The sequence below is a fragment of the Tripterygium wilfordii genome, chromosome 1 (genome assembly GCF_013401445.1).
Source record: "Tripterygium wilfordii isolate XIE 37 chromosome 1, ASM1340144v1, whole genome shotgun sequence".
Taxonomy (NCBI): Eukaryota; Viridiplantae; Streptophyta; class Magnoliopsida; order Celastrales; family Celastraceae; genus Tripterygium; species Tripterygium wilfordii.
The window spans coordinates 2,388,092-2,457,633 of record NC_052232.1 but is presented as its reverse complement, the minus strand read 5'-3'; the positions used below and the strand labels follow the sequence as shown (position 1 = coordinate 2,457,633).

General features: G+C 36.1%; 9 protein-coding genes and 1 pseudogene across 12 annotated transcripts; 6 read left to right on the top strand and 4 right to left on the bottom strand.

Annotated features, from left to right (window-relative positions):
• Positions 1 to 1,371: 1,371 nt before the first annotated feature.
• Positions 1,372 to 10,228, bottom strand: LOC119995240 (pre-mRNA-processing factor 19 homolog 1-like). Its single transcript, XM_038841722.1, has 18 exons — positions 10,085 to 10,228; positions 9,907 to 9,992; positions 8,989 to 9,060; positions 8,821 to 8,883; positions 8,136 to 8,222; positions 7,174 to 7,324; positions 6,966 to 7,087; positions 6,671 to 6,787; positions 6,049 to 6,144; positions 5,906 to 5,965; positions 4,612 to 4,686; positions 3,771 to 3,875; positions 2,943 to 3,059; positions 2,765 to 2,857; positions 2,564 to 2,660; positions 2,100 to 2,151; positions 1,957 to 2,027; positions 1,372 to 1,867 (listed from the first exon to the last, which is right to left on the bottom strand). Exons 1-18 carry the CDS (start codon positions 10,095 to 10,097, stop codon positions 1,752 to 1,754), a joined length of 1,593 nt encoding a protein of 530 aa, XP_038697650.1. The 5' UTR covers positions 10,098 to 10,228; the 3' UTR covers positions 1,372 to 1,751.
• Positions 10,229 to 19,332: 9,104 nt separating this feature from the next.
• Positions 19,333 to 21,132, top strand: LOC120003878 (zinc finger protein HD1-like). Its single transcript, XM_038853018.1, has 4 exons — positions 19,333 to 20,207; positions 20,294 to 20,479; positions 20,604 to 20,717; positions 20,816 to 21,132. Exons 1-4 carry the CDS (start codon positions 19,434 to 19,436, stop codon positions 20,924 to 20,926), a joined length of 1,185 nt encoding a protein of 394 aa, XP_038708946.1. The 5' UTR covers positions 19,333 to 19,433; the 3' UTR covers positions 20,927 to 21,132.
• Positions 21,133 to 25,888: 4,756 nt separating this feature from the next.
• On the top strand, positions 25,889 to 29,798 carry LOC119998645. Of its 3 annotated transcripts, none has more exons than XM_038845990.1 (4): positions 25,889 to 26,179; positions 26,336 to 26,422; positions 27,031 to 28,839; positions 29,326 to 29,798. In XM_038845990.1, the coding sequence occupies exons 3-4, from the start codon at positions 27,115 to 27,117 to the stop codon at positions 29,491 to 29,493; spliced, it is 1,893 nt and encodes a 630-aa protein (XP_038701918.1). In that variant the 5' UTR covers positions 25,889 to 26,179; positions 26,336 to 26,422; positions 27,031 to 27,114; the 3' UTR covers positions 29,494 to 29,798. The 3 variants fall into 3 exon arrangements, with proteins under 3 accessions (XP_038701918.1, XP_038701912.1, XP_038701923.1); XM_038845984.1 differs by having other exon boundaries at positions 26,303 to 26,422; XM_038845995.1 differs by lacking the exon at positions 26,336 to 26,422.
• Positions 29,799 to 32,598: 2,800 nt separating this feature from the next.
• LOC120003611 (60S ribosomal protein L23-like) lies at positions 32,599 to 35,946 on the top strand. Its single transcript, XM_038852629.1, has 4 exons — positions 32,599 to 32,717; positions 33,034 to 33,318; positions 35,355 to 35,396; positions 35,666 to 35,946. The coding sequence occupies exons 1-4, from the start codon at positions 32,609 to 32,611 to the stop codon at positions 35,746 to 35,748; spliced, it is 519 nt and encodes a 172-aa protein (XP_038708557.1). The 5' UTR covers positions 32,599 to 32,608; the 3' UTR covers positions 35,749 to 35,946.
• A 951-nt stretch (positions 35,947 to 36,897) lies between these two features.
• On the bottom strand, positions 36,898 to 38,150 carry LOC119995197 (peroxygenase 1-like). The gene is made up of 6 exons (XM_038841624.1): positions 38,042 to 38,150; positions 37,793 to 37,942; positions 37,607 to 37,692; positions 37,333 to 37,427; positions 37,122 to 37,247; positions 36,898 to 37,051 (listed from the first exon to the last, which is right to left on the bottom strand). The coding sequence occupies exons 1-6, from the start codon at positions 38,148 to 38,150 to the stop codon at positions 36,898 to 36,900; spliced, it is 720 nt and encodes a 239-aa protein (XP_038697552.1).
• A 985-nt stretch (positions 38,151 to 39,135) lies between these two features.
• LOC119997270 (eukaryotic translation initiation factor-like) lies at positions 39,136 to 43,547 on the top strand. Of its 2 annotated transcripts, XM_038844209.1 has the most exons (5): positions 39,147 to 39,384; positions 40,001 to 40,169; positions 40,294 to 40,419; positions 43,181 to 43,246; positions 43,341 to 43,547. In XM_038844209.1, exons 1-5 carry the CDS (start codon positions 39,200 to 39,202, stop codon positions 43,386 to 43,388), a joined length of 594 nt encoding a protein of 197 aa, XP_038700137.1. In that variant the 5' UTR covers positions 39,147 to 39,199; the 3' UTR covers positions 43,389 to 43,547. The 2 variants fall into 2 exon arrangements, with proteins under 2 accessions (XP_038700217.1, XP_038700137.1); XM_038844289.1 differs by lacking the exons at positions 43,181 to 43,246; positions 43,341 to 43,547 and adding an exon at positions 41,945 to 42,045 and having other exon boundaries at positions 39,136 to 39,384.
• An 81-nt stretch (positions 43,548 to 43,628) lies between these two features.
• LOC119997396 (protein PROTON GRADIENT REGULATION 5, chloroplastic-like) lies at positions 43,629 to 45,234 on the bottom strand. Its single transcript, XM_038844421.1, has 2 exons — positions 44,843 to 45,234; positions 43,629 to 43,925 (listed from the first exon to the last, which is right to left on the bottom strand). The coding sequence occupies exons 1-2, from the start codon at positions 45,110 to 45,112 to the stop codon at positions 43,821 to 43,823; spliced, it is 375 nt and encodes a 124-aa protein (XP_038700349.1). The 5' UTR covers positions 45,113 to 45,234; the 3' UTR covers positions 43,629 to 43,820.
• A 4,070-nt stretch (positions 45,235 to 49,304) lies between these two features.
• On the top strand, positions 49,305 to 50,195 carry LOC119995188. The gene has a single exon (XM_038841613.1). It carries the CDS (start codon positions 49,305 to 49,307, stop codon positions 50,193 to 50,195), a length of 891 nt encoding a protein of 296 aa, XP_038697541.1.
• A 9,685-nt stretch (positions 50,196 to 59,880) lies between these two features.
• On the top strand, positions 59,881 to 60,790 carry LOC119996199 (glutathione S-transferase T3-like). The gene is made up of 2 exons (XM_038842780.1): positions 59,881 to 60,171; positions 60,268 to 60,790. The coding sequence occupies exons 1-2, from the start codon at positions 59,956 to 59,958 to the stop codon at positions 60,694 to 60,696; spliced, it is 645 nt and encodes a 214-aa protein (XP_038698708.1). The 5' UTR covers positions 59,881 to 59,955; the 3' UTR covers positions 60,697 to 60,790.
• A 341-nt stretch (positions 60,791 to 61,131) lies between these two features.
• LOC119995181 lies at positions 61,132 to 62,522 on the bottom strand (annotated as a pseudogene).
• Positions 62,523 to 69,542: the final 7,020 nt, after the last annotated feature.

Genomic DNA, 69,542 nt, shown 5'->3' with positions numbered 1-69,542 from the left:
TGTACAATACCTTTTTTTAGTTTGCTAAGAAAAAAAATTTCTAATAGGGTGTAAGAAATTTGATTCATAAGAAATAAGTATGTTAAGAGTTTATCAATTTTTATTTGTGTCGTTAGTATCTACAAAGTGTTATAGGTCGTCAAAGCATGTTTATGAGACAATATTGTATGGTTAGTATAACATTCTCTATAAAGCGGCATTCAATATCGAGAAATACAATGTAGCATAAGTAATATTTTTGAAATTATATTTTTAGAATAAGATTCTTAATATTTTTAGAATAAGATTTTTGAATTTATATTTTTGAAATGTTATGTATGACTGGTAGATTTATGCCTATAATCACTTTGACCTTCAACAACTCATTGAATTCTATCATGCTTTCCTGTCACCACTTACATGTTCCAATACCAAATGGGCTGAATTTACTTACACATTAGAACAATATAGCGTGAGAAAAACCTCTCATGTTGTGTATGTTGCAATCCAAACAGACTACTAAACCTGACCAAACTCTAAACATGCACAATACATCAATTAAATACTACAAAAACACACAAAATACATCAAAAACACACAAAATGATAAAAACACACAAAAATGATGATAATTAATGGCAAAAACATACAAAATGTTTTCAAACCAAATACTACAAAGGAATTTCATTAATTGAGTAATATCAAAAGACTCTCATAATTAACAATACATGACCTTAGTGAAGCTGAAACAACATCAAAACACTTCCATGAAACATTAAATCCCCATTATGGGTCTTAAAGTTTTTCAATATATTTTAATTTTTTCTTTTGTCCGTTACATTTTTGTTTTTTTAAATTAATTCTCATCACTCAAGTTGTCAATCTTTCATTTTTATCAAGTTTAATTAGAATGTGTAAGCTTTTTTGTAGAGGCGTCCACGTGGCACTAAGGATTAAGGAGAAGCCTTGTGGATCCTCAGTTATATATATATAAATTGATGATATGAGTGCACACAGGATTCGACTGCAGCTGTCAGCAATTTCTCTTACAGTTGCGGGGCTTGCTGGTGGGTTTTAGTGCACTGGAACTCGGCTGAAGAATTGCCCTATTGACAAGTGGAAAACTTTCGTGTGCATGGATTTGCAAACTCAAGGTTTTGTTCATTCAATTGTCCAAAAGACATACTAAGACATACTGGGTTGAGTGATTCCTCAATTAAAGAAAGAAGAAAATATCAAAATATGTTTTCATGACCAAATCACCTGAAGTACAATTGCCAAGGGATCCTTTCAAAAAACTGATCGCATTTATGCATGTTAAGCCCATGATCCTTTTTAAGTAGTTCATTATATTACACCATGCAATGATGCTTGTCCATACTCTTTACCATTCTCTTGACGATAGCATGGCTTTAGCTTACAATATTCTTTCTTATAGTGTCCTCAAAACTGGAATCAGAAAGCAAATATCGCTAGGTTACAAACATCAATACATTCATCTCGTACAACAAGAAAACGTCTAGGGGCCTGAAGAATCTATTTGCGAAGATAAAAAAATTAACATGCCTGAGAAGCTTCGAAAGTTGAAATAATTTACTTAAAGAATACTCGCTGTAGGCGAGTCACTTTCATTTCATCAAATGATACTACGTAAAATCCAGTGTACCACCTCCAATTTCTTCCCTCTGCTCATTACAGACCTGTAAACGTTAATGCAATTCTCTTTTAAGAGAAACGGTTGGAAACTCCATGTTCCAAATACGATTAGAGCTTTCATGATTCTAAGGAACCATCATCCCCAGGCAGGCCAAATATGCGGAGATTACGATCCATCGACCCAACTGCCACATATTTTGCATCTGGACCAAATTTTACACAAGTTGTTTTACCTGCAATGCAATAATAGGCCATTGAGAACTGTAACAAGAGTTGCGAGTCAAAGGTAACCACCGTCAAGGGAAGCAGATAGCCAACGAACCTGTGCCAGACAAGTCCGGGAAAGTTTTAATACAATTCCATTCGGCTTTAACACTGGCAACTTGGTAAATTCTGCAAAAATACAAGACTTAAAGTTAATCTAAAGGGTTCATTCAATAATAAGAAAGATTAATTTGATGGCACCTAATATCTGCGCCAGCAACTGCGAGGTAACTTCCGCTGTGATCAAATTCCGCTGCAACAAACCAGAAACCAATAACCCATTATAAACTTTTTCATCACTTTTGATCATCTAATGGAAAAGGAAAAAATCGACATGGATAAAAAAAAAAAATCCCCCCATATTTTCAACGAACTTTATCAACTTCAAAAAAAAAAAAAAGAAGCCCCAAATCCAAAAGCCTGGCACTTTACGGGACAGATGAAATACATGAACAAGAAGAGCAAAATTCTCCAATTGCTCATAAATTTCAGAAAAATAAAAAATACCACTGAACAAGTTTTGGAGAAGGTTCTCTCCCATTTATAAAAGGCATAAGAATATGCTTTAAAGCAGAAACTGTTCCACAAACAAGAAAAAAAAGAGCTGATTTTTTTTATATGATGATTGAGGCGGTCAATGTTCAGCACCAAAAGATATAACATACCATAGTTCGTTGGTGTATCTGAATCATCAAATACGAATGTTCGGATGTTCTTCAACTTGCGTAGATCAAATACTTTAACACTATCATGAGCAGCAGTCTGTCCAGTTCAAACATATAAATGAATGCAAGTATGATCCACTGCACATATGCAACCCCAACCAAATACAAAGAAACAAAGAAAAGATGGAGAGGTAAAACTACCGCAAGGAAGTATCCATTTTCTGAGAAAGACATAGAAGTTATTGGCCCAATTTGCCCTGATTTAACGTGATCATCAAAATTTGCAACATTTTGCTGAAAAATAGAGAAAAATGAAAGAACTTGTTATTAACAGGAAAAAAAATCATTCAGGCTGATTTTCAATCCGGTAGTTCGATACCTGACTTTTTACATCCCAAATTTTAACATGGGCACCTGAGGTGCCTGTTCCTAGAATGAGTCCATCGGGATGAAATGCAGCAGACGTAAAACCCTCGGACCCTGAAGGATCCGAAACCTGGAAAATTGGGAATGCGTAGCGTCCAGCCAGCATGAGGATAACATGGTAGTAAATAAACCAAAATTCCGAACCTAAAAGTAATAAAAAATTATATTTCACAAGTTCAAGTAGCATCTGTAAATAACTTATCATGTCTATATCCGGCTTATGAGCAACCTTTATCAAAATCTTATACAAATTTGATGAATCAAGTAAAAAGGGATCAAAGCAGGGGGGAGGGTGACATTATATTTATCAAAAAAAAAAAAAAAAATACCAGCCATAAATTTTTTTGACCTAAAAAAAGAAGTGGAAACAAAAGAGAGCATTTCTGGTCCATGACATAGATGATAACCAAAACTGATTGAACACCTATTATAATTTATACTTTATTAGCAACCATGACATAGATGATAGCAATATTATTCGTTTTTTTAATACTCAATAGCAATATCATTCTATATCCATATTTTCTTCAATAGCAGCAATGGTTCATGGTTGATGTCTTTCAATACTAAGTTTATGTAGTTGTTTTATTTTGTTCGTTGGTGATTTCGATTGGATTGGATTTGTTTGTTGTAAGATTCTTATTCAGTTCCTCAACAAAATAATTCTCAAAGATTTCTTATATTCCTTTTGAGGAGATACTTGTTATTCAGTACTAGCTGGACTGTAACTTGTCAATTCTACTAATCAGCAGCAGAAGCAGAGAGAGAGAGACTGAGTGACCTGTGCCAAGCAGAGTGCAGAGGAAAGATCATAGAAGCACCATGTATTGTCAAGAGATGCAGTCACAAAGTAGTTATTTGTGGCGTGTACAGTGACAGCTTGCACCTGAAAGAAAAAATAAAATAAATTTTGGCCATCAAATAACAAAAAGACTAGGAAAAAGGATATAGCCACAACAATATTGCATAACAAAAGCAAGGGTAGAAAAAAACACAATTAGGCAACCCCACAGAATGCAAAGAAAGTGAAGTCCATCAGAATATGTCATCGCATCGAGTTTCAGCAATATTCACATTTCAAGAAACCCTCTCTTATACAGCCACTGCTAATCCAGGATAATGAAACTCTAGTTAAAAAAGGAAAAGGATTTAACAAGGAGATACTGAACATATCAATGACTCTCATATCCATATTTCAGATACGTCCATCTCCTCTACAAGAAAAAGTACTCAAGCAGGAAATCACAAGGAATGTTGAGCATACTATTAAAGCACATAATAAAACGCAGCACAAGCTGCATTCTACGCCACGCCACCACTGATGACGAAGAACTTTAGGTAACTTGTGCCTAAGTTGTGTATTAAGGTGTTTCACTAGAGCGAACACAAGAAACAAGGACAAAAGTTTAAGGCTTCAAAAACCTTCAACAACATTCTCAGGCTCGATATAATAGAGATGTTACCTTGAGACCTTAAAAAGTTTTAAGTAAGATACATACTATTGAATATGCAAAAGAAAAACTCTGAAATAGCGAAAGGTAATAACTAGAATAACTCAAGACGGGCAGACAAACATACGAAGAATACGAAAAAAAATGACCACATGGGAAAAGTATGTATACTTCTGCTGTATGATCTTTCAAGACGTGCCTACAGTCATAATTTCCATCTTCAGCCCCTTGCCATACACGAACCGTCTGCATCAACAAAGAAAAACATTAATTAAGCATGCACTGCAAGCTTAACGTGAACCAGAGAAACGAGTACGGAGTGCTCGATAAATAACTTCCTTTCATCCAAATTTCAATTCATAACCTCTAGTTTCTATGTTAAAGCATCTCACAGTAGTAGTTAGTAAACCTGGTTGTCAGGTGGGGGGGGGGGGGATGGTTACGGGTCTTTGAGGTGAAAAAAAGCAATCAAGGAACACCATAACCACGCCCCTAAAAAACAAATATCAAGTGATACAGTGACTCAGGAGCCATACACAACCATCTGCAACACTAACTTTAAGCCAAAAATATACAACTCAACACCTAAACCTCTACCATAAGCTAAGCACAATCTTCAAAAACCATTTTCAGCGCCATCTACCAGTGGCGGGTTTGAGAGGAGGGGAGGAATGAAAGAAAAGTGAAAAGTGAAAACCACTTAAAACATCTTCACAGCAACCATTAGCACATTATAAACCATTTACAACTCCACAAGCAACACACAGAAAACACGTCATGAATCAAGTTTCAACGAATCCAGCCACAGCCACAGATTCAATACCAAATAAATGGTTGGTTTCTCCCCTTTATTTCTTTTTGTATTAGAATTGCATGATTTCAAGGTGTTCATTTCAGAGAGGGAAAGCATCATTTAGGGTAACAGGTTTCAACTAGTTCACACAAAGTTCAAAATTGGCAGCAAGATTCCATTCAAAAAAAAGATTGGCGGCAAGATCATCCTCAACCAAAACTTTAAAGGTTGAGATGTGCAGAGAGAGAAGCTCTTGTAATTAGGAGAGAGAAACAAGAGATGGAAGAGGGAGAGAACAAACAAAAAATCAAAATTTAGGGAGCAAAAAAAGGTCAACCAAATGAACAGAAATATGAAAACAGCATTACTTGGAAATTTTAAACTACCCCTTCCAACTTTTGAACTCTCAGCAAGTCTTTTGCATGAGAAGGGCTAACAGTAACAATATTAGAGTGAGTTGAAAGACCAGGGTCACGTTAATATAAAGGAGGGTATGGGGAATAAAACAGGACGATGTAGCAGTAGCATCAATACAGATTAAGAAGTACAAACAGACACTACAAAAGCCAAACATAATATTAAGCATTTTAGGTCACAATTTATTGATCATTTAAAAGGTGATCCAAAAGTTCTACAAAGTATAATTGTGGACAGGAACAGAACACGGCTTACCTTGTCTGCTGAGCTGGTCAAAACTAAATCACCGTCACCCACAAACTTTACGCTAGTAACCTACCAGTGACAAAATGCATGATCAGCCGAGAGATCCTATGGACAGAAGCACAGAAGGAAGGGAAAAAACAGATGGAGAAAACCTTCTTCGAGTGTCCATTGAGTGTAGATAAGATCTCTCCTGATGGTCGATCAAAAACGACAGCATTTGCATCAGCCCCTCCGGTTGCAATTATATCCTGAACAGGAAATTATTTAAAAAATAACATGAGTTGAGAGAAAATAACTTTCTGTAAGTAAACGGTCCATGTGGCCAATAAATACTGCCAAACCACAGTCAACAATAAATTGTTCAGTGAATGTTGTATAAACAAAGACATCTAAAAACCATAAATTGTTCAGTGCAGACATAGATCACAGTCATGTGAGATAACTGACACCAAAAATTTAACACGAAGCTACAATACAATGTCATATGACAGATTTTCGATCTTAGCAGCTTATTTGGATATTGTCATGGCACACAATCTTTAAAGGTTCCTGAAACAACATTCGTGTGCTATGATAGTTTATAAATACAAGGCAGTGGCATGTTTTCTCAGACTTTAGGATTGAAGGTTCCAAGCAGAATAACATGACATACTAGTAGTGCAAGGAGTGAAAGTGTGAAACTCACGAAAAAGAAAATTGTCAAAATTCTCTTATTCACAAGTGAATATAACACTAAATGAGAATGATCATATCATGGTAAATGCCATGTCATACCCTGGAATGATGGATATCGAGAGATATGATGCCTGGTTTGTTGGTTTTGTGAAGCGGATGACTAGAAAGCTGGGTATATCTCTCCAATGCATCAACAGAAGCCAATGTCGCGGGGATCTGGAAAGAAAGAAAGAAAAGGGAAAATGGAAAAGATGGTGCAATTAACAACACTATTGACAGCTAAACAATGCTGCTCAAAGAAAACTGAACTAGCTCATTGTACAAGTTTGAATAGATAGAGCCAATTAAAAAACTAACAAATGTTTAGTACTGGGGAATGAAATAATCAAACCACCTGACGCTTCTTCCGCTGTTGTGAGAGAGCTGCATTACATTCTGTTAGGTCAGCTATGATGCTAGCAGAAATTCCAGGGCGTGCTTTCTTTGCACCAGCGCCCAACTCCTCATCATCAGCAGCTGCCATAACAAGAACAAAACTCGAACGAATGCTAGGGTAGTAGTAAAAATAAATAAATTAAATAACAGGCACATAGAGAAATAACCTCTTTTCCCATTGCTAACCACAGTAGAGACATTGGCTGAAATAGCCGTTGATGTTGACATAGGCATCTGCCTCTCAGCTTGTGCAAGTAATGACCTTGCTTCATCCCTCTCCTTCTTTAGTCTTGCAATCACGCGACAGGCAGCGTCATGCTGCCAAAATATGAAACACAACAAAAATCCATCTTAGATATGTAAAGTATGAGAAGTGTTTACACATCAAGGGCAATAAAAAGGCACAAGAAAGAGAGTACATTAACAAAACCACTCGTGCAATTTACTTTGTCAGAGCCAAAATTCAAAATAATCTTATTCTGCTGAAATACAGGGATGAGCTAAAAGCTTGAGACACCGATTGCAACAGTTCTTCAACCCATATTCTACGCTACTTGTATAGAGAAATCAATCGATGCTCTTCCAACAGATTGAAAACTCAAAACAAAACTTTCATAAGTCCGAATATTTACCGACAGTCTGACATAATCCCCATTCTCAAAAAAGATGGCATAAATTCTTCATATTCCGCTTGTTAAAAAATCAACGTCCCGCAAAGAGGTAGTTGATACTAAATTATAAAATCTAAGCTCTGTCACACGAATTGACATAGCATTCCTCCTTAAGACAAAAAGTATTGAATTATTGACAAAAGAGCGCTTCGTTCTCCAGATTCAACTTTGTTGCGAAGAAACAATGAAAATGACTTCAAAGCACACAAAACTCAAATACTTACATGAAAAAGAGAAAGTACATAAGTGGGACGAACTAATGATTGTAGTCAATTTTGTCGCAGATGGAACAAACATGATAAAGAGAGCAAGAAACTGGGAGAAAAATAGCTACAATAAAGAGACATGACCATCTACAGGGGAAATTAGTTTCAAGTAAGGCGCAGAACACAAGACAAAAAGACATAATAGTAATACAAGTTTAAACTGAATTATTATGATATAACTGTTAAAGATACCTGGTATAGTGCATGGCTCAACTCCTGCCTTGCTGTATGTAGTTGTTGCTCCAAAGCAAAGTTCGATAACATCAAACTATCCCATTCCTACAAGAGGACAAGCAAAACAACTACTTTAATAAGCAATAACATATATGCAATCCAAAAATTGTACAACAAGAACATTATGCAATGAATTTGATCAAGTCTACAGTATTATCACATAGCATTCATAGCTCCGTAAAAATAAAGCAACAATCAAAGAAAATGTCAACCAGCTTCAACACTACTACAACTAGTCAAATTCATTTTTTTAATGATAGAAACTTCACTAAAAAGAAAGATATGGTGAGGTACCTGCTCGCCAAAACATCTACAAAACCAGAGAAAACTACTCATTGACTACAGCTTACGTAACGTGTTAAAAGAAGTAACACAAAAACAGAGAATCTAATTACTAGTGGTGCCCATGGTACCAGGAGAATAATTTTGGTACATACTATATATGGGCCTCAAATTTCATAGAATCGATTGATTACACCGGCAAAAAATTTAGGACAAAATCAACACCAACACACAATTAACACAGAAACATACCACAGCAAGCACACACTTTTATACTTGCTAAACTACAGTATATCCTGATAAAGAAGTTACATTTGCATGTAAATCTAAAAATAAAGTATAACATAACATATTTACATACATTTTGGAACATTCCAATCATCCCGGGTATGCTAGCAGTCTGCACCATCCTCGGCTTCACAATCTGAAAGGCATGCCTATCTATATGAATAATAGCAATAGTATCTATAAAATTCTCATAGAACATTTTCAAGCACACACATAACACAAAAATCAATGTTTTGCATACCTTGCCTGTTTTTACTGGGACAATGTCATCCATGGTAAGTGGTTCACCAGTGATCGGACATTTTCCATAATCCTATTCAATAATAGACAACAGTAAAAATACCTAAGAACAATTCGATTACTGAATTATAAAAAAAATATAGAACTATGAAAATTGAGAAATTTTAAAAACACACACAAATAATTCCCTAGAAGCCATTGAGTTGTAACTTGTAAAATAGTACACACACTGCCAAAGAAAATAATGATAGAGAGAAGGCGTGTGCAATGGTATGTAAGATTAAAAGATAATTTTGTTTTCAATAATCTCCACCAAATTATATTGTTCTTTGTTTTCTAGCAGAATAGTTGTAGTAGTAGCTCACCAATATATGTGTATATTTATAATTTTCTATGCACTCAACAAATTTCAAATTCTGAAATTTAAATTTTCACCTCCATTAATACTAAGGTAAATATTGAAGCAGAACTAAATAAAGAAATAAACGCTGGCTGGAAAAATAGCATAGTAAATAAAGCCCAAAAAGTGTATTTGGCTCATTACAAGGAAAGCTTTATTTATCTCACTTATATTTTCAGCTATCACTCCGCAAATCAAGATTTCAAAATCGAAAAATCAAACGTCATGTTATTTTATGGGCAACCAAACACCAACTAACAGCCGCATTCCTACTGTAAACAAAATGGCACAATAGTTTCGGCTTCCCAAAAAACCTGAGAATCAAAAGATCTAAAAGAGCAAGTATTTCCCTACATCCCGCTCAATCCCAGCATAAAAAAAAGTCAAGATTTTTCTACTTCCCAAATCTTGATAGTGACCATTGTAGGTGCTCTATCATTTTTATCCACTACAACCAGCAGACAAATGCAAACGAAAACCCTAGGAAAGGGGGAAAAAAAAAGTTTACTTCAAAATTACCGATATGTGCCTCTCGATTAAGCGCTTCTCGTAGAGCAGCCCAGACGTCTTTGAAACGACGGGCTCTTCCGGCACCTCGCCGGATACTGTACGGATAGTAGCAGAACAAAGAGATCAAGAAACCAGAAGAAACAACATACATCGAAACATAAAACAAAGAAATATAGAGATGTGTTACTTGAGCAGTTCATGGTGGTAGAGAATTAGGGTTTTCCGCGTGAGCTACTCTTTGCTGCTTTTGGAGGAATGTGAGAGGGAAGCGGAGGCTACTGCTTCACTGCCAATATCAATAAATTTGATTGGTGGGTGAGAAGCAAAGGGCAAACAAAGCTATTCGTGGAGTCAAAATAAAGCAGGCCAGTGTGTGGATTAGAGAAGTGCTCATGAGTTGGGCCAAGCCCATACCTATAAGAATGGGTTGGGCTGGATCCGACGAAAAAAATGTCCTACTCATTTTCCTCTTTTTCTTTGAAAAGGGAATAAGCCTTAACAATTCATTCCATTGAAACAAATATTACACCTAACGCTATATTAGTAGTTTAAGAAATTACAAACTCAAGCCTAGTAAAATAGGCATTCAAACCCAAGAACAACAAAAACAAAACAAGAATATATCCGGATAATACCGGAATGAACCGGACGAAACATTGTCCCGAAGTGAACCCGGACAAACTAGACAAACAAACTAACACAATTAATGGTCTAGATTAAGTGTCTTGACTTTCTTTTCTTCAAGATTTGAGGTTGAAAAGATCGATCTTCACTAGCTCTAAGAGTCACATCACTTTACAGTTTACAACATGAATTTGTATCGCTGGACCACACCTGAAAATAGATGATCAAGAAACCACGATGGCTGGAGGAGATCTATATCCAAACTGGTGAAGAAACCCAACAGTAGACCTTATTCATCACAAAAACAAATTTCCATAGGTAGATTTACATTTGGGGAGGAGGAGAAGTGTTGAATCTTTTTATATTGCGGTCGAAAATTTGAGAGCTTTTTGGAGGGAGAATTTGTAGAGAGAGGGAGGGTTTTTGGGGGAGCGTAATGTTTTACTCATTTTGGGGGCTCATATTGCAAAGACGAACCAAAAAAGTCCGAACTTCTTACTGATCGTTTAATGCCAAAATTATAAACGCCAAAGCTATGCAAAATATAAAATGTCGGCACTCTGCATGTTTGCTTCATTGCTTGTGTAAATTATTCTCCACAACACTGATTTGACACTGTTGAAGACAACCAAGGAAAACGTGCTAAGTAAGCACCGTAGGATTCTAAAATCTTTCCAAATCTTTGGTCCAAATCCAAATCCAAATCTTGGGTCCAAATCCAATGTATACTGATGTATCCTATTTTACAGGATGAAACATCAAAAATTTCAACAAAAGCAACCACAACAGTCCCTCTATATTATAGGAGCAGACCCACTTTTTTCCTATGATGCTACAGTACTCTGTTAAAGGTAGTGGAGCCCTGTAGCTCTTGTAAGCAATTTTTTAATTTTAAACTCTTTGACAGAGAGTTTTTTAATATTAAATGATAGGAGTCGTTGCCGAACCGTATTCTATCCAATTTTTTATTTTTATTTGACCTAAATTTATTTAATTATAAACAACATTTATTGTTTTATATTTGTATTTTCTATTTAACATAAACCTTAAAACAATAAGTTTCTTTCTAAAAAAATAATAAATTTATTGATAATTAAGAGTAAACACCATTGCATTTTCACAATTTTTTATATTAAAATAATAAGAGCATATGGTATTGTGAAATATATATCTAATATTTTTAATATTGAAAAATAAAATATCTTGTGAAATATATATTTAATATTTTTTATCTTTATTTTATATATTATTTTGTTAAAAAAATGATATTGTTAAAAATATATTTGTTATTGTATAATGTAATCGATAAAAATTAAGCATAAAATATTTTAAAATTGATTGGAGAAATGAATATTTTAAATTATAGAGGATAGTTTAGAGGAACGGTTACGGAGTGCTGTTGAATTATGATTCTGTAAAACTGTAAAATGACTCATTTTACTATATTTTAGAGAATCCAGTAAGAAGAGCTACTTTGGTTGTTTTAAGCTGTTATATACTCCTAAGCTTAGGGGTTCACACTGAGAGTGGAAAGAACATGATAGGAACAGACACACACGAATATATAAAATGTACGTGTATTTTCTCGGTCATTTGCATGTTTGGTCTGCACTACAAAATGAGACATATATATATATATATATACACACAGCTTTCATGGAGTTTTGTCCTGTTTCAAAAATTATGTTCTCCAACAAAGTTATTCTTAGTACTTGAAAATGTCGATCATTTTGAAATGGCACCCCCTAATCAAGCATGTATTGCATAAATTCTCATTGTATATCTGGTAAAGAAAAAAAGACTAATTAGGAAACATTGGATATATATATATGTGTGTGTATGAGAAAGTAGAGAGAGAGTAAAGGTTGATGCAAAAGTGAAATCTCTAGTAGATAGACTTTTGTATTCATGGGGTGCTAGTTGGTGTGTCTTTTACACTCTTTGGGAATCAATAATTGCAGTGGAGCCTAACTTTTCCTTCTTTCTCAAGACAATAATCTCACATCAGTGCAGCATAACTCAACAGAGTGACTTCAACAGAGTGACTTATAAGTAAAGCTCAAACCCTCTCACATTAACAACGAATTTTCTGGGTTTAAGTACCATTAACGACGACCTTTGAAAAACAAAGTCTTGCGGGTATGATTCGGAAAGTCTAAAGAGAACAATATTGTTGGCATGTTTGGCTTGAGAATTTCAACATTCTTGCTTTAATTTTGTGCTCCAAGCTTAATATATGTAATTATGTATTAAGGATTAAATCATGCATGGCCGGTTTTTTGTATGATAAGTCATATCATATCATATTATTAATTTTGACAGGAGCAAGCTTATCATGGACGGCTTAACATTCAAGCTAATTAACCCCTTGGGCCCATGCATTAATCTCAACTGTTAACTAGGTTGATTTTTGTGTTAAATAATGGCTCATATTAGAAGACTTACTTAATACCTAAAAACTCTAAGGAAAGGAGAAGTTGTTTTCTTATCGTTTGTAGGGACTAGGAGTGCCCGGGGGGGAGGCGTAGGCCCCGAGGCATAATACGATATTACTGACGTGGGTTGGTTATTTTTAGTATGATCGTATAATTTTATTTTTTGGGTACCTAGATCGTTGGTATAAAAGGGGATTGTACTACTCGATTTTCTTATATTGAAAACAAACCGCAAATTACGTACGTAGACGTAGGTATCTTGCCGAACCATGTAAACATCGTATTATTCTTCTTCTTTTTTTACCTCTTTGATTGTTCTGTGTGTTGCTCTATTATGTGTGTGTTTGTGAGGACCCGTTTTACAACATTTTGTACAACCACTTTCATGTTTTTTTAATTAATTTTACGTTTCTTAAGGAAGAGCTCTGCTCTATTGCGGGATCACGCACGGACTCCATCATGTGTGGGTTTGCACTTATACCAAAATAAATTGTGTTAGATGGATCCTGCACTTTAAATAAAATACGGGATCTCACACGAAAGAATGGGCGCCTTAAGGAATGTATATTTATATGCACGCATGCATACAATTAAGACTTTATTCCATTCGCATATGTTATAGATTGAAAAACCAAGATCAGTAGTTTTCGATTCCATTCGCATGCAGAATCCTTGTCAATTAACATTGATGAGATCTCTTGTTGATCTGTGAGAATCTACTAATTAATAATGGGATTGTCCTTGTAACTAGATGTCTCGGTCAACATCAGCATTTGTTGACCAAAAATAGTTAACTAGATATCACATCAGAGGAAACCCTGCCCAATAGCAAATTTTACGGAAGCATTTGTTGACCAAAAATAGTTAATTAGATGTCATATCAGAGGAAACCCTGTCCAATAACAAATTTTACCAAATCCCTTAAAAATCTCATTTTGAATCAATGGATGATGTCATAGTAAAAAAAAAATTTGCGCTTTTGGGTGCTAAAAATTATAACAATCACTATTTTGAGATGCTGTAAAATATAATTAACCATATATATATATATATAGCTTTCCAAACTTTTTTTGATGTAAACCCTTAAAAGTGTCCTGTGTACCCTCACACTCACACTCTCTCTCACACACACAGACATATATTCAGCATGATGTGGACAAAACACACGAAAAAGGTCTCAATAATGAGTAGGAGAAGATTGATTCTTTTTTTTTTTGATTATCGTGGGTGTCCGGGCCAGCTTTACGCGCACCTTGACTAATCCCACGGGTCCTGAAGTTAACGACCATGTAAGCCTCCAGTGGCCCTTTGGGGGCTCGAACCTTGGACCTGTCAGTGTAACTGTCCAGGTCTTACCAGCTGAGCTACCCCTCAGGGTTGGAGAAGATTGATTCTATTCCATCACAAGGTGGAGAGAGAGGCATATGGGTCTCCCCAATTTTAAAAATTATAGAATTTACAATTTGAATCTAATTATTTGGGAGATGTGTCATATCATATCATATTTTTATTTTTACACTTTTAAACTCAGTTTGACTTTTTCTCCACTATCAGATGTGGATTGTAGGCGTTAAGGAATTGTGGAGCCTCTAAATCCGAAAGAGAGACTTTGTTTCTTATTGTTGGTATCATTTTCAAATTCATGAATTTTTACAGTTATTAGTTGTTCATATCAAATCCAAATGACACTTAAAATTGGGAATAACTTACTAAACAGTAGTGTTAAATGTTGATTGCATATTATGACAACTCTAAATCTCTTCAATTCTTCATATTATGACAACTCTCTCATCTTGTTTAAAAGTGTAATGTGTACACACACTCACACACACATATATTCACCATGATGTGGACATGACACACAAAAAAAGGAGAGATTGATTCTATTTCATCAAAAGGTAGGTAGATCGAGGGGGATTTGAAACTCCACAATTCCTTTAAAATTGCAGAGTTTACCATTTGAATCTAATTATTTGGGATGTATGTCACATTACATCGCATTTTTATTTTTCCACTTTTAAAACTCAATATAATTTTTTCTCCACCATTAGATGTGGATTGTAGATGCTACGGAATTGCAGAGTCTCCAAATCTATATTGGTATCGTTTTCAAATTCATGAATTCTTATGTTTCTTAGTTTGTTGCTATCAAATCCAAATGGCATGCAATTAAAATTGTGAATAACTTAATAAACGGCAGTGTTAAATGTTGATTGCAACATTAATTTTATGCTGAAGTCAAGATATATACCACTAATTTAATTAACTCCTTACACAATTACATGGCTTGTATTTGCCATCTCTTATTCCATGCATGAACATCATTGTCTCAGAAAAAAAAAACGACACTTCCATCCTTTTTTTATCGGTATCTTTTCTCCTTTTTTAGTTGTCATCTTTAGGTGTTCTTATCTCCTTTCTTGGAAGATTTTAATTTTGACCATGAAATGAACCAATCTCCAATAATGCGATACCAATCCACGATTAGGAGTGCAGAGAAGAAAAAAACAGTAACATTGCTGATAGCAACAACAAAAAGAGAAGTAAAAGGACATCCAAATTAATATTCTTCCACCCTTTCCCAAGTTGGATGGTTATTCATGGTTATTACCTTAAACTAAATAAGAGTTCGACCCAAGTTTTATTTATGTTCTACTTGATCATGATTCGACATTAGAAATATATTGATTTTTTCCATTATATAATTGAATACTATTGTTCGTAAATATTGCATATTTGATTTTATCTATAAATCTCTTTTCTTCTTATAAGTTCTAATACATACACACACAAACATATATATATATATATATATCCAAATCAAGTTGAATTTGGTCGTGATGATGATCATCAAGAAATTACAATTGTTCTAGATGCACAACATAAATAAATATTTTGATTTTTAAACCACCTAAAATGGATGAGTTAGTTAGAAATAAATCCTTCCAGTAAAAAAGAAAGAAAAAAAAACCCTTTCAAGAGTCCAACTAATTAGAGACCTAAGTCTCTTGGGTTCTTAAAACGAGATCTTAACTTTTAGGATTCATTTTGGTTCATTTTTAGGGTTCAAAATATTTTTAAAAAATTTAGAAAAAATATATATTTATATGTTGATCGGTTTTATGAACCCAACGATATTTTTTAGTTAGTGGTGCTAAGTAGTCTATATAGCGGTAGCTCATGGGAGCCCAAGTCTTTTAAATGAAATTTTAAAACGTTTTTAACCCCAAAAATACATGTTAGATTTTTTTAAAAATTACATATTCGAAATCAGCGCATAAAACTCTTTTTAACAAGATCCAGTGCATAAAACTCTTTTTAACAAGATCAATTGTCGATGAGTTTATCGGATCAATCTTAATTTCATTACTTTTTTCAATGGAATTTCAAAAATAATGAATTCATAACAAAAACAATGAATTCTAGACTCTGCTTTAAAAAACAATGGAATATATATTAAAACAATAAATTTTGAACAATGAATTCTGGGATAAAAAAATTGAATAAAGTTATTCTATTGATTAAATCAATAGAATAAATTTGTTGGGCTCCCTTGGGCTACCAAACTACTGGGCTGTCCTCGCGTATGTATAAGACGAATCCATTCGATTTCTAAAAAAATTGATTACTAATCCTTAACTTTTTGAGGAATCCTTCATCAGTGATTGTGAATGACCGATTTTTCTCAAATTTTTTTCGATCTTGGATGTGTAGGAGGGAGTCAGAAAGATTGAGAAATAGAACCATCAGATCGAGTCAGAAAGCTAGCTAAGGCACCTCGGGGGTAGGACTTGACTTGCTTCTTGCTCCGATCAGTCCACAGTTGTTGGTGGAAAGAAAGATTGAAAATATATTTAAAAATCTTGTTTTTATATTCTTTCTTCTAGCGAAAGAAATCTCTATAGAAGGAAGCACCGTTTTTGAAACCAGAATGTAAGACTCGTTGAAGTCCCCGAATAAAGGGGAAGGCTATAAGTAGGCCGTTTGCTATTGCTATAAGGGCTGCTCGCCTTTATACGGCTTGGCTTCGCTATCGCTCCTATGTAGTGGTCGGCCTAAAAAGTAGTATTCCTAAAAAAAAAGCCTATTAGCTAGTGCGTCAAGCTTCGCCAGAAGCAAGCAAGACGAGGTCGCTCTGCTTCGTAGACAAGGCTCGTTCCGTACTTGATTTACGAGCTCGTATAGTACTCCCCCTATCTCTAAAGGGGCTTATGCACTCCACTCGCTGTCTACTAAACGAGCGTTAGAGCGAGCGAGTGAAGCCTTCCATTTAGACCCAGAGCTAGCTGGTTCTCCCCGAAATGCGTTGAGGCGCAGCAGTTGACTGGACATCTAGGGGTAAAGCGCTGTTTCGGTGCGGGCCGCGAGAGCGGTACCAAATCGAGGCAAACTCTGAATACTAGATATGACCTCAAAATAACAGGGGTCAAGGTCGGCCAGTAAGACGATGGGGGATAAGCTTTATCGTCGAGAGGGACATGTCATTTTCGTTTTTTTGTTCGAAACAAAGACCAAATGCAATCAGAAAGAAAGTGTAAAAATTATTTTTTATTTTATATCTAATAATCCAGAATTATCATGCACTTTTCATGTTGAACCGATCAAAATACATATAAATTTTTTCCCAATTTTTTGAAAAAAGTTTTGAACTCTAAAAATCATGACCTTATTTTACGATATCATTTTAGAATCTCACAGGAGAATATATATATATAAATGCTCTTATGTGGACACCCGCAAATTATATTAACTTACGCACCTCAATCTCACCATTGATTTGAAAGATGTGGAACCCAAAGTAGTGGCCCTCATTTGCCATTACACTTTTGAAAAAAACACTTAAAAAGTGGAGTGCGCTAGTTATTAAGTTGCGAACGTCCGCATGAGAGAATTTATATATATATATGAACACGTCTATTATATGGACGTCCGTTAAAAAATTTGTTTACGGGCTTCTTTCCCAGCCGCACAATCGATATCAATACACTTAAAGGAAGAGTGTGTGTATGTATATATAAAATTAACGGGGGTAATAAAGGAATTGTGGTCGAAGTCGAAGAATGGATTTAAGGATTAAGAAAGTTTCACGTACAAAAGTAATGCAAAAACGTACGTGCAAAAGAAACGGGTGGGACCCGCCGGATTTGGGGTGGCTTGGTCAACAAAATTCCAGCATGTCAAAGCGTGTCTGGTGGGGTCCCATGGAGGGCAGCTACGGGTTCCCCGCACACATCGGGTTGACACAACGACAACCAGTAGTCCAGCACGGTCGCCCCAAACAATAACACCCTCACCCTCACCTATATATATATCTTTGCCACCCCATACCCTCCATTTTCTTAGCTAACTCATAACGTTTTCTTTCATTTTCTCTTCAAAAACACCCTACAAACAACACAGGCATTAATTCCACCTAAAGACAAGAAGAATACGATCGAGCTTCGTCTACATTGATTGATCTACACCCATAACAAGTGAGCAAGGCCAGAAAACTTGAAGGATGTTGCAAGATTTGATGCCATTACAAGAACAACACCTTCCCAATGTAAACTTTCCAATCTCTTCTTCTTCTTCTTCTTCTTCTTCTTGTATATATGAATGCATATATATATATATATATATATATTTATATTTATATGCACTTAGCATCTTTTCATGCCAAACCCAATTCATGGTTTTTATTATTTACATAAATCATTCATATAGCATTCATGCTCTCTCTCTCTCTCTCTCTGATCTGCCTTAATTTGGATTGCGTTTTTCTTTTGCTCATGACAATATTTTCTCTGCTTTTCATGCTGTAGAGAGAAAATGAGAGGTTCAACATTGTATTCTTGATAAAAAGAGTCATTATCAATCACTTAAAATGCGCATGATATGTAGTGTTTGAATTTTGAACTCTTCTTCTTTTTGATCATTATGGAATATGAGTCTTTTTGTGCTTCTTGTTTAAGTTTTATCCATTTTGATTCTTTTGTTCACTTGGATTGATCAAGCTACAAGCTATATTCTAGAAATAACACTTCACTTGGGACTCATTTTGCTTTCAATTCCCACTGTTTGTTCCAAAACAAGTCCAGTTTCTATATATTGAAGCAGAATAACATACCATTCACTTCTCTTGTTTATCTAGTTTAGGCATATTTTACTACTTACATGTCATGTCACATAGAGCATATACATATACTCGTCTTTATATATCTACTCTACCCAATATAGAGATTGTCCTTGTAACTCTTACATCTTCCTTCACCAACATATGTAGACAAAGTTCTGGTAAGTTGTTCATTTTCATGCATGGCTTGTGTGAACACATCACTCGCTGCGTTAGGAAATAGGAATTAGATTCCTGCCCAAACATAAGAAGTATGAAGAATCATGCTTCCATTCCGTGCCGAGTACTGAAGAAATCATCAGTTAATCATAATCTTTTCGAATGTGTTGCAGGAGGAGATTTCAAGCCTGTTTAGTGCTCAAATGTTTGAGTTTTGCGACCCCGAATTGTTTACAGAAACACTGCAGAACTCTGAAGTCACTTCTTCTTCAAATTGTGGTTATGATCTTGAGAGTTCTTCTTACACTGCCTCTCTGTCTCAACCACCTGACCTTGAGAGGTTCAATGGCTACCAAGAGAATAACAATGGTTATACTAATACAACCACAACTAGTACCACCACCACCACCACCACCACCACTTCGACTGCTACTGTTAATACTATTAACAGCAACAACAACAACAACACCAATCTGTCCATAATTTTTGATTCCCAAGACGACATCGACAACGATATCTCTGCTTCCATAGATTTCTCTCCTTCACCTACATTTACTGTCCCTCAGTTTCTCACTAATCAACAAGAACAACTTGATTTAACATCATTGCAGCACCAAATTCAATTATCAGATGTTGTTGATGGCATCTCTCAGTACCCTGCAGACCCGGTTTCGGGTCTCATGGGGCCTCCATTGCCAGCAGTTTTTGAAGAGGATTGTTTGTCTTCAGTTCCCTCTTATGTGCCTCTTAACACTCCATCTCCCTCTTGTTCTTTTCTTGGTCCTGCAATGGGTGCATACATGGCTTCTGCGTCAATGACTGCTGCATTATCTGCTGAAAATCCCGGGTTCTTCGCTGGAAGTAGCTTCGTGGGTTGCCCTGAATTGCAACCACAGGACCTTGAATTTCAAGGTGATAATGGTGGAATTTTTTGCCCTGATTCGATTCAATGCGTGTTCGCCCCTGGAGACTTGCAGGTAACTAATTAACAACATAAATCAAGAATCAATCAAACGATCAATTATTGTAATTACTTTGACAATTATTCTTTTGTCTTTGATAGGCACTTAGCGGGGAGAGCACACAGTTGGTTGGTGGGGTTGGGAGTTCTACTCCATTAGCAACAGAAATCTCAAGCTTGGAAGATTCAGCTTTCAAGGTGGGGAAACTCTCAGTTGAACAGAGGAAGGAGAAGATTCATAGGTACATGAAGAAAAGGAATGAAAGGAATTTCAGCAAGAAAATTAAGGTATTTGTCCACACATACACCAAAAAAACCGTCCATCATATTATAATTTGTAGGGGAATGCATGTCATGTGTTTTCTTCTGTAATAATTGTAAATACTACTGATTATGGTAAGAAACATTGTAGTATGCCTGTCGAAAGACGCTGGCGGATAGTCGACCTAGAGTGAGAGGAAGATTTGCTAAGAACGACGAATTCGGAGAGCCCCATAGGAACCCTGAAGAAGAAGATGATGATGAAGTAAGACAATGTTAATTTTACAGTCATTTAACATTGTCTTTTGGTCTTACAATGGTGTTAATTCGCTTTTGTTTCTGTGATTAATTACAATTACACAGGTGGGTGTGAAAGAAGAGGATGAAATGGTTGATTCTTCAGACATATTTGCTCACATCAGTGGTGTGAATTCCTTCAAATGCAACTATCCTTTGCAGTCCTGGATTGGATGAGTAGCTGCCTTCATCAGATTAATTAATTAATTAACTAAGTAAACATGGTCTACCTACAATTTTGGGATGACCCTTTCTCTCAGTCAGAACTTGTATATGTATCTGGGTCTGATAGAGATCAAGAAATGAATAATTGGGTCATGATTATAAAATAAATTCAGTCAGATTACAATGTAATTTTTGTAGGTATATGTATGTTACATGACTTTAACATCCATTTTCTTTTCTGTACAATGCCTTTGGCATTGATAAAGAACCAAAGTTGGTATACATAAAGTGCAAGTTAAATTCTTCTAAATTTATGGACATCGCTTGGTTGTTAATAGGGTTGTCAAAAAAATCCGAAGTGATCGACCAAACCAACCGTTTGGTTGGTTTCATTATCTTCTCTTTTCGAAAATCCGACCGATTGGTTTTTTGCAAATACAAAATCGAAATTATTGGTCCATTTTGAATATTTGTAGAAAACCTGACTAAAACCGACCGACCGAAATAATAAATAAAATAATTTTTATATATTTATCATGTATATATATTATATAATGATTAGTCAAGTAATTTAGTATTTAGTTTATTACTTAGGAAAGAAACTTTGAGAATTGAGACTTATAAGTCTTATATTAACATATTTTGATAATAGATATTTAATGTTATATATATATAATCAGATGACACATATATACTTTTACAAAAGGTTGAAAACCCCCATTTTTATAAAGATCCAGCCCAAAATAAAATAAAAAATCGACCATAATCGAATGGTTGGGTTATGATCGAAGTTCTCAGAAAATCGTTAGTTGTAGTTTTAAGAAAATGAAAAAATAAAAATTTTGGACCAGGGGTGAATGCTATCAAAAACCGACCAAGACTGATCGTTGATAGCCCTAGCTGCTAGAGTGCTTGTAAAGTGTGGATTTTTTTATGGACTTGAAAATGACATGAATGGGCTTAATTATTGCGTTCCGTGATGAGGTTTTGTTTAGAAATGAGCTTAATTATTGAGCCCGACACATAAGCGCGTTGATTGATCGAAAGTCTCAAAATCTATCCGAGTAAGCGGTTTGGAACAAATTCAAACTTTGGGTTATTATATAAGTTGCAACGTTTAAACATCTTAATTGCAAAATGACCAATTTCTGTTGCTATTAATAATTTGAAAGGTCACAATCCATATACATTGTTCAAGTCCACACCTATGAATTTGATATTAAAATGTCTGACAAATGAAGCTGAAGAGTTAGGAATCCTTTTGAAAATAATGTAGATTTTTGATTTGATACACATCATAACAAAAAAGTTTCCATGGGTAGTTGGGTTCTTTTTGTATCAACCAACATTTTGAACTAATTTTCAGTTGATTAAGTCCCCAAAATGCCTAATTAAGGATTCTATTGGACCCACTCCCAAACAAATTTAAAATTAGGAATATCTAAATTGTCAGGAATTTTGCGAATTGGAGAAAGATTGATTGTAATTTGTAACCCCCTAAACTTAAAGACTTTGTTTTGAAGTAGCCGAAAATGATTAATCCAAGAAACCCGTCACCAACTGAATTACTAAAAGAAACAGGTACCTAGCCTAGGTAGGTTTAGATAACAACAAATTTCAATAGTTCCATCATCAGTATTTGAATTCAAAATCTAGATGATAATGGGATTGGGGACTCTAATTTCGACTCTAATTCTTCCCTAAAACTATATTAAATCATGGCTTAAAATATGTGATCGAGTATTTTGATGTTCATAATATTAGAATATAGTAGATTTTGGGGAAAAAAACTAAATTCTAAACCCTAAAAACGAAATCCTAAACCCTAAATACTAAAAATTAAGGTCTAAATTCTAAACCCTAAATACTAATTTCTAACTCTAAACTCTAATATGCCATTTAAAAAAATTTAATGATCTACCATGATTTTTGGGAGAGAATTGGAGCCCTTCCTATTCTAATAATAATGAGCAACCCACCACACTAGAGAATGGGAGATAGCCTGGTTGGTCAGGTTGTCTGCCCAGGTTCTTGAGTCCAGGGTTCTATTCTTAACCAATATTTGCATGAAGTGTTCAAATTTTAATTATAACATATATTAAAATTTTAATTATACAAATAATATGTTTATATATTTTTTTTACCAAAATAACATAATGCAATCGCACAAATTATCGCAAAAAAAAAAAAACTAATTACGCTTCTGTGAGTAGTTAATTTCTTTCAAATTATATTTGCACTACTATAAATAGCGGAAATATCCTTCAAGTTACGCAAATAGACCAAAATCGCGACTGTAAGAGTAGTTGCATGTTGATGAATCCCTTAAAATTCTTGAACGGATTAGTTATACATTACAACACTGAAAGATAGGGGTTGTTACAATTTGATCACGGATTTGTATTTGTTGCATCTCAGTAAGGGGTTTGGAGATGAGCCCGTAGTACTCGACAAACTTTTGATAATAGCCCGTCAATCTAAGGAATCCTCAAAGTGCTAAAATGTTCTTGGGCTGAGGCCATGTCTGCATGGTGTCAATCTTGCGTTGGTCCACTTTCACTCCCTCTCACGATATCATGTGCCCCAAGTATTCTAACTCCTCTTATGCGAAGGTACATTTGGATGGTTTAATAAAAAAAACTTGTGAAAGACTAATATCTCCAGCACTACCCGCAGGTGTGTTACATGGTCAGTCCAATTCTTAGAGTAAACCAAAATATCATCAAAAAAATACTAGTACAAATTTTCTCAATTGTGATAAAAAGATGTGATTCATGACAAATTGAAAAGTTGACGGTGCATTGCATAGGTCAAAGGGCATTACCAAATACTCATAGTGATTGTTGTGCGTTCTAAAAACGGTTTTGTGGATGTCCATCTTATGGACGCGGACTTGGTGATAACTAGTGTGTAGGTCCAACTTGGAGAAGTATTTGGACACTTGTAATTCATCTGGCATATCGTTTACTGTCGGTATGGGAAATCTATCTTTGATCGTTGCTTCATTCATGGCCCTATAATCGTTGCAAAATCTCCATGTTCCTTCCGTTTTTTTAACCAACAATATGAGAGACGAAAACAAACTGTTGCTTGGTCGAAGTAACCCGTTGTCAAGCATTTCACATACTTGCTTTTCAATCTCATTCTTTTGGAAATAGGCGTACCGGTAGGGTAGTCCGTTGACTGAATTGTCCTCGTTCAACAGTGGTATACGATTATAAAAAAAACCTCTTGGGTGGAATGGATTTGGGTTCTTCAGTGACCATGATAAATTCTTGCAAGAGTGCTTGTATTTCGTCGGACAGAGTCTCATTGGTGGAGTTTGACCTCATGTTAATTTCCTGGACCGTGAAGCATTGACCCCCCGCACCTCCAAATCTTCTCGAGAGAATTTGTCTCCGTTGTTCTAAGTTCTCCTCTCGGTGGTTCTAGCCACTTTTGTTGCCCGAATTGTTGTCAATCACCTCTTCAGTCATATCTCCTGTAATTCCTCTATTAATTGCCGAATTATTGTTGCCATTACTGCTAAGACCATTGACTTTGGCAGCCACATCAACAAGCATTGCATGTGAACACGTGAGCCTTCTTTCACCCCCTTTAGATGTAACCGCCTAGCTCGATTATACGCGTTGTAAAGAGGACGACCTTTGGTCCTCATCACATGTCCATGACTTCCAATATAGGCTGTTGTTGCCCTATGCATGTTGACTAGTAACTTAAGGCCAGCACAAGTTCACATCAAAACCAACCTTTGGTCTATATTTCTTAGTCGTATTGATGTAACTTGAAGACTAATAGAAAATACATACAACACAGGAATTGACCTAATTGGGATTCCAAGGTCAAATTGTCAGCCAATTAGACTAAACCAAATATTTGTATTTATACGGTGGCCGGCCTGGGTGGGGCGACATGGGCGGCCACCCCGGGTCCCCATATCCCCAAGCCTCAAATTTTTGAAAAAATTATTAATTTTATATTAATCCAAGCACAAAAAACTAACAATTCCCCACATATTTCAACTTAAAAACCAATAAAGGAAATTTTTTTATTTTAAAATAAATAAAAAGAAAACACGACCCCCTTTTTAGTGTTCGCCCGGGGCCCTTCTAAACTTAGGTATGCCACTGTATTTATATATATTATCTTGCCCATGGAGGTGCCTCAAATTGTGCTTATTCCATCACGGTACTACTTTTCTTTTGTTGCTAGTGGAGGTGCCAATTTTGCTTATCACAAGTCTCATATTTCTGCACCCAACTCAACTTTTCTCCCCCAATTTTAATTTTTAGGTATGAAAAGTTGAATCTTCATATGAAAATGAACCACACAAATACAAATACTACTAGTTTTCTCCACTAGAGAGTAGAGACCATATTTAAAGCTTCACCAGTTTATTAATTGACGCAAAAAGAAAGCAGAGGTCAAGCATTGTTTATACATGCATAACCAAATACAATTGAATATTCAAATTGGTTGATTTGGATAAAAAAGGTCCTCCCATGGAACTACACAAAAAGAGTATATGATATGAGCACAATAAAGCCAAAAATCAATAAATGATAGAGGCGTATAGATATAGTGTAGGAATGTATGTAGTTTGATCATTCTCTAAGCATCCTCAAATACCCAAAAAAAAATTTCTAATCTTGCCTGAGAATCAAATATAAAGCAAAAGCATATACAAAAATGAAAAAAAAAAAAACAGAAAGTCCATATCTGCTGATGTTGCCACCCCTCTAGTGGATTGTTTATAGTGGGACTCCTGCAACTGTTTGTGGCTTTGTGCGCACCAGCTCATTTCATCGTTTTCTTTGTATTGGCTCCAAAGTCTAAACCTGCAACAAAAACTTAATAATAGAAAATTTGAAAATAAAAAACACAAGTGGGCCCTACTGGACAACAATGGAACCAAAGGCATAGTTCCACAAAGAAACGTGGCTTAGATTATGTGTTACCACCTCCATTGTTGCTTGCACACCCACTGCCTCGTTTTAGTAGTTTCCTTCTCTACTGTCTCTCTCTCTCTAGAAACAGAAAACTGGAGATCTATAGAATATTGTGCTGGAGACAGAAAAACTGTTCCTTGTCTATGAGAAGAAACATTGTTGCTTAAAGATATTGTCAGCAGTTGTGCTTTGGGTTGTCATTCTTTTTACGGGAGATAAGGTTGAGATTAATGGTTGTTGAAGTTGTTCCTCTATTGGGGAATCAGAGTTTGATCCAAGTGGGTTTTTCGGTTCTTGATCCGTTTGTTAAGATAAGGTAAAGGTTTTCCCTTTATTTATTCATTTTGTTTTATACTTGTTCAAGGTTGCAACTTTTTTGTATATGGTAATTTAGTAACATTATTTTTGGGTGCTTTGTGGATTATTTTGCAATATTTAGGTTTATGTGGTTTGTGGGTTTGTTTACATAAAGGTGGTACAGAAAGAGAGATACTGGATTGATTTCCTGGTCCATTGAGTGATATCTTTTGCTGCTTATTTTTCAAGAGCTGCATCTGAGGTGAGTGAAATTCGTTGATTGGATCTGTGGCAGCCGGAGTTACATGTTTTAGGTTCTCATCTTTCATTGATTAAGCCTGTATGTTATATTCTCTGTCTGGGAGAGTGTGTATTGGTTGGGTTTTAATGAACTGGGTAGGGTATTCTGAGCAAATCAGTGAATGTTGATAAGGGGATTATCCTTCGTTGATGTTTCTGTTATTCTTTCTTCTCTGTGTTTCATTTCACTAATTAAAATGGTTCTTCTTCTCTAATTAAATTTTTCCTTGTTCTCATAATCATCTAAGTGAGAGTAACAAATTCTTGACAAAGTCTCCAATTGTCTGTCACTCAGATTTTGATTTTTTTTACTTTTCTATTCACTAGGATTCTTGTATTTTCCCATTCCAGATTAGAGACAAAGAGAAGAAAATTCATATTGGGAAGTAGAAAATTAGAGCATTTGAAATCAATACTGTTGCAGTTTGAAAGTAATTTTCCATTATTATTGCCTTGTCAGTATTCGTTTCTATCCTTCGTTTTTTTTTTTTTTCCTTCCCATTCATATATGCTTCTTTGGAATGTATTGATGTAAGTTGGTAACTGTCCAGAATCTTCTTTGATATGCAGTGAAGGGTTTTCTGTTTCATCACATCTGAAAGTGGAATCCAAAGTTTTCCTCCATTAATGCAATTTATTCATTGAAGGCATAAGATGGAAGATAGAATTGTCAATACACAAAATGAGTCTCAACATGAGGAACATTCATCCAACTGCTTTAGCGATGATAGAAATTGTTCAGATACTTCTGAGTTTAAAAAGAAAAGGTTGGTGAGGAGGGAGAATCCACAACATATGCTCACCTTGAAAGTTAAGCAGTTGCAACAGAACAGAAAATGTATAGAGGACTCATTGCTTCGAAGTATTCATGTCTTAGGTGGCATGATCCCAAAACATATGGCGACTCTGGATGAGAAATATCTTCGTCATTGCCTGGAATTGATTCATATCAGCGCATCTAAAACATCACCTTGCAACACCTCTGTGACCTATGGCTCTGGAAATATGGGCATTTTCTCTGATGGCTTGCATCCTGATATATACAGGAATGAGAATGCAAGTGATCTGACTAGGTTTGTTTTTGAATGCCCATTAGCTACTGGGACTGCGAGTGTGGTTGTTAATCCTACCGGACAATGGATTATAGGCTCGGTTATGGGTTCCAAGAGTATGATAAACCTATTGAAGAGCCCTTTCTTACAGCAGCTTGGTGCATTTGATGATGCTGATCTCGAAAGGAGGAGCTTGAATGATCTTAAAGATTCCGCATCTTATAATTTCGTGGGAACTCCGGATTCGTTAAGTAATTACTCGATGCACAAGCTAGATAAGGACTTGCCAAATTTGTATAAACATAAATATGAGTCCAAGACTTTGCATAACAGGCTTCCTTCTACGTCGAGTACAAACTCTACCTCTTCTGATTATTCTTCTGCTGCTTCTGTCTCTATCATTCAAGGCATGCTCCAGTGCACGGGGAAAGCTGGAATTCTGCATTTTGTTTTCTCCCTGGATGATCAGAAAGAGGTATATATGGCCGACTTATGTAAAGTTGACTCAGCAGATGATAAGTCCCTGGATTATATGTACTTCTTTTATTCAACAACGGGTGATCAAAAGGAACACGACATTCACAATAAAGAATCTCGTCTGATTGGCAAGATGAGAGTATCCACTTCTTTCACCTTATGTCCAAACAACTTGAGACTCCTGGAGACAGAGTTCGTTTTGTTTGCTATCACAGAAAACTTAGGAGGAGAGATGCAAGCTTCAAGCCATAGGCTTAGGAAGAATAAGGGGCTGTCAAAGAAGGTAGTGGAAGTGTTCAGGCCCAGGCATTCGTCAAAGCAGAGATCTTTGTCAAGATTTGGTGGATCCAGCACCATACTGGAAAACAGTTTGTGGGAGTCGCACCATGATGCAGACAGCAATTTTGACTCGTCTGGTGGGATTAATATTCCAGAAAATTCCTTTCCACCAAATCTTGAATTGTCTGTCATTGTCGTGAAAGATCATCTTCCTGATAATAGTCGAGAGAAAGTTGGAGGTTGGGGCTTGAAATTTCTCAAGAAAGTAGGAATTCGGCAAACTACTGATACCAATGAGTCCTTAGTTTCTGCTACTTGTGCTCGAGATAGTGGTGATTGTTCAATGAGTATGACAGTTGTAATTCCATCGGGTCTTCATGGAGGGCCAAGGACCAGAAATGGTGGTCCTTCTGGTCTTCTCGAAAGATGGAGATCTGGTGGGCAGTGTGACTGTGGTGGTTGGGATCTAGGATGCACATTGAGGGTGCTTAAAGCCAAACCGAGAAAAGCAGAAATTGTTCCCCATGCAGATACACAGGGAGAGTGCAAGTTAGTTGATTTATTCCTACAGGTATCGTTAATCTTGTGGTTCTTAGGTCCTCAATTACTGTTTAGAATGGATAATGCTATTAATTGTTCTTCTACCTTTACTCTTAATGATTTTGTCTTTGCTTATTTTCCTTTAAGTATATACCTTGTGTGCTCCTCTTAATGAGAAAATACATGGATTCCATAGATGTGTTTTATTTGATTATGAATACAAGACTGGTATACCATATAGCTATATATTTTTATAATTCCTATGCAATGATTCAACCGTGTTTTGTTGCAAATATAAGGTAGAGGGCTCGCGTTCTTTCCTCAATCAGATATCACTAAATGCTTTACTAGTTGCATTATTTCTTCTTCAATCGTCTACGTGCATTGTAACTTCATGTGTAGAATATGGCTATGGAGTTCTTTTATTGGTGGGATTGGTGCTATATTATGAACTTTAGCACAACAGCACAATATTTAAACTTGCATGGGTTGACGACGACCAACTTCGAATTTTCAGGGCTCAGAGGATGATTCTCCCACCTTGAGGATGGTGAATGTCCATGATGGATTGTATTTTATTCATTTTCAATCAACAGTATCAGCTCTACAGTCTTTCTCCGTTGCAGTGGCATTTATCCACACACAGAGTCCAACCCTACGTCCCAAAACTGTACAGGATTTGTAGTAGCAGCATATTTTTTGTTGAGTATTTTGTAGCTGGAACTGTTACTGTATACCTTTTCTGTAGGTTGAAACTGAAGTATCTATACATGCATAGTGGTGTAGGTTTGTTTTGGACGATTATTATTATTTTTTGGCTTTGTGTCTAGTTTGAGGTTACCATGTCATTTTAGGTCAATTGGTACTTGCTATTGATTGGGTGTTTCAGCCTGAGTGTTTTCATAAAAATTTTCTTGTAATATGCTCTGTTTTGATTGAATGTAACACCTATGATAAAGTGCATTTGATATTGAATCATCTTGATGTCCATTAGTATGTTGCTTGTAGTTGTTCCTTTTTTAAAGGCATTTTGGCCAAGCAAAGATAAGTTTGTCAAAGAGGATCCTGGTTACTTAGTACTTACTTTTGCATAAACCCAATTATCCCACCATCAGCTGAGTACAACCGCTTTGCTTGGTTGCTGATGAGACGAGGATTGAAAATGGGTGCAGTTTTCCCTTTTTCTTCTCAAGCTTAATAATGAGTTGGTGGTTAGAAAGCTTCAGGACATAGGGTTGAGCTATCATTGCCACATCTCATAAAAATGAATGTAGTATGATATACTTTCCTGATGACTTTTGACAATTGTTCTTTCTAGCATCTCATGGCTGAGAAAGAGAAGAATTATGATTGTTCAAATAGATTGTAATAGCTCAGATTTGCTTATTGCTAGTGATGTTTCCATCGTAGTAGGCGCTCAAAGATATCAATTCTATCTCCTCAATGTGTTACCTTTGCGCCTGTGTCTATAAGTGTAGTGTATTTTTGTATGTCCATGACAGAGGGATAGAGGTACTGTTGGAAGCAATGAGACTCTAATAGTTTCTTCCTAGCTCCTGTTATCTTTGTTTTGGAGCTTTTATTTGTATAAAGGTGTGCAGTTAAGCAGTTCGAATTTGATGCCAATCTGCGTCCAGCTGGTGGGTCGACGCATATATTTTGGCATTTCTCAATCAACATCTACTCGGCGGCCAGACCTGAGATTTTGCAGGTGTGCACATGCTTTCTGTTATCGCCGTTCATTTATGCAAAACAGTATGGTAAGTTCTTGTAATTTTATTTTAATTTTTATTCTTTGTTTCCTACTATAACTACTATGTTTCCTTCCATTGTGGCTTACTTTGGCATACTATTAACTTTTGAATGGCCATATGTAGTCTGTTTAGCTTAAAATCACAGATTTGGAAAAGCATTGTCCTGCTGCTTATCACATGATACCAACTACAAATCCACATGTAACGTAACCGTCTTTCCCCCATACATGGTCTTACAACTTTGCGGAGACCTGTGTTTTTGGTAAACAGTCGCCTGGGCTTGGTCACTGCGGCCCCCTTTGTGAGGAGGTACCCCTTCTCCTAAAGTTACGGGGCTATTTTGCCGAGTTCCTTAGAGAGAGTTGCCTCGCGCCCCTAGGTATTCTCTACCTACCCACCTGTGTCGGTTTCGAGTACAAGTACACTTTTGTTGAAGGTCGTTCGAGCTTTTCCTGAGAGTATGGCATGGGTTACTTCAGCGCAAGTGCTTTAATGCAAAAAAATGGCGGTCTCTATGTACCCTATGTGTATACATGTTTTTTTTGTAAAACATTTGTAGCCAGGTAAACACAAGGCACCTTTATGTTGGTCAGTAGCAGGATCTGGAGAATTGATGAAGGTGATAAATCAGATAAGTTATTTGTCTACACTGAACTCCTACAATGATTTTCATTTTATAACCTTTGCTTCCTGTGACTTATTTCATTTTACTCTACTCCCATGAAAATTTCTCTGTTCAAAAAGTTACCATTTTGAAGGGAATCTCTTTGATTTGAGTGTATATATGATGATATATGTTACTATAGATGCAATGGTGTTGCAGGGAATAAAGTGAGCCAAATTGAATGATGGTGGGAAATGATCGATGTTGGGTAATAGCACCATATATGGGACTTCTTTCTCCAGAAAATTGATTCAGGTGCGCTGATAATTGATCGAATTGCTGCAAAATAAAATGATAAAACAGCGGGCACCTGGACATGTATCCTTTGGCAATGAGTTTTGGACGTGTGTATATTTTCTGTGACAGGCGATGGTACTGGACTTGAGCGACTGCGATGCCTTCTGGAAACCCGTTTTACAAGGTCCTGAACTATTGGAGTGAATGGTACGGATCTTAGCTATGCTTGGGTATAATATAATTTTCCGTCACAGAAGTGACGTAAGCTCGATTTTGTAACCAAGGAATATAGTGTGGGGTCATTGCTTTGGGTCCCACATGTTTCAAATCAATGATGAAATTGAGGCGCATAAGTTAATATAACTTGCGAATGTTCGCATAAGAGAATTCTTGATATCTAATTTTAATAAAATTTTAGGGTTTGTTTGGTGTGCTTTTTTCGTGAATTTTTTGTTTTTTTTTTTGAAAAAAACAAAATAATTTCGAAACACGTTTGGTTGTTTATTTTAGATAATAATCCGGAAAACAAGAAATCACTAGAAAAAGAAATGACAAAAAGGTATTATGGAAAAATAGAAAATACAGGAAACAAATAAAAAAAGAAAACAACCCGAGTCTTTTAATTTTTACTTTTTAGACCACGTTTTCAAGTTTCTAAATGTAATTTTATGACATAATCTATCTCAATTTATTCCTTGGAATTAGAGTGATTTGGTAATTCCACTATTAATAGATAAAATGATTTTTTTGCACTTTCAAATAGCAAATAATTAGATTAAGGTTAGCATACAAAGATTTAAGGTCGTTTCTTCAATTTGTTCTCCATCTCTAAATTCGTAGCCTTAATAGTAGCTTCATCGATGTTACCTACCAAATAAAAGGCCCTATTTATTCTGTTTATTAGTTTCTTACCTAGAAAATTCTAAATGAGTTGAATAAATTGAAAATATAAAGTTATTGAATTAAATCAATGTAATTTTTGAAAATAAACCTAGTTGTAGTTGGGCTGAACGGAGCGGAGCGCACACCATGTAAGAATTTAAAGCATTATTAGGTCCTGGCCCAGGCCCAGGCCCAAGAAATAAAGTGAGCCGTGTACCTTTTTGGTATTATGTAAAAAGAGCGTGGTCTAAACTGGTATTTCAATGATCACAGTGCCCCAACCGAAAACCCTAGTTTTACCGTCTATATATCTCGCAAAAGCCCTAGTTTGTACCTTCGTTTCCCTTCACTTCGCAGAGATGTCGAAGCGAGGTCAGTTTGGGCTGCTCTATTTCTCTATGAATTGTTAGATTTTCTGTACAATATTCTTTTCGTTTTCCGTGGAAATGACGGAGTATATAAATTTTGAATCTCATTTTCGTTTGGTAATACTTGAGTAGTCTCTTTTCAATAACATCTGTAGTTTCGATCGGTGAATTTATAGCTTCTGTTATGCCGATTTTCTGTTTGGTGTAGCGTCATGATCAATTGTGGCTAATTGGATTTGATAAAGATTTGGACTTTTATATTCTGTTTGCAGTGATAATATGTATAGTCTGTTTACTTGTATTTTAAATTTTCGATTCAGGACGTGGAGGATCTGCTGGTAACAAATTCAGGATGTCACTGGGTCTGCCAGTGGCAGCCACAGTGAACTGTGCTGATAACACCGGTGCAAAGAACCTTTATATCATATCCGTGAAGGGGATTAAGGGTCGTCTCAACAGGTTGCCATCTGCCTGTGTTGGGGATATGGTGATGGCCACTGTCAAGAAGGGGAAGCCTGATCTCAGGAAGAAGGTCATGCCTGCTGTCATTGTCAGGCAACGCAAACCCTGGCGTCGAAAGGATGGTGTCTTCATGTACTTCGAAGGTCATTATTTATTGCTTTGTTGATGGCCAGTATTATTTTCAAATACAATTGTGCCGTGATTTTTCAACTTGTGCCTGGCAGCATTGGTGTTAATTATTCTTATGTTTATCTAGTTGCGGCCATGTGCAGAAATGGATCTAGAAATTTGTGTGCAGAAATGGATCCAGGAAGTTTAATGTGCAGAAATGGATCTAGAAAGTTTAATTTAGTTTTAAAATTGTAATGTTTTAGGTTTTAGGTTTTGTGTTAGTCTGCATTTAGGATTTTTGCATAGTGCTCTGATGATGTCTTACTTTCAATCTTTGAAGACGTGGGAATTGATTAAGTACAAAGTACAGCTTGTTTGCGTTTGTTATCATTGATGCTTGTCTGTCAAAGTGTCATAGCAAATCAAGTGATACAATCATACAATTTATTGTCCATGGTAGTTCAGGTTAATGAATTTTCCTGGATTTTTCTTGTATTGTATAGTTAATTCTTAAATAATTTCTGGGTTGCTTCTGCTGTGCGAATATTAGTAGTGTCTCTTTTTATGTTAAGTAGAGTGAGAAGTTTGGAGCCTCGTTGCAGTTTGTTTCCCATTTTCAGTCATCATTTGCCAGTTCATGTAGACTGAAGGCTTTCTAGACCCCAGTTCTGGAGTGAACCTCCTTATATGTAATTGGAGTTCTCTATTTGTGAGAATCCTGAGTGGGTTGCATCTCTTGGTGCTTCTTTTTTGAATCTCTGTTTCAGTTAAAACGTAAAAAAATGGATCCTGGACTGTGGTGAAAATTCATATTGGCTGCTGCCTGCTAGTCAAGCAGTATCTTGATTTGTACACGTCTCATTTGCTCTTGGTTGTGCAGATATCATATTATGATACTTTTTTAGACTAGCAAAAGAAATCTTGTGGTATTGAATTTTTTTTGAGTGGGATCTCTCTGGTTTAGAATCTTGATTTTCACAATTCGATACATTTATGCACTTATCATATTCCACGCTGATTAATCCATTGTGTTGAGATTTCTGCTGTGGTTGTTATCTGTTATTTTCTTTGGTTAATTTGCTTGTGATGTGGTGTTGAGAATTTTCTTTCAGAGTTTCTCTTTACTACCAACCTTTGCCCTATCCCAATTGGTGGGTATTTCTATCATCCCTGTATAGGTTGGGATATTTGTCGACTTGAGTGCAACTTATTACTTATTAGTCTGGTATGAAATTTTTGGGCAAAATTCATATAGCTGTGGAACTTAGAAGATTATTCATATTTTTATGGCTTCAGTTGAGAGCATTTTCTCTCTTACCACCAGACTTAAGTCAGGTATCCTCTTTATTATTCAATGGTTGATACAGTTACATGTCTGGGAGATTTACGGTGTCCATCGTTACAGATGTCCCGATGCGTTTGATGCTCACATCTGCTCCATTTGGACCCTACATGTATTTGTATAAGCAATTGTTTTTATCATCCCTGTCTAGGTTGGGATATTTGTCGACTTAAGTACAACTTATTATTCTGGTATGAAATTTTTGGGCAAAATTCATATAGCTGTGGAACTTAGAAGATTATTTATATTTTTATGGCTTCAGTCGAGAGCATTTTCTCTCTTACCACCAGACTTAAGTCAGGTATCCTCTTTATTATTCAATGGTTGATACAGTTACATGTCTGGGAGATTTACGGTGTCCATCGTTACAGATGTCCCGATGCGTTTGATGCTCACATCTGCTCCATTTGGACCCTACATCTATTTGTATTAGCAATTGTTATTGATTTTGCTGTTGTGCTGTTTTAGAATTTTATTGCATGTTTACAGGTATTTTGTTTTAAGTAATAATCTTCATAAATAATTCATTTCTCCTTTTGGAGTTTTGTTTTTGGTTAACAGTATCATATGCTAACTTGTAACCTGTGACTCTTGTTATTGTTGGCCAAGTACAACATACTTGTTTTCCATCATTGCTTTTGGGTGTTCTTATTTTTCTCGTTTGGGGAAGAGGTTTTACCTTAAAATACTTCAGCTGATATTCCTTTGTGTCTGGTTTCCTTTCAGATAATGCTGGTGTTATTGTGAACCCAAAGGGAGAAATGAAAGGTACTCATCAATACAAATCTGTTTGAAATTGTAATTACTGCATGTTCTGGTTATCTGATCTGCTGAATTAGTTTTTGGACATAATGTCAGCCCATTTGTTCATTCTCTCTCCTTCCATCTCTCTATCTGCCTCTCCCCCCCATCTTTGATTGGATTTGGTTAGGAGTGTGTTGCTGTCTATGTGGCGTTTGTTTCTATCCTCGATTTAGATTAATGAAGGTCTGTGTTGTATATTTAGTTGACATTCGTACTGATTGCTGTTGTTTTAGGTTCTGCAATTACTGGTCCAATTGGGAAGGAATGTGCTGATCTCTGGCCGAGGATTGCAAGTGCAGCCAATGCCATCGTCTAAGAGTGTTTCTTGCATTATCGTTAAGCTGTAAAAGCCCTTGTTAGTTGTTTCACTGTTTCTGCCATAACTGAATTTTGTAATGACATTAAATGTGGGGGTAAGCAAGACTTGAATTTTCTGTTGCTTGTTATCATATTTTAGTTTTGATGACTTTGATTATTTTAAATTTGAACGACTTGGTGAAATGTTTGTTGGTTATGGATTGTTTGCCTTTTGGATTAGGGAGTATGAAGGTATATTTGCTAGGAAGATCACAAAGGAGAGATTTGCTAAAGTTGAACTGCTATGTGGACGGGAATAGCAGTAGAGAAATGCTAGTTTCAATGTGAAATTATTGTTCGAATAAAAGTGTCCAATTGCCAATATTTTTGTTATGTGATGCTAGTTTCAATGTGAAATTATTGTTCGAATAAAAGTGTCCAATTGCCAATATTTTTGTTATGTGACTCGTAAACTTTTGGGATGAAGCCTCGGAAGAGATTATGACGAATGTTATATTAACCAGTTTCAGTCAATACGTAGTATGGGATTCGAGAAAAAAATTGCCAAACTAAAATGGGCACCGGTTGGATTTATTCAAGATGGGGATTATTTATATTTCAGAGTTAATTAAATAATCTTAAAAATTCAAAAAAAACTCAATCTAACAAATAAACCCAAGCCCAAACCTAGCAACAAACAAACCCTAACTACCCATTAGAAAATCAGTTGACTAGTGTTAGGATTGACTCATTTATATACTACAACTCTGGGTCAATCACCACCGATGTGGGATTTCTCCACAACATGGACTATTCATCCTCCATCACTTTTCCACTCAAAACTCCCACAATTTTGGTTCGATTAGGGGGGCTGATGATGAAGTAATGGGGGTGAATGAATACAAGGCCAAGGCAAGAAAACAATTGATCAATGAAAGATACCGCGCATAATGTATGAAATGTAAGTTTAATAAGAGCAAAGGAGAACGAGTAGACGAGGAAGAAGTAACAAAAAGTAAAATTTTTAAATATCTAGATGATAGAAACATTAACAAGAACTTACTAATGTTTTGAAATTCGGTTTTCAATCAAAACTTACACTCATTTCAGAAACCTTAACAGCTGCTAATATTTGCAGATTATACTTATAGAAAACGCAGCTTGACATTTATTCTGTCTTGTATTCCCCAAGAGTGTACATTTTAGCACAATATTCAAACAAACTACCATCGAAACATCGTCTTACGGCTTCTTTTGAAAGGAGACCATCCTCATCCCTGGCAAGAACATACAGAAGTCCCCACTCGAACTTATTTCCAATCCTGTCAACAACAACAACACTCACAATTATAAAATTTTCAAATAAAAAATTTTGAAATCATTGAAACATACCAGCCAATGAGGTCGAATGCAACCCGATTGCCCTCGGTCATGTCCCAGATCTCCTTCAATGTTAGCTTATCGGGCACTGTATGAGCATACTTGCTGAAAATGTATTCAAGATTCACTGGCATGAACCTGCAATTACATTGAGAGTACAGTACACAACAGAAGAAGATGCACATGGCAAAATTTTACGGATCGAAGCAGATTTCTTCCTTACCTTCCTTCGGCATCATACGTTCCTGAATCACTCGCATGCTTAGCTTTGTGTATGTTGTGTATGTATATAGGAAACAAAGGAGAAGGAAACCATCCCTGCATATATAAACATCACCATTTAGATTCATCAACTTCTTCTCATTTTTTTCCGTGGTAACCGAAAACAACTCAACACTAAGTCCAAACTCGGGTCCGGCTAAGCACGCAAACTATTTGGAAATAGCTGCTATGATGAAAGATCACTAAAAGGGAAAAGAAAAAAAAATCACACTTACTGGGAGAGTAACATAACTTAAAGCAGCGTTGATGATAACTGCTATAACAAGAGAGGCAATCACATTGAAACCAATTGCACGCAGTCCTGATTCGCCCCAAATCAAGACATAGTCAGAATACAAAAACAAATTCATTGATTGATTTCCAGAACACTAAAAACACAAGCAATCGATTTTTGTGATTACCAGTATAAGTCTCCCAGGGATAAACAATTCCATTCTCGTCGAAGTCGAAAAAGGCAACATGTTGTTGAAGAACACTAAAGCCATTGTGCCTATGACCAGGAGTTCCATATGGGTACTCTGTGTCTGGTGCTTGCAATGCTCTAGCCATATCTGATTTTACATAGATATATAAACCATGATCACTGATCAGTTATATGTGTCGGGTGGTGTGTGTGTATATATATATATACATAGAAAGAGTGAACTTACAAGGCTTTGGAAGTCTGGTTTCCAAGTCACCACGGACAGGTCTTTCATAAGTAATAGGTGCATTAGGAGCTTCTGTTGCCAGTGCATCTCTCTGAATCTCCATTGCCATTCTCAGTCTGTCTTAATTACTTTCCTTCCTTTTCTCTTCTTTAATACCCTTTTGTGTTTTTTTCTTCTTCTGCTGCTTACAGCTTATACAAGAAGCCCTGGTTGCGTGGCTGCCATGCAAAAAGGGAGTTGGTTGGTTTTGGCACCTGGTTGTTGCTTTCGGACAGGTGTGGGGACAACAGCTCTGTGTAATTATGTTTAGTATGCATGTATCACAACACACTCTCTGCCTTTATATATATCCGTTACATTGTTGTGCACTAGTGGGAATTAAGTTCAATTCATGTACAAACATAGGGATAGCAAAAAAAAAATCAGTTCTAGGTTGTACAATCTCATGTTTACGAAATATTTATATGTCTGGATTCTAATTCTGATTGGATTCGGACGTACTTAATTGACCAAATCCGAACAAGTAAACCGAACTATAACCTAATCCAAATTATGGTCCAGACAAATAAATTAGACAAGATTTATATGTTTAGAACTGGACATGATTTAAATTGGACAAACATATTTGTGTTTGGACCGGGTTTTTGGACATATTAACTTATGTTCAAACTTGATTTAATTCAGATTGATCAAATTCAATCATTCGGATCAAGCAGAGTTTTGCCACTCTTATATAAACATCAAAAGAAGAAGAAAAAATTGAATTTGGAATGCGTTTGGGCTAAAAAAGTTTAGAGTTTAGAATTTAGAAATTTTTTTTTCAAAATCTACTATATTTCAACATTATTATTATGAATATCAAAATACTCAAAAACATATTTTAATTTATGATTAAGATAATTTTGGGAGGAAATTATAGCTACAATTGTAGCAAAGAATTGGATCCCCAATCCCCAAGGTTTTTTTTGGATGGATTGGGTCTTGAAGTTTCTTCATCAAGCCCACGAGGCCCATCCAAATGCTTCAAAACCCAAAAGTAATCGCTATTGTCCAGCCCAGAACAAACACAACCCGGACGGCGGACGGAGTTATTTAGTCTCTCTTAAAATCTTTCTTTAAAGTGTTTCGCTTGCAATTTGACGGTAGAAACGTTAAGGAATGGCGAGCGAGGTTGCGACGGAGACAGTGGTGCCGACAACAGAGGGAGCGGCTGCGACGGAAAAGAAGCAGCACAACCTAGAGAGGAAGTGGAGTTTTTGGTTCGACAAGCCCAAGCAAGGCGCCGCCTGGGGTATTTCTCTTCGCAGGGTCTACACCTTCGAAACTGTGGAAGAATTCTGGTGGTATGCATATTTTCTATCTCATCTTTCTGTATTTGTCTATGAGTGTGTATGTGTTGGCGGATCTATTGGTTTTGTGGGTTGATTGATGTAAATCGTTGAGGTGGTTGTAATGGGTGTTTAAATATGTAATTTAGTTGGATTGGTTTTGTTAGATAGTCTAGCACTCTAGCTTATTGCTTTTAAATGCTAATGGACCCGCCTTTTTTCCTTTTTTCCCTTGAACATATGGATGAAATAGAAAGTAAACAAAAAAAATACAAGGTTGAAAATTTGTATGTTAGATTGGCCTTTTTTCCAGAAGGGTAGGTGATCTTCGCTGGATGTAACATGAAAAATAGCAACAATTTGGTGCGGCATTTGGCTTTTTTAATAAGGTCTAACACGATGTTAAGTTGAAAACTTTTGTGCTTCTGTACCTTTACTCGTATGAAGTGTATGTTGGTGTGTTTGTTTTGTTTCTTAAACCGGGTAAGTTTTTTCTTTGGCAGTTCTTTAATTATTGGATTTATATCTGTTAAACTGTGAGCAGAATTAGCTTTCTAGACTTCTCTTTTTCTTTTTAAACTGGGATTGGTTAGCATGAAAGGGACATGTTTACATTGAAAGCTTTCTGCAGTTTGTATGATCAGGTAGTCAAGCCTAGTAAGCTGCCTGCGAATGCCGATTTTCACCTTTTTAAAGCTGGAATTGAACCCAAATGGGAAGATCCCGAGTGTGCTAATGGAGGGAAGTGGACGGTTACCAGCAATGTGAAAGCGAACTTGGAAAACATGTGGCTGGAAACTGTAGTTCTCTAAATTCACCTGCTACTACTTATGTTGAAAATATTTTTGGAATGTATTCAATAAGATTTATAAGTTATAACCAATTTTGTGATGAGCAATGACTAATGAGTTATTTCTTGGGCAGTTAATGGCCTTGATTGGGGAGCAATTTGATGAGGCGGATGACATTTGTGGTGTGGTGGCTAGTGTGCGCCAAAGGCAAGATAAACTTTCACTGTGGACTAAGGCAGCTGCGAATGAAGCTGCCCAGGTAATCCATATTCAATTGCTACCCTTTACTTTTTACTTCTGGTGTGTTAAATTTATGTGACCTTTTTGTATGCTTTAAATCTTTCGTGTGATAGGAGATGGCGTCTATATAATTCTATGACATGTGTGGATTTATAGCTATTATTTTAACTTTTCATAGACCCCAACATTCCTTTTTTTTTTTTCCATTGTTCGCTTCTTCATGTTCTGTATTTCTGACAAAAACTTATCAACCTAGTCGCCATTGGGCTTTCACTCCCGTTTTAAAGAACTGGTGAGTGGTGAGGTTCTGTGGTATGTATTATGTTGAAAGCTTTCTGAAAAGATGTTCTTCTGGAGATCACTGAGTTTGCATGATTCGTACTACTTGCTTCTGAAGAGTTGTTACTTTTGGCTGTCATCGAATTTGAAGATATTCATGTCCACTTTTGATGGCACCACTTATCTCTCAAGCCATATGTTCATAGAAAGAAAATTGATGACCGGTATGACTGTTTTATAAATTGGGATCAATATTTAGTTGCATAGTTGCTCAAGTAAGAATTTTGTGCATTTTGTTTTTGTCACTGCCGTGTGTTGTGTTGGGTCACTGCTATGTGTACTTGTGCTGGGTCACTGCTCTTGTAGTGGCTGTAGAGTAGTTAAAGGTGCTCAAGCACAGTTGAATCTCAAAGCATGGGTAATAGAACGTGTTTTGGTGTCAAAGCAAGCTAACCTGGTGCATCATAAGCACAAAAGTGTTGCGCTTTACTTTCACTTGAAGTCCAAGGATCAAGAAGAGAAACGAAGCAAGATTTTTCATTTTAGCTGTCTGTGCATTAAGAAAATTATTAATTTTTGGCATAAGGGTTGAGTGGAATATGGATATGTGGCGGTTTCTGTCTACCTCCCTATAAACAAGCATTGGTGTTTTTGTCTACCTTGGCACATTGTGTTTTCATTTCTCTCCCATTGTGTTGGTACAAAATAATTAACCTATCAAGCTTTCCCTCTTTTAAACTTTTGCTCATTCTTTTTTCCCTTTTTTTGGTGGGTGTGGGGCAGTGGTTTCAAGAACATATTTGCTTTACCAAGGATGACCGAAATGTCTCCTTTTCTCTTGGTTTATTGTCCCCTTTACTGGAAAACCGCGTTCTTCTTTGTTTCCTTGGAACTTTGTCTTTTAAGCAGACACTCATCAAGTGCTGAATATAAGTTATGAATCTTTACCATCATTCATTTATATGATCATAATTGTCCCTTGTTTTTTTATTTGTCTTCACATGCACGACACTGACCAAATATTTATTATGTATGTATTGTGAGTAGGACATAGTATGGTGGTTAAGTGTGAGAAAATGAAATATTATGTATGTATTTTGAAATATTATATACTATTCTGATTTTACTTTGAAATATAATTTCTTCTGACATTTTGAAAAAGTGCATTTCACTCTAATGAGGAACCCTCTTGCTCTTTATACTTCAAGCCAAGAATACTGGACCTTTTTGTGCACCTTTAGTTGATGATGAAACCATTGTCGTAGGGACACAAGATGATTCAAGTGGTTAATTACTGTGCATGTGTTGGCAACTGCAGTGAGTATCCCCACGTTCAGCCATCTTGACTGTTACTGTTTTGTTCTAGCCTTTCCGCTTCACATCCATGGTATTACCATGTTCCTTTCCTTGTTTTCCACCTCATGTTTCTCTCCTCACTTTTCTTTTCTGATGTAATTGGACATTATTGAAATGACAACGGGCTTCCATTAGGTAAGAGTTTGGAATGGGTCTCAGGGTATGATGCCCATGAGGATGGATTCTAACTTAGAGGATGCCTCATGTTATAGATGAGTCACAGGAAGGCCAGAAAATCTATAGCGGCTGTGGAAAATTAACCTAGGAATTTTAAGAATGTCATCATATGAACTTTGCTCTGATTTTTGTATTGTTTACTAATTTTGAGTGCTTTTCCTGTGAATCTCTGTTATGAAATTTCATTACCTACTTCGCATAGGCTTTCCACTCCTTATTTCCTGGATTTGAATAAAAAGAATTTCATATTCCCCCTTCTAGTCATGGGTATTGTACTGTACATTTGTTAATTTCCAGTAACAAGTGCGCCTTGATGATCTGAAGTTGATAATCTGAAGCTGCGAGTCTGTCCTTCCTACCTGAATGGATTGTCTTGGCTCCTTTGACCACATCCTCATTTTATCACCCTTGTGTTTCCTACTCTAACCCTTGGTGGGGTTAATGGAACTGGTCCATTTACAGTTCTTGAGAACCCCTTCCCAGTGGTGTTCCATTATTTTAACTTTTTATCTAATATTAATGGATAAGATTTGACCGACTGAGCATTGCCACTCGTAATAACAGGATCTATTACTGTGAATTTTCCCATAGTAACTTTAATTTGCTAAAATACTCTTGTATTTGTAGGTTTTAGCTGTCACTTTCTTTCTCAAATATGCGCACACTGCCACTCGTAATAACAGGATCTATTACTGTGAATTTTCCTATAGTAACTTTAATTTGCTAAAATACTCTTGTATTTGTAGGTTTTAGCTGTCACTTTCTTTCTCAAATATGCGCACACTTTACGTTGCCTAAAATTTTTGTTCCTTATTAGCTGTGAATGACAAACATGCAATACTGTAACGTGATCTTGTTTGCATATCCTGTGCGCTTCACTCGCTTTAACTGACCCATCATGGTATGTTTGATCTGAATTATAAACATGCAACATGATCTTTCTTTGTCGTGTAATTCTTGTTTTGCAGATGAGCATTGGGAGGAAGTGGAAGAAGATAATAGATGTCGATGACAAGATCACTTATAGCTTCCATGTAATCTTTTTTCGCCTTCCATTTTTTGGAGATGATTTTCTGCCAATTTATTTTTCCTTATGATTCTTAATCGTTTTGCCTGTTTCACTTCCAGGATGATTCCAAAAGGGAAAGATCTGCCAAAAGCCGATACAACTTGTGAAACCATCTTTCACTCGGCCTTGGTCTTTATGATATCTAGTCCGGATCATTGATAAATGTATTTCAATTGAGATGTTGTTTCTTGTTATAATGCTTGCCAACAATATATCTATTCATGGAGTATCAGGACATTTGGTATTCAAGTTCAATGGACGGTTTAGTTGCATTAGCCATGGCATAAGGTGAATTTGTTATCTGCGTAACGCAGAGGTGATGGTAATTAAAGGGAGAGGTGCATCCATTGCTGCCAAAGAACAGCCAAAGATGAACTAAGATTTCATTGATCTAACAACAAAATACTACAATTCAGTTGAAGCAGTAAAGGGGGATTTGATGTGATGAGAGAAATGATCCATCCAGTGTACATTCTGGTTTTAGGGACATGAACAAGGGAAAGGCCTTCAAATGGGTGGTGGTGGTATGTGGGTTTTGATCAAGCAAGGAAACCAAGTCTCTCCCCATTTTTCTTGGCCAACCTGATGAGTCCTTGCCTTTGTTTTGCATCTGCTCCTATTGATTTGCAGAATTCAGTTATTACCTGCAACACAATATCTGACAGTCAGATTATATTCAACAGAGTTGTCCCATATATAATCCTCTTAAATATCAAGTATTATGTGTCTAGCTAGTTATAACCACTTGGGTTATTAAGTACTTTGTGTGTCTAGTTAGGGGTGTCCATTTGGATTTCGATTAGATTTTTAATCGAAATCAAAATATCCGAATTGATTCGGTTATGATATTTTTCACTCCGTAATCAAAAAATATATGTACAATAACCAAATCGAAAAAACCGTAGCAACTTACAAATTGGTCACTGATTGGGGAAGCATCACAACATAAACACTTTAATCAAAAACAATATACGAAAAAGTCTAAATTAATAACAGAATCCGAAACGTTAACCGAAAAATCTGTAAATTAATAACTAAATCTGAAACTGTTAACCGAAAAATCGTTAAATTAATAACTAAATCTGAAACTGTTAACTGAAAAATCGAAAAACCAAATAACCAAGGTTCAAATTGGTTCCTCGGTTGTTGATCAGATTTCAACACCCCCATGTCTAGCCTAGCTATAACTATTTCAATAATAGTCGGTGAAGGCCAAATTGTATAAATTTGGGAGGTACTAAGTACAATTCCAATAAGCAAATACGCTTTAGCTACTGTTAAACATAATTTAGCTTCTCGGTTACCAAAAGAAAAAAAATGTCTAGCTAGTAGCTATGTTTTTAAATCAATATGCCAAGAACATAAATAAAATTAAAAAAAATATTGGTTAGGCAGGCAGAATTCAGGATTTGTCTTAAAATACCCATATTATACAAAGACAGAAACTCTTTTTCCCCCTCAATTGGGATTGCACATCTAGCCTGAGAAATACCCAAAACAATCAAAAATGGGAAAATCAAAGATAAATAATACTATTGAGTGCAAAAATAGGAATTGATACCTGTGAGTGGAGAGCAATTGCTTTGCCTCTAAGCTGGTTGAACCGCTTCTTACCAACAATATCACGAGTGACGACAACAATTGGAGCAAACAAACCTTTGCCTTCATTGACATTCTTCATCATGGGCTGTGATCTTGTTGGCTTCCCAACTCCAACTCTAGTTCTATGTACTGATGATTTAACCAGCATAGCACAATCCTCATCAACCATGGAAGTAGTTCCCCAACTCCCCTTGAATGGTGTGCTCAGAGAGACTGCACTAGTAGCCATTGCAGAACACAAACAACAAAGAAGAGAGGGTGATTTTTTTGATTCAAGAGAATTTGTGAAGAGTTTTGGTTGGTGGGTTTTATTTTGATTTTGAAGAGGATAATTTGGGCGCAAATCTTTTGAGCCTTTGGTTTTGTATTTTGGAGGCTAGTATTGGGGGAGAGTTGATGGAGCCATAGGAGCCACACAATACTCATGGATGGCTTCAATTGTTCTAGTTTTACTTTGTGTAGGTCAGTCTCATGGAATTTTTTATGGTCCAGGTGGTTTGGAGAAGATCTAGATCAAGTGTTTTACTGGCACTTTCTTTTGGGTGGGCCCATTTTACTCCTTATGTTTACACGTTGGACTCGTTTGGTGGGATGATATGGGCCGTCCAATATCTCCATTCCTCCTAATGCTTTGTTTGGGCTTCGGCCCATAGTGATGGGAATGAGAATGGTAATGAAAATGATCAATACAATGATACTTTAGTTTCATCAGGAATAGTGAATTAGTGATAGTAAGGGTACAAATTTTTTTTCCTTTCTCTAATTCCCTTCTCTCTCCCCTTTCCCTCTCTAAAAACTTTCTCAACAAGCTCGCTTTTCTCCATGGCGATAAAGGGAGAAGTTGAGATTCGTCGCTTCTCCTCCTCCTCCCCAGATGTAATTCTACTAGTATTGTTCGATTCTTTGTTGATTTTTCTTCCAGATATGGTGGTTTTCTCTCCTCAGATATGTTGTTTTCCTTCACTGATTTGATGGTTTTGTCCCTCTCTCGTTCAAATTTGGCTTTTTCTGGGTGATGAAGTGGGTTTTTTTGACGACGACATCCATATTATGGTAACTCTGATCAAGGTTGTGAAGAAAATATCATAAGACTTGAATGTATGCTCTCCCAATCTTGCTATTTGGAGAACTTTCACAACAATTCACCATAGTGTAAAGTTTGCTACTTCAAGGTCGCTGCATGCTTTTAAGAAAGAGTTATATCTCTTTATTTTGCAAGTTGTTGCAGACGCTATTGGGTCTTTTCTACGTTCTTGATATATGAGTTTTATTTTCTAATAATGTTTCTGGAGGAGTATTCTCTTATCTCTATCGTGTAACTTGTGTTGGTTTGTTTTAATGTAAATTTTCTTATTATAAAAAAAGGAATAATGATAGTAATGATGAATTACGTTTTGCATGCAAAATATTTGTTGGAATAGAATGTGAATGAAGTATTTATTGATCGAAATACCGTTATATATTTATATCTTTATCTTTTCATAAACAAGTCATGATTAGAGAATATTTTTTATTTCAAAATAAAATACAACATATTATTATATATTTTTTACTGTTAAATTTTATATTATAATATACTAATATTTAGATGATGTAGTTAAATTATTATATTATTAGAATCTAAAGTTAATATATTTTAATTACATTATAATTTGTCAGATAAAATTAACTAATATATTGTTGAATTATAAATTTATATATTATATTGTTACAATATAAGACGTTAAAACAATGTTTACTTAAGGGTATAATAGTAAAAATCCAATAGTTGATCATTTTCATTCCCATGAAAATGACATTTCATAGGGTAGCATATGGAAATAGTCATTACTCCATCAAGGGAATGACCATTTGCATGGGAATGAAAATGATCTTTCATAAGTTAGGAGATGAGAATAGTCATTACGTCCATCAAGGGAATGACCATTCTCATTACCATACTTCTCAGGGTTGTAATTTTTTCCAACCGAACCAATCGATTTTTCTACATTTAGAAAACTTAACTAATAGTTGGTTTTTATTATTTTAAGATAACCGATCGGTTAAATCCGAACCGACCAATATATATCTATATATATAATATAGGGGAGGGGAAGGAGAGGCTCGAACCTGAGACCTCTATGAGATACCACACACATGAGTGTCATCTTAACTACTCGCGGTTCTCTATGTTTATCTATTTATGTAATAAGTACAATGACATATATATATATATATATTTAAACATTATATATTAATATTATGAATATGCAATATGGACCATTGACTATTTGGATCAATGGCCCAGATTAGGAAATAGATATTATGGTCAAGTTTTGACCCTTTTTGGCATGTTCTTGGCATTGAAGGTCCCATCCTTATTCGTTACCACCCCTTTCACTTTGATTTCTTATTGGGCAACTCCCATTGGCAAAAGGAACCTCTTTATCATCATACGCGCCACGCCTTCGCCTTCAAACTGCCGGGTTGGATTCGAGCAAACCTAAAAGATACACATGATGATAGATACGCATATGGGGAACCTGTCAATCATAGATACATATATGGGAGTTTGAGAGATGTCTGATGTGGTCAAACTGAAAAAACCGACTAAAGCCGAATGGTTGGTGATGACCACAGTGTCATCAAAACCAATTGGTTATCGGTTTTCATTGATGAAAAAACTGAATTTTTCGACTTGGGGTATTAGTACATTGAATAATTGACCAAAACCAATAATTTACACCCCTGATGTTTTTGAAACCAACCAAACATTGGGTTGGTAATAAAATTATGTAATTGACATTATCATTTCTTGGTCGAAGCGTGGACCAAATATAACCTAAAAGCATCCACAATGGGATGCATATTTATTGTTCTTTGTCATTCTTTTTTGTCATATTGGAGAGGGAGCAATATGCAACAGTGAAACTTCAAATCGTGGACCCAATTATTTGATAAGCGTGCAATCTCCAAACACCTTGATATATATAGAGATGTGTTTGGAGAGTATAATTGAATCTTTGCAGGTCCCAATAAGCAATTTTTATATACTTCTCAATTTCTATTAAAATTATTCATGTAATTTCTACCAACAATAATAAAAATAGAAGGATTATTGTTCATTGGAACCCACAAAAATTCAATCGTATTCTCCAAACACCTTCATACAAATAGCGAAATATTTATTGAGTATACGCTTATCAAAAAATTAGATCTAAGATTTGAAGAGGAGCATTTTATCGTTGTATGTTGCCCCCTCTTCAATCTTACAAAGAAACTAACAAAGAACAATAGATATGCATTCCATTGTGGATGTTATCGGTATAGAGCGGAGTTGGCAAAAAAATAAACACAAACCTATTATGTTTTCAAATTTCATGATTTTTTGTAGGGGTGTGAATCGGTCGGTTTGGTCGGTTATTTTACATTGGGACACCCGGGCCGAAATTTCGGTTTTTTTAGATATAGAAAACCGATAACCAACGGTCACGCTTAACTTGACATGAAAACCGCCCAACGGTTTTCGGTTATTATGGTCGGTTTTTCGGTTTTTTGGTTATTGGTCAAATATTTGGGCTTGATACACTAACTTAGTATACTAGCTAAATATGTGAAAAATTAAATAGCCATTTGGCCCTTGCCCATAAGGCATATGTTGCACATCCAATATCCATAATTCAAAGAAGTAAGGAAAGATTGAAAGACTAAAGTAAAAAACGAATTTAAGGTCTAAGGACCACACTTGGGCCATTGATTCAAAATTCAATGGTCCAAATTACAATTATCATTATAATATATTTAAGTCATTAGTAATAAGAAATTATTAAAAATAAAAGATTATAATTTTATAAGTAAACTTGTAAATTTGTACATTTGTAAAACTTTAACTTACTTAACTATATTATATATTTAATATTTATAAATATATAATTTCGGTCGGTTTGATCGGTTTGTCTTGATAAATAAAAAACCGACCGAATTTTCGATTTTTTTAACCTAACATAACCGATCAATTCGGTTTTCACTTACATGTATTAGATGAACCGCCCAATCGATCGGTTCGGTCGGGCGGTTCGGTTTTTTCGGTTAATTTTCACAGCCCTAATTTTTTGGGATAAATTGCAATGATATTCCCTAAATTTTATCGATATTGCAAGATGACCACCTTAGTTTTCAAATTTGACAGTCAAACCTCCTAAACAAATAAAATTTCTTCATGTAATTTCGGTTTGTTTAGTGAGTTTGACTATCAAATTTAAAAATAAAAAAATCTCTATAAATAAAAGAAATAATATATTTTGTTTGAAAAAAAATACAGAACGTTGAAACTGAAAACGTGTAGGCATTTCTGTGAAGTTTGAAACGAATACCTCTCGATCGTTGCCCTGTGGAGAGTTCCCCGTTCGGCTGTTCTGATGCCGTGATCTGTGGACCCAGAAATGGCATCGCTGGCGACCCATTTCTCAGCCTCCCTTCTCCTCCTCCCGGTGGGGCTGCGCCGCCTCCTCTACTCCTCCTCCCTCTACCTCAAGAACCCATCCCTCTTCCACTCCAAGCCGTACTACTTCTCCCAACCCAGATACACCAATCTTGACCTCTACACCCTCCTCCTCTCCCTCCCCATCGCTTTCTTCTCTCTCCTCTTCCTCTTCCTCACCCTCTCTCCTTCCCTCTCCTTCCCGTCCTACCGATTCTCCTTGCTCTTCCAATCCCAGGCAGTTTTCCTCTTCTGGGTTTTGATTCTCCTCTTCTTAGCCCGAGAAAGTATCGACCCATTTTTCATTCCTGAGAGTTTCGTCTTCCTTCTCGCGGGAATCACGTTCTTCGTCGAGTACTCTGCCACTGGCTACGGTTTTGAGGGAATCGCTGCGGTTTGTTATGGACTGTTGGGGAATTTGACTCTTTTGTGTTGTGGGTGTTGCTTGATTTTGGCGATCAGACCGACGGCATTCTTCGCGGAGTTTGGGTTGTGTTTTGGGCTGCTTTTCAAGGGTACCTGGCTGATACAGTCCGGTTTGTGCCTCTACACCGATGCGTTCGCTCTCAAAGGGTGTCAAAAGGTAGCGGTCTCGCCGCCGCTGCCGGCGAGTGGAGGAGTTATGGATGTAAATTGTGGACTTAACGACGATAGGACGAGGGGCGTGGCATTGATAAATTTACTCTTCGTAGGGCATGCAATTGGGGTTTTGATAGGGAGTTTTGTGACGTTTGGGACGCTTGCGATTGATAGGAATTTAAGGTGTGGGGAAGCGAGTGGGCCGTTGCTTGCACAGCTTGAAGCAGAGAGTACATTGACGATGCGTTCTAATCCTGAATTTGAATTGGAATGAAGCGTATGGCTTTCTGTTTACTTTTTAAAATGTATTGACATGTTCTTTTTTATATACCCGAGGTCCCGAGATTGTTACTGGCACAGGAATGCATAGATACATTTTTCTAAGCTTAATTTTCATCCATTAGCAATTACTTCCCACTTTGGTTAGATCAGTCGAAAATAATGATTGTTTTTTATTTTTAAATTATCAGTTACAAGGTAATGTCTTGCAACTCTTGATGGTCTTCTTGATCTTGCGTTCTTTTGAATGATAGCAATTAGTGGTTTCAGTGTGCATTAGCCATTTCTTCATTGATTGGGAAACTAGAGCTTCAGTTATCATATTGTTCTCAGGCCTTCTGCCAAACCATTTTCAAAAGGGAACAGCTTCTTTCTGTTTTTATTCCTTCCCAAATTTTAGGGTACTCCTTTCCAAATAACTACTAAGATTTGTAATGCGTATTAGAGGAAGAGCGTAGAAAAGATAATCCGTATGATGAAGAATAAGCCCATCCAAACCTACCTGAGCACAGATTAAGAACCTTGAACTTTATTTTATTAGCCTAACTTACATGACTGCAAGTCATGAGTCCACTTCTTTCCGGAGGTAAGTTATCATATCACTTTGCGAAGTGTTCTCATGTCATCCTAATTTTTCCCCTAACTTACCAAAATGCTGTTTTATGTGAGTAGATTGAAATTTTTTTTCTTTTCATACCATCCTTTGCTTAGCAGAAGTAGGGACACCTACGGTAGCTACCGAAGCCGATTTTTTTTTTAAATATTTTGTCTTGCCTTCAATTAGTTATTTGTCAGATGTAATCATGGATGTCCTGCCAAAGTTACAAATTGGCTTGTGTTGTGTTGATTTGCAGGCACTCAAATAAAATATAGTATAGACAATTTCTCATGTATAATAAAAAAAATTGCCAAACTCTTGGGTGCATGTAGCCATGTAGGAGAGAAGAAAAATGATGAAGAATATTTTTCTTTTTCAAAAATCAGAAAAGAAGATTACGGAATGTTGGGGTACTTTATTTTTTATTATATCTTAACAATCACGATATAAAAACCGCAGAAAGGATTTGAAAACATACTGACAATAATAACTCCGTTGATAATATGGAGGCTGGTGAAATATCAATTACTCTTTTTTATGTTTGTACTCATGTTGTACATCATGGACATGCGAGCACTCTACCACAGGTCCACGGCTAATAGTATATCCATGAGATGTTTATTGGGATTGTCCATCAGAAAAGATAGCAGTAAAACTGGAAATGTTTTTTAGAAGGAGATTGTTTAAAATAAAAGAAAACTGGGTTCTTCGTCTGTACTCTTGTGTTCTTTCTGGAAATCTATACATAAAATGGCTCGGCATCATGGATATCTATTTCATTAGTCATTTTATGAAATATATCAACAATATACTGCAGCAAGTCAATTTGTGTATGTCCTATTTCCATTAATTTCTTTGTATTCCAGTACATCTCTGTATGGCGGATATTTGATGGCATGGTAAATCTCAGTATCTGAACCAGTGTTTCTTGTGTCAATGCCTTTTGAAGTCTATTGATAAAATAACTTAGTTGTATGCAGCTGTACTTCCTTTGACTTGTAGTCCAAAGAGTGCAGAGAGCATTATCATTTACCTTGAAGGAGGTAGAAACTGAAGCATTGCTGAGGACTTCAAGGATTTTGCATGATTTCTGGCCGTGCATATGCCTTACAGTTAAGGTCCGAATCATCAGTAAGTTTGTTGCTTCTTCACAGGTTCACATGGAGCAAACAAATTGATATCAGGTTGTGTTTCCAAATTTTCTGGGGATCCACTGATTGCAGGTAAATATTCTGATTTCTGACTTGCTTCTTTATTTCTCTAACGCTATTTTGATAGTCCCTTAGTTGGTATGCCATAGAAAAATAGACTAGCTTTACTGTCCTTTTGGTGTGTAAGCTAATTGAGCTCTAAAATAGACTGGTACGTAAAATGTCTCATGTGACATGGCCACTCCCTTTTCCTAATTTTGCCTGACACTCTTGAATTTATTTTTGGCAACTGCTGCAATTATATCAAACTTAGAGAATATACAGGACTGTCTACTTGTTTAGTGTTCTTAGAAAAAAGTCAAAAAACTATGCTCTAGTTTTTCTTTTCTTTCTCTTTTTTTTTGTTAATATTTTTATTATCGAAAGATGTTCCATATTCCTCTCTTTTGTTATTTGGATAAATAATTACTCCTTGCTTTTGTTTCCCATTTCAATCTTTGGCTCATGCCTACCCTAGGACTGCTGGATATTTGTCGATTCCTTATAAGTTAGTAATTAAGCATTGATTTACATGCTATCTGTATTAAAGGATTGGATGCGGGATAGTTCCAAAATTGTCTGATCTGAAGCACATTGGGTTACTTAGATTGATACGGACTAATAAAAACACAAAACAGCAATTTACACATTGTCATACAAAAGATTAATTTTTAAGGTGCTCATACACTGCGGCCTGGCGTGGTATTATAAATACCAAAACTAAATTAATATAATTTTGTATATCCCCATCAGGAAGAACACTTCTGTATTGTCAACCATCATTGCTGAAGCCGGCCACATCCGTGGATTTTAATTCGAAAATTCTCTTGATCTTTTTGGTGAAGTCACTACATCTTCGTTAAAGGATTTTTGTTTTCGATAACTTTGTCAGTTTTCGCATGTACCTGCATCCTGCATCTGCTTGAGGCCAAACAATACCATAAGTATGACCAAAATGTAAAGCAAAACAGCTTTGATACTCTTTAGAAGTTTTTTTCAGGATTCTTTTTTGACATTCAATGGGATGAAGGTCAGTTTAAGTTAGTCATCAAATCTGGAAACACCTTTCGGTGAACCCATCAGTGATGGGAGAGAAAATGTGATTAATCAAGACCTACGTGTTGTTTATCTACATTAATTTGTTTCATTTGGCTGCATACCTGGAACCTCTTAACTGCATTCGTCATCCTTTAGGCTTGCCTTGTGCAGGACCTGCAAGTTGCATTGATAAAATCAATCTTGCTGCCTTTTTAAGTGCTTGATTTTACTATTGGGTTAGTCCAAAACTATTTCTTGATGTGAATGGAATGGAAACAATGATAAAAACATTATTTACAAAAATCAAAAGACCATGATTCTGCTTGGTACTCGGAGGTTCTTAGCTCAGTACGTCAACCAAACTTTGCATTTGCCTTCGCATCCTTCTCTGTATGAAGCCTCTGGTGCACTGTTTTTAAGAGTCTTGTCAGCCCCTTATTTAGAATAACTGTAATTACATAATGGGCGATAAGAGATTTCCTGCTAGAAATGATAACTCAATGGTCAAAGAGCATCACGTTTACTTGCTTTTTCATGTAACCATAGAATTTTTGGAGCAGTTATGATTTTTGTTTGTACTGTGATATCTTTGCTAAGTCATCAGAATACAGTGCTTTAAGCAACGGTTTCTATGCTGGATTGGGTGCAAGAATATACCAAAAGAGTCAAATCCCCCATTGGTGCTCAAATCCTCCAAGTATTCTCCTCAGTTCTGGAGGAGGGATTGGTGACCAGGAGCAAGGAGGGATTGCATGATTGCTTCCAATTCACATTCATCTATACGGGTCTTCGGCGCCTTTGTTTCTCATTGTAATGACTAATGGGTTTTCTGGAGTGGAATGCAGAGAGTTTGTATACCCTTGAGCATTGGATTGGGGGGATTATGTGCTTGGAAAAATGCTTATATAACATTGCCTGTATGTTTATAAAGGTTTCTCAGTGAAAATTTTGGTGTGTCCTATTAAAAAGAAAAGAAAAAAAGTGCAAAAAAATCTCACTAAGCATTGTAGTTCAGCTTATTACTCAACTGAGAACATATGATTACTGCTTGTACGGAGGAAATTTTGCCCAACCACCTTTTCAGAGTGGGAAAATTGACATCAAACAGTTGTGATTTGTGAGGTATGGAAATACAAAAGCTCACAATTCCTCTATGTTACTTCTCTTCGATCATTTATTATTGCTCAAAAAACGAGCTTTGAAAAGGAAAATCTTTTAATTGACTGATTTGCTTCCGATCTTGAACATAGCATGTGATCTTAACGAAATAGTCAAGTCCATTCGGAAAATGTTTCGTGTTTTTTTATTTGCATATATGTACTGTGTTCTTTATCTCTGTTCTGCTACTTGTTCTTTCTGGTTTTGGAAGGCTATGTAGCATGGACACGAACACGACACAGACACACGTGGATACGTGATTTTTCAAAAAAGTAAGACACGGATACTTTGTATAAAATAATTTTTTATATATAGGTGAGTTCTCACACGCGGGATCCCATAAAATTTTTGAAGTGCGAGATCCACTTTTAGCCGTTGATTACCAGTCTTACGTTGATGTGGGGCCAGACTATTCCTTTAATGAAGGGATGAATGTGAATCCCGCACGGTAATTAATCTACGAGATCCCGTGTGTGAGAATTGTCCTATATAGATATATTTCAATTAATATAGTCCCAAACAATACATTAGAACTTAACATATTTGATATTTGTGGAAGCCATTGCATAAAATCAAACCTGCCATGTAACAATAAACGTAAAATATCGAGGAAAAAAAAATTACAGTAGGTGCAAGACTTTGAAATTACAATAACGTATGGTCTAAGACTCTGAAATTGTCAACAAAGAGTGAAAGAGACAAATAGAGTGTCCAAAAGGTGTCCATAGCATGTCAATTACGTGTCCCGTAATTAAAAAAATTAAAAAAAATCAGGATATTCTAAATCACATGTCCTAGACATATTTCACACGCGTCAGAAGGGGTCCATGTCCGACACGTATCCAACACTGACACTTAGCCCTAAAAAGAGTGTCCGTGCTACTTGGTTGGAAGGTGATTTCAATTTCTTTTCAGAATGAATGTCCTTGTCATATGCTAGGTGTAGTCTATTTTTTTTTTTTTCGAGAAATATTTTCTTCTTACCTTCCTAATCTGTGCTTTAATTGCTCTCTTAGTTCATAATATTTTGGTTGGCACTCTTAGTCCTTCTGCAGTTTATTAATAGAATGTCATAATCTCTCTCAAGCATTTATTTACTTTACTTTAAAGTTGACATCATGCTCAAATTCTGGTTAATTTCTTCTGCTATCTTTCATCTCTGTTCTTTTATTTTTTCATTGATTTGTGATAAATGTCTACCTGTTTAAATGCTACATGCACACATTCACAGGCATCATATGTATGCATGTACTTTTTCATCTTTTTCTTTCATGGTTGGACACTTGGACCTAGTGCCAGTCATATCATCTACCTTGTTAGGAATTTAGATTAGGGGGTGAGCTCACGTTACATGGGCCTAACACATGTGGGTTTACTTGGTATAGAGGAAAGCTCATCTTTACTCAAAAACGATCAAATGTTAGTAAGTAAACCTTCAATTTCTAACATGATATCGGATCCTGGTTGGGGGTATGTGTTTGAGGCTCGAAAAAGTGGCTCGTCAAAAAAAGATTTGAAGCCTCCCACCTCTGAGTACATGACTATGACATGTGTATCACCACCTCTGAGCACGTAAAGACGTGACAAGTGGATGAGCACCTCTGAGCATGGGTTCGATGTAACAAACGGGATGAGATTTAAGAGACTTTTGTGTGAGGGGGAGTGTTGGAACTCACACAAAGTCCCACATTAGAAAAATAGAAAGAAAGTGTGTGGTTTATAAGGCATGGGGATGTCCGACTCATTTGCTTAAGCTTTTGTGTTATATGGGCTTTCATCTATTGCCAAGTAAACCCACACATGTGTTAGGTTCATATAACGTGGGCTCACCCCCGGTCCAAATTCTAACATGGTATCGGAGCCCAGTTGGGGTGTGTGTTTAAGGCCCAAAAAAGTGGCCCGTAAAAAAAATGATTTGAGGCCCTCCCACCTCTGAGTACACGACCATGACATGTGTATCATCACCTCTGAGCATGCAAAGACGTGACAAATGGATGAGTACCTCTGAACATGAGTTCGATGTAACACGTGGGATGTGATCTAAAGGACTTGGCATGAGGGAGGTCCAACTCATTGGCTTAAGCTTTTGAGTTAGATGGGCTTTCCTCCATTGTCAAGTAAACCCACACATGTGTTAGGCCCATGTAATGTGGGCTCACACCGGTCCAAATTCTCATTACGTTGCAGTTGGAAAGGAGGAGATGGTATAAAAGCTAAAAAAAACTTTGTATGGATTAAAACAGGCTCCAAGAGCCTGGTATAGTAGGATTGATTCCTACCTCGTCCAATGTGAGTTTAGAAGAAGTGAGAATGAGTATACACTTCATCTCAGTAGTGGTGGAACTCATTTGATAGTCTCGCTTTATGTTGACTTTTTCTTGTGACAGGAAATAATCTAGTTGATGTGCAAATATTTAGAGATGAAATGATGACAGAGTTTGAGATGTCAGACTTGGGGGAGATGAAATATTTTTGGGGAATAGAAGTGCATCAGTGTGATTGAAGGCATCTTTCTCTCACAAAGGAAATATGCCATGGATATACTTAAGAAGTGTAGAATGGAGAATTGCAAGCCTATTGATACTCCTCCGATGGTAAACCAAAAGTTGTCAAAGGGCAATGGTTAAGATAAAGTGGATGATTCCATCTTCAGAAGTCTTACTTGTTGTTTGTTTTATTTAACAGCAACTAGACCATACTTGATGTTCTCTGCTAGTTTATTGTTAAGATTTATGCACTCCCCAAGTCATGCTCACTTTGGTGCAGCCAAGAGAGTATTGAGGTATTACAGATTATGATATTTGGTATTTGAAAGGAAAAGAAGGTTTGCTACAAGGTTTTGTGGATAGTGATTGGGCAGGCTACATTGATGATTTTAAAAGTACCTCTAGATAGGTGTTTTCATTTGACTCAAGTATTTTTTCATGGAGTTGCAAAATGTAAGAGGTGGTGGCTCAATCAACTTCTGAAGCTGAATATATTTCAGCTACAATAGCTGCTAATCATGCTGTTTGGCTTAGAAAGCTTCTTGTTGACTTAAAGCTGAAGCAAAATGATGCAACAATGATCAAGTGTGATAGCAAGTCTGTCATTGCTATTGCAGAAAATCCTATACAACATGGGAAGACAAAGCATATAAAAGTGAAGTATCATTCTATTAGAGAAGTTGAAGGAATGGAGATATGAAGTTGGTGCATTGTAGCAGTGAAGAACAAGTGACAGACATTTTGACAAAAGCTCTTCCTAGAGCTCAATTTGAAATCCTTAGAGCCAAGATGGGTATTTCCACGATAAATCTCAAGGAGGAGTGTTGAAGTTGAGACTTCTCTTAGTTTATTTTCTAATTCTTTAAGTATTTGAAGTTAGAGTTGTGTTTTTATCAAACACTTAGAGTCTATTTGGAAAGGATTTTGAAATTTTTTTTCTGTTTTTAAAAATTATTTTGGTTCTGAAAATTCATTTGGTAGTAGTTTTAAAGAAATAATTTTGAAAAATTGTAACTCATATTTGGTTTTCAAAAACCAAAAAATAAAAACAAAAAAAAACAGTTTTGGACAATTTTCAACAAAAACACGCGAAATTATTTTGGAAACTGACGGGATGAATTTTCCGTAAAGATGGGTGTGTCTCCTCATTCAACGCTTTTCTCACGTCTTTCTCTAACCCTAGCCGTCACACGAGAAATGTCTCTCCCCTTACCAGAGCTCTCAATTCAGGTACGAATCTTGCATCACCGCTTATTCTTTCCTCCATTTTGTCTACATCTCTGATTTTGAAAACTGAAGGGATGAATTTTCCATAAGGACGAGTGCGTCTCCTCATTCAACGCTCCTATCTGTTCTCTCTCTAACTCTAGCCACACGTGAGAAGTGCCTCTCCCCTTACCAGAGCCATCTCAATTCAGGTATGAATCTTGCATCTCTTCTTCTTCGTTCCTCCATTTTTAATACATCTATGATTCTTCTCATCTTTCGGTTACTTCTCTTTGTTGATTTTTGGTTACGTTTTGCTGGATTCAAGTGGAAGTAGATGTTGTTGGGTTTTTGTATAACTTATTTCATTTGAATAGTTTTTTTGGCTTTATTATGTTGATTTGGTTTGGATTTTGCTATGGTTTTAGGGTTTAGCCATTATCGTCTATCTTTGCTCTATATGTCTCCTACCTAAAGAAAGTACTCAGTAATTATTTTCAGAAATAGCATCTTCCAAACGGATTTTCGTGTTTTTTGTTTCCAAAAATAATTTTCGAAAAACACAAACCAAATAAATTTTTTACAGTTTTTTATTTCTTAAAACTCTTTCAAAAAACTAAACTCAAAATCAATTTTAAAAATGAATTTACAAAAGCATTTCCAAACACACTCTTATTTTTATATTTTTATATGTTTATCTGTTTTAGTATTTAGGGCACCTCCAACAGATACTGGATAGTGTAATATACTGGGTATTTAAAGTTTTGTTTACAGTATTTGACAAAAAAACATCTCCAGCAGATACTGTATCTCATACTCTAAATCTGCATTGTGAACAGTAAAATGATAGAAGTGTCGTTTCCTATTCAATACTGCAACCAATATTTTAATCAAAAATATTCGTTTATTTTTTGTTTTCTGTCTTTTATCCCTAATATCTTTTTGCGATCTCGAGTTCTCTCTGTACCCCTCTCTCACGCAGCAAGTGCATCGTCGATCTAAGGCCGTCATCGGTGTGGGACCGATCGACTCTCACTGCTTGCCCTCGGTGGTCTCTCAACCCACCATCACCTTTCTCGTAGGCGCTATCCTTTTCTAAACCCATCTCTCAAACAAGGAGGACACGACGTCGATTTAGGGCTCTGAACAACCATCACCAACTTCAATTCAGGTACTCAAACTCTAATTTTTTCTACACAATTTAGTGATCCTTGTGTGTGTGCTTGTTGATTGATGGAAACGGAGGTGGAATTTGTGAATATGGGATCACGATGTTGATTTTGTGATTTATGAACTGTATCAAATTTGGGTGTGCATATGCATGTGATTTCGTTTTTTATATCATTGATAATTGTGATTTATATACATGTTTTTTAACTTGTTTATTCATGGTATGATTTAGGGCACTGTGAATTGATTTGGGATTTGATATACATTTGCTCCTCTTTTGCGTTTATTGTCTTTTTTTTATTGTTCTTTTTGTTGATTCCTGATCATGTATGGGGGATGGGTATGAACTTCTCTCCCTATCTACCATACCATGACAACATATATACCTATGTAGTTATCCCTCTATGCATTGCCTTGTAGCTCAAATTGAGAAAAAAAAATGGAATTGTGAAGGAGAAGGTAGGGAAGGCATGTCACAGCCCTGTGCTTGAATGATTGAATGTGATTACCATTGTGTGATTATGATTGTGTAGGAGAAGGTCAACAAGGTTAGGATGATTTATAGCTTATTTATATTCATAGATGTCCCAGGTTTGATTGTTGTCAAGTTCTCTATCTATACCATTGTTTGATTGTTGATTTATATCTAAGTTATCCTCTGCCACATTTATATCTGATTTTTATTCCCTATTTCATGCAGTTATGGATCAGCAAGGTCATGATGATTTTGATCCCTTCCCATATGATTCACAGAACAATACTCAACCTACGTTTCAAGTTTTTAGCTCCTGCAAAGAAGTCTCTGCAGCTAAAAAGAGTCGGCAAGTTCGTCAGAGAGTGTCAAATCGTGGTGGTAATTTCTCTATTGATGAAGACAAAAACTTGGTTTCAGCTTGGCTGAATACAAGCATGGATGCAGTTCAAGGTACAAACCAAAAGTCCAAGACCTTTTGGGCCAGAATAACAGCAACTTACAATGAGACAAGGGGGCCTAATCATAATGAGCGGACAGAACGATCGTTAAATAGTCGATGGAAGGCCATCCAACTCGCTGTTAACAAGTTTATGGGCTCCTTAACTCAAGTAGAGGCTGCCCGTCCATCCGGTACAAACGAGATCGACAAGGTGATTATTTTTGTTTAATAAAATTATGATAGATATGTTGTTGCCTTTATATGAGTTTACTAATGATGTATTCATATATGTGTTATGAATATACAGATTCAGATGGCCAAAGAAATGTACCAGCAATTGCATAAATCCCACTTCCAGTTTGATCATTGTTGGAATATGTTGAGGCATCAACCTAAGTGGACCATGCAAATGGGGCAACCTTCCTCAAAAAGGAAGCAAAGTGCTTCATGCTCTATCAGTACTTCAGATGCAATCAACTTGGATGAGGATGACATTTCAATTTCCACGTCAATCAACCTAGAGAGACCAATTGGCCGAAAAGCTGAAAAAGAGCGGAGGAAGAAAGGGAAGGGTGATCTCAATGAACTATCAGATGTCATAGGGCAATTGACGATCAATAAAAAGAAAGAACATGATGAAAGATGGCATTGGCTGAAGTTGACAGAATTAGAGCTGAGAAAGAATGGCAAGATCATTTGCTTATACAAAATGAGAAGCTTCAAGTGGAGAAAGTGAGAGCTGAGGCAGAGAGACAAAGGGTTGAAGCGGAGAGGCAGAGAGCCTATGCAACAGTGGAGAAGGTGGAGCAACAACGGAGGGAAAGGGAGTTTCAAATCATGATGACAGATCTGAATACATTGAATGAGGTTCAACGTAACTACGTTGACTCACTTCAAGCTGAGATCATGTCCAAATGTAATCAGTCAATGTTCTGTTTTTTATGGTTGATCACCTGGTGGATTATTTTGGCTATGTGTACTCAATATTATGTTTGATCTTATGTTTGGTATGTTTGCTTAAACAGGTATGAACTTATGCATTGTATCAATTTTTTAAATAGTATGTTGCAAGTATGTTGTTATCTGTCAGATTGGAAAGATATCTCTAAAATATATGAAACATGTTGCCGAAGTATTATTATTAAACACTACATTTGAAAAATACATAGAATTGAAACATAACAACCACACTTCCATTGAAAAAGATTACATGGTAGTTAGAAAGATAACAAACACACCAGACATTACAAAGATTACATAGCTAGGAACTTGTCATTCTTCACTATGAAGCCTCCACAAATGATTGATCAATTCACCTCGAAGTTGAGAATGGACATCTCTATCCCTAATGCGATGGTGGCGATGCATGAAGTTCAACACTTCGTTAGTTTCATCGTGCGACACTTCTGCAATAGGAGGACTTTCATTGCTTTCTTCATATGTATTCATATTAACCTGCATATATGAATCCCTCTCATCTTCGACAATCATATTGTGTAACACTATACACGCCATCATGATATCGTGAAGTGTATCACGACTCATAAATCGAGCAGGACCACGAACAATTGTAAATTGTGCTTGAAGAACTCCAAATGCATGTTCGACGTCCTTTCTTATAGATTCTTGACACATTGCGAAATGCTTGTGTTTATTTGTTCGTGGTTCTGGAATAGTTTTCACAAAAGTTGCTCATGAAGGATATATTCCATCGGTCAGGGAATATCCCATTGTGTAGTTATGACCATTAATAGAATAATTAACCGTTGGAGCACGTCCTTCCTCTAGTCCTTGGAATACACTATATCTTTCTCAGACATTAATGTCATTATGAGACCCTGGTAGTCCAAAGAATGCATGCCATATCCAAAGGTCGTATGATGCAATAGCTTCCAAAATAATAGTTGGTTCATGTACATGCCTAGAGAACATACCTTTCCAAGCAGTTAGACAGTTCTTCCACTTCCAATGCATGCAATCTATACTCCTTAGCATTCCGGGGAAGCCACGAGCTTCACCTATTGCAAGTAGCCTTGCGAGATCATCAGATGTTGGTGAACGTAAGTACTCCTCACCAAAAATGGCAACTACAGAACTTGCAAACCTTTTTAGGCTTTTTATTGCCGTGGTCTCACCGATTCTGACATATTCATCCATAAAATCTGTTGCAACTGCATAAGCAAGCATCCGTAGTGCTGCTGTTATCTTCTAGAGAGCAGATAAACCTAACTTTCTAGCGGCATTACGCCTTTGTTGAAAGTATGGTTCATGCGCTTCGATAACCATCTGAATTCGAAGGAATAGATTACGACTTATACGAAATCTCCTTCGAAATGTAGCAGCAGGGTAAACGGGATGCTCAGAAAAATAGTCATTGAACAACCGATCATGACTTGACAAAGTATTACGATTGATAGGCGTACGTCCTGCTCCATAACGACGATTAGAAGACGATCCTTCAATCTCCAAAGCTAACCCCATGACTAATTTATCCTCCAGATTGTCATCATAAGGTTTGGCATTGATGTTCTTCTTCTTTCTACGCCTTGAAAAGAAATCCATTGCTAGTAATATTGAATGATATATGTTGGTTTTTAGATATAAAGTTGTGATATAGTGCATTGCTTTTATAGATTTTTTTGTACAACAATATCTTCCACACAATTGAACCACTCCATTTATAGCCACATAACTCAACAAATCAATTGTAGGCATACAACTCAACAAACTCAAATGATAGCCACATAACTCACCAACTCTATTGGTGGCCACACAACTCAAATACAGTGGTTACCACACAACTTAACCACTATATTTGTATCCACACAATTCAACTACTACATTTTACATAATCACTCAATTATTTACCCACAAAAATAATTTAAAATATATCAAAAATTGATTAACTTAATTATTATAATTAATTATTAATATATATTTAATTTCTGAAATAAATAAATATCACTTGAATTATTATTATGTCAATTGATTTTAATGTAAAAGAAATTGAGTTCAAATAATAAAAATTGAAAGTATAAACTAAAATTTAAATGATTTAGAGTATGGTTTAGAGTATTTGATGAGTGAGAGTAATGTTAGAGAAACTGTAAATCTGTGGAAAGTTTACTTTTACTGTAAATTTAGAGTTTTTCTTTAGAGTATCTGCTGTGGATGGCCTTACAAAGCTGATTTTCCTGTTTAAAAATATCATATCTTGAGGTATTATTTCTGGAGATTTCTTGTTGATTTGTGGATTAGTAAACCTTCAATTTCTAACAGTGGTATCAGAGTAGAGAAAGTAGAAATAAAAACCTAATTTCCAAACAATCGAATTTTATACAAAAATACTCTTTTTTTTACTCTCAAATTACTTGAAAACAAGAACCTAGAACATATTTTTCTTGAGCTCAATTTGAAATCCTTGGAGCCAAGATGAGTATTTCCACGATAACTCTCAAAGAGGAGTGTTGACGTTGAGACTTCTATTAGTTTATTTTCTAATCCTTTAAGTATTTGAAGTTAGAGTTGTGTTTTCATCAAACACTTATTTTAATATGTTTTGGTATTTACAAAGCAGATTTTTTGGTTAAGAAACATAAGATTTTGAGGTATTATTTCTGGAGATTTCTTGTTGATTTGTAGGCTAATAAACCTTCAATTTCTAATAGTGGTATCGGAGTAGAAACTTGCCAAACTTCTCTACCCGTCGAGAGCTTATTCTATATTTCCACAAGAAACTTGCCAAACTTCCTTACCTTGAAGATGTAATTCGCAACTGTGGTAACATCTATGGTGACAAGGAGGGGGTGCACGAGCCATGAAATTTTTTAGATGCAAGTGATAATACTGGAGAGTATTTCTATGTGTTTACCCAACTCAAGAAAATTAGTACTAATTGCGATTCCTAGAAAAAGACTATGAGGAGAGCGGATTTGGGGACTTGGCATGCCAATGCCAGTAGTATGTTAAGGATTATAAAGGAAAATTGATTGGAGTGAATGAGTACTAAAAGTTTGAATTGAAAGAAGGTGATAAAGTTAATCGTTGTTCGAGAAGAAAGCATGGTGAATGGATGATGCACGAGTTCTTTCTGCCTCGCAAACAATCTCTTGGTGATGTTATCCTCTATATTATCGGGTGTAACAGTACGATAACAGTCACTAACGATCCTGAATCATCAATTATCTTTGCTAAGGAGATCTGTAATAAGATAATGCAACCAAACATATTTATGTTCTTGAAATCTTCGTATTCCTTGAAATCTGAGGAGAGGATAATGCAGGATGAAAATCAACAGATTTTGAGAATGAGAACGTTCGAGCAACAAACAGAGTTAGGTTCTTTAATGACAATGGTTCAACAACGATTATCAACAAATGGAGTAGAAGATCAACATAATTCAAGAAAGAGAGCACAATCCTCCGTTGGTGGCTTCTCTTCAGTTTCTTCTTAGTATGGTCTTTCAGAGCAACAACAAATGTATTCAGGCAATGTAATGAAAGTGATTCAGAACCATTAGCAGCTGCGTATCCAACAGAAAAGTTTCATGAACAACAAGCAATGTCTTATTCTTCATATGAACTATTGCACACAATGCAACAACCATACTTCTCTGGCTTTGAGGATACTTATCATTCCACTACTGCTAATTGCTTCTAGAATTTAGATTTCTTATATATTTCACACAAATTTGGTATGCTAAAGAATTTTCAGACCTTTCTTCGACAGCAAGTAATGCCACCACTATGTTATCACGATTCATTGCAAACCGAATAACTCTCATGTGTCCCTGGCTCTTTGGATGACTCAAAGCCACAACCATACTTTTTAAGCACTAATAAGGGTTTCTAGTGTCCAACTTACCAGTGTATATGATGTAATAAATTCTCACAAGTGCGCAAGAGTCTATGAATAGTACAATGTATGAAAGTACGAGGTCGATCCTACAGAGACTAATTAATTTAATTAATGTACCTAACTTATTGTATGAATGAAAATTGATGAAGAATGAGAATGTGAATGATGTAATTAAACTAAGTAATAAGGAATTGAAATTCAGATTTTTGGGATATCAGTATGAGAAGAACACTAGGGCAATGATTTCACCTAGCAATCCTATCACAAACATTCAATTAACAAACTCACCAATTATGGTTCCAATTCAAAGGCTGATTCTTTTTAAAATATGTTGGTTCGTTCGTTCGCGGTGCCAACAAATATAATTAACAATGGATTAATCTTGTTCGGTTCGCAATCGTTAACCCAAGGCTAATAACTCATTACAATCTAAAGAACTATAACAACCAATCAATCCCCTAAATCTTGTTCATGGCAGTCGACAATTGATTTTCTTAATTTTGGTTCCACTAAGACATGTGAATTTGATTCGTTCTTTAGTCCTAGCTAGATGAATCTAATTAAGCATTCAATTGGTGATTAGGCAATCAAACAAAAAATAGACTATAAGCATGGTAATTAAATACATGAATCATTGAACCAAAATTATGCATTCATTAAATCGAAATACTTGCAATATTCATACTAGGCTACATCAAGCCCTAGCAAAGAGGTTTAGTTACAACTCATCTTCCAAGTATCAAAAATAAATCTAAGAAGAGAAATCATGGAAAAGAGTTGAAGAAAATCCCCTTGATTTGATGGAATTGTTGTTGAATGGAAAGCCTTCAGATCCTTGAATCCTCACAAAAACTTGAAGAGACGGAGTTTTGCTGAATAAAAACTCAGAAAGAGAGTGTGTCCAACCCTAAACTCGTGACCCCCTTTTATACTAAGCTTTTAGCACCAAGAAAACTCAATTCTAAGTAAATTCGGGAAACTGGTCCGTCGAGCTCCGCTTGAGCGAAAATGGCCGCTCTAGCGGTGGAAAATCAACTTCTGGTCCCGTAGCTCTGTTATGCTCCGCTTGATCTCTCTAGGGTGCTTGAGTGGAATACTAGGCCGCTCATATATGAAATTCAATTTCAATTCACTCCAGTATAATGCGATTTTCACTTCATAATTTCTCGTGAGCTCTCCTACAATAAAAACACAAAGAATTCATGTACTATCAGCCTAATTCCATCAAAAATACCAAGAACGAACATATAAATATACACAAAAGTGGGGTCAAATATGTGCAGATCAGTATACCATTAAGTATTGGCGTTACTAATTAGCCACAAGTAGATCTTGTGGCGGATGAGGGGCACCGACAATTCGATGAGGTGATAGAGGACATTGAGAACATGACAGCGAGTATAGGCATCCCTGTGGAAGACTATTTGGATGAAATTCTCAAGAATATTTGAATTACGTAGTATCCAAGAAAGTCTTGAATATTCATGTTCTCTATGTCTTAGGGGTGATTTTTATGTATGAAGGGATGTTGACCAAGAGCTAATATTTATTGGAACTATTAATCATGCTATTTGGCTTAGAAAACTTCTTCTTGACTTCAAGTTGAAGCAAAGTGATGCAACAGTGGTTAAGTGTGGTAACATATCTGCCATTGCTATTGAAGAAAATCCTATACAATATGGGAAGACAAAGCATATAAAAGTGAAGTATCATTCCCTTAGAGAAGTTGAAAGGAATGGTAATGTGAAGCTGGTGCATTGTAGCAGTGAGGAACAAGTGGCAATCATTTAGTCTTCTAATTCTTTAAGTATTTGTGGTTAAGTTATTTTATATTTTTGTGTCCATTGTTCAAGGGTCTTCTAATACTATTAGAGAACTGTCTTCTAATATTGTTAGAACTAGTTGTCAGGAGTCTTATAAAAGGTTTTGTTAGTCTTGTTTAGGCCCTATAAAGCAAGGATACGGTAGAGATGTTGGCGTTTTTTTATCCGATACGTATCGGACACAGATACATCGAGATATGTCTGGAATACGTATTTAATAAATCACAATTTTTTATTTTTTTTTAAAATTGCGATACGTATCCGGATACGTGGTGGACATGTACCGGATACGTATCACTTGCTGCAACGTCGTTTTGCCCTTAACCTTTAGGATAAAAGAACTTCGATTGCGACTTTGATTTAATAAACGAATTCGATTGCTACTTGATTTCGAATGCCCTTCTTCTTAGTTCGTCATCTTACCTTTCGACTTCGACTTCCTTTCTTCTCAGTTTGTCTTCGACCTCGCCACATAGCCAATCTCTGATTTGAGTCTATTGCTGACTTCGACAGTTGCAGTTCGTGGCGTAGTGCTTACTGATTGTAATCCTTTTGTTTAATATTGATTGTAATCCCTTTGTTTATTATTGATTGAGTGATTGTAATACTACTGATTTGTCTTATACTATTGGTTAGTGCTATAATAAATTAAAAATTAGTGTTGATTTGTCTTATATTGTTGGTTAGGCTATGTTAGGTTCTGACTCTCTCAAAACCGGTGGTTCAACTTCTACTCCATCCGTCTCGAGTGGTTGTGTTGAGGATTCGGGCAAACCTCTATGGAGATATGTCAAAAGAGGAGAAAAGGATAGCGATGGTGGTGGAGGAAATGTCTCATGGGAGTGTAATTTTTGCCACATGCGAAAAACTACTTCTTACACTAGGGTGAGGAGAAATCAAATGGCACCAAAATGTGCTGAAGACTTGGTTTTCATTCATAGCAATCTTCGTCTCTTATCAAGAAGACAACCAGATTATAGTAAAGGAGAAAGCAAGATATGGGACATTGCAGGTGACAAGTTTGGCACATTTGAGGATGTTGGGGAGCTAGAGGTTGCACAACGCTCTCTTGATGAGCCGGACTTAGAGTGTGTAGTCTTCGCTGATGATGGTGATGAGGGTATACTAGGTGATTGTGATGAAAGTCATGAAACAATGGAAGTTTGAGCAATTTTTAAAAAATCAAACGTATCCTAAACGTTTTCATATCCTATTTTTTTGGAAAATAGCTTATCCCCGTATCTATGTTATATCGTATCCGTATCGATGCTTCATCGTTTAGGCCTATACCGAGAGTTGAATTTCTTCTTACAATTTTCTAAGATTTATTTTGTTTTATGTCTTGATATCTAAGAGGTTGAATTTCTGGTTACTTCAACAACATATTTTGAGGTATTTTTTTGGAGATTCTTGTTGATTTATGGGCAGTAAACCTTCAATATCTAACAGTGGTATCAGAGCTTATATTTTTAAAGGATATGTGGTGATTTCTAGTTCATTCGCTTGATTTAATTTCTTGGCCAGGTCTGATTTCTAAGTTAGTGAATCATGTCTAATTTTTGGAGGATTTTTAGCTTGTTGGATATTGTTAAAATTGATGATTACTATTTGTTAGCAACATAAATTTCTACCAAATATGTCGGCTTCATCTTTGCCTTCTCCTCCGGTATTCAAAAGAGAAAACTATGATTTTTGGGCAGTCAAGATGGAGGCTTTCTTGATGGCTCATGATCTTTGGAATTTAATAGAAGTTGGATATGATTCATCCTCACTATCAGAGAATCCTTCAATTCAACAGATTAAAGATCACGCTGATTTGAAGCAAAAGAAATTTAAAGCCTTAACATTCCTTCATTCAGCTATTGATGATGCAATTTTCTCAAGAATTGTTGGTTTGAAAATAGCCAAGGCTACTTGGGACAAGCTTAAAGAAGAGTTTCAAGGTAGTGAGAGAGTTAGGGCAATGAAGGTCTTGACTCCAAAGAGAGAATTTAAGATGCGAAGGGTGAAAGAAGATGAAACTGTGAGAGAGTATTCAGACAAGCTGATTGGTGTAGTAAACAATATGAGATCGTATGTTGAAGAAATTTCAAACTAGAAAGTAGTGGAAAAAATGATGATTAGCTTGCCTGAAAATTTTGACGCTAAAGTATCCGCCACTTGTAGAAGTTGGCAATTTTTGAATTATGCAGTAAGTCGCAAGCAAAAGAGCAAAGGACCTCCATGAGGTCAGATGAAACAATTGAAGGTGCCTCCCAGGCAAGGCACAAAGGGAAGCAAAACTCATTCAAGAAGGATGGTAAGAAATTAGGATTTGACAAAGGAGGCAAGGGTAAGTCACATGAAAACTCAAGTGACTCACCTAAAACAAGAAAATTTTCACCTTGTGGCATTTTCAAGTTGACTAATCATGCTGAGACGAACTGTAGACACAAGAGAAAATTTTCAATCCAATGCAAAATTTGCATGAAATTTAGCCTCATTGAAAAATTAGAAGTGGTGTGTTATAAGGCATGAGGGAGGCCCAACTCGTTGGCTTAAGCTTTTGAGTTAGATGGGCTTTCCTTGCCAAGTAACCCCACATGTGTTAGGCCCATGTAACATAGACTCACCCCCGATCCAATGGTGGAAGCGAGTTGAGGAGCAGCGAGCCCGACAAAGCAAGACAAAAATCAGCACATGGGACCATATAAAGGTTAAAATAAGGAAATAGTTCTTATCGGCTAATTATGCGATGGAGTTATATGAAAAATATCATTTGTTGAAGCAACGAGGCATGACGGTGGAAGAGTACACATCTGAATTTATCAATCTATCTATTCGAGTTGGTATAAATGAGAGTGATGAACAATTGACCTCTCGATATCTTTCAGGCTTGAACCAATCAAATAGGGATGAAATG

Bases quoted from the DNA above. Each gene is read 5' to 3' on its own strand.
- LOC119995240 (XM_038841722.1), bottom strand. The intron at 7,088-7,173 runs GTTATTTCTCTA...TTGTTATGGCAG, and splicing joins GGTTAGCAATGGGAAAAGAG to CTGCTGATGATGAGGAGTTG. The intron at 3,876-4,611 runs GTATACATACTT...TTTTTCTTTCAG, and splicing joins TGAAAGATCATACAGCAGAA to GTGCAAGCTGTCACTGTACA.
- LOC120003878 (XM_038853018.1), top strand. From the start codon at position 19,434: ATGTTTGAGTTTTGCGACCCCGAATTGTTTACAGAAACACTGCAGAAC. The intron at 20,480-20,603 runs GTATTTGTCCAC...GAAACATTGTAG, and splicing joins ATTTCAGCAAGAAAATTAAG to TATGCCTGTCGAAAGACGCT. The intron at 20,718-20,815 runs GTAAGACAATGT...ACAATTACACAG, and splicing joins AAGAAGAAGATGATGATGAA to GTGGGTGTGAAAGAAGAGGA.
- LOC119998645 (XM_038845995.1), top strand. From the start codon at position 27,115: ATGGAAGATAGAATTGTCAATACACAAAATGAGTCTCAACATGAGGAA. The intron at 28,840-29,325 runs GTATCGTTAATC...TCGAATTTTCAG, and splicing joins TAGTTGATTTATTCCTACAG to GGCTCAGAGGATGATTCTCC.
- LOC120003611 (XM_038852629.1), top strand. From the start codon at position 32,609: ATGATCACAGTGCCCCAACCGAAAACCCTAGTTTTACCGTCTATATAT. The intron at 33,319-35,354 runs GTCATTATTTAT...GTTTCCTTTCAG, and splicing joins TGTCTTCATGTACTTCGAAG to ATAATGCTGGTGTTATTGTG. The intron at 35,397-35,665 runs GTACTCATCAAT...CTGTTGTTTTAG, and splicing joins CCCAAAGGGAGAAATGAAAG to GTTCTGCAATTACTGGTCCA.
- LOC119995197 (XM_038841624.1), bottom strand. From the start codon at position 38,150: ATGGCAATGGAGATTCAGAGAGATGCACTGGCAACAGAAGCTCCTAAT. The intron at 37,943-38,041 runs GTAAGTTCACTC...ATGTAAAATCAG, and splicing joins AACCAGACTTCCAAAGCCTT to ATATGGCTAGAGCATTGCAA. The intron at 37,248-37,332 runs GTAAGGAAGAAA...ATGTAATTGCAG, and splicing joins ACGTATGATGCCGAAGGAAG to GTTCATGCCAGTGAATCTTG.
- LOC119997270 (XM_038844209.1), top strand. From the start codon at position 39,200: ATGGCGAGCGAGGTTGCGACGGAGACAGTGGTGCCGACAACAGAGGGA. The intron at 40,170-40,293 runs GTAGTTCTCTAA...TTTCTTGGGCAG, and splicing joins AAAACATGTGGCTGGAAACT to TTAATGGCCTTGATTGGGGA. The intron at 40,420-43,180 runs GTAATCCATATT...CTTGTTTTGCAG, and splicing joins CTGCGAATGAAGCTGCCCAG to ATGAGCATTGGGAGGAAGTG.
- LOC119997396 (XM_038844421.1), bottom strand. From the start codon at position 45,112: ATGGCTACTAGTGCAGTCTCTCTGAGCACACCATTCAAGGGGAGTTGG. The intron at 43,926-44,842 runs GTATCAATTCCT...ATTGTGTTGCAG, and splicing joins CAATTGCTCTCCACTCACAG to GTAATAACTGAATTCTGCAA.
- LOC119995188 (XM_038841613.1), top strand. From the start codon at position 49,305: ATGGCATCGCTGGCGACCCATTTCTCAGCCTCCCTTCTCCTCCTCCCG.
- LOC119996199 (XM_038842780.1), top strand. From the start codon at position 59,956: ATGGATGCAGTTCAAGGTACAAACCAAAAGTCCAAGACCTTTTGGGCC. The intron at 60,172-60,267 runs GTGATTATTTTT...ATGAATATACAG, and splicing joins GTACAAACGAGATCGACAAG to ATTCAGATGGCCAAAGAAAT.